The following is a 72,089-nucleotide window of genomic DNA, read 5'->3' as shown; positions in this document are numbered from 1 at the left end:
ACGAGTCCACTCAGTGATCGGGAACACACTGGCAGGGCTGGAGGGAGGGTTTTCGGGGACAGCCTCAGTAGCGTATTTTCAGACATGACAGAGATGCTAGGTAGTGACAAGGTCTGGACGGGAGTTGGTGTCTGGCCAGACCTGGAGGACGAAGGCCACTAATGAGCCCCAGAATGAAAGGTGACGTCCCGTCTCCTGGCTGAGCTGGCCCGGCGCCATCCTCTCTGCACTAATGAGGGGCTGTGGGTCATTCAGTGGCCATGGGGGAGCCTGACCTTTGCCCTCAGGAGCATGCTTCCCTCTCCGGGCCACTCGCCACAACGGGGAGGTTCGAGAGCACACCAGCATATAAATGGAGCCAGCATCTCAACAAAGAGTGAATTTCTACTTCAGCTGACAAGAGTCAAGGTCAGTGCCCTGGGAGCTAGCATCTTTAAAAACTCTATTGAGTCCCAGAGCAAAAATGTGTCCTCTCTTTGATGCAGGCTGACTGACTTGCGCCAAAGAAGGGGGCCAGAGTGCAGAGACCATGCACTCTAGATATAGATAATCCAATCACGTAGTCTTTTAGGCGTTGCCTTATTAAAGGAGCAGAACATCTGAAGTTAGGGTGGTCCGAGAAACTCCAGGTCAGCACCTCTATGATGAGACATGACTCCGAGGACCCCCAGTTGCCACTGCTGGTCCCACGCGAGCATGCGCCTCAGACAGACTGGCATCCCAGACATGCGGTCAAGGGTGACCGAGGCTAGAGTCCCTGCTCCTTGAGTGGGAGGAGGTAATTCGTAAGCAGTGTGCCTGACCGTCTTGAGTGCTCCTCCCCAGATACCTCCAGTTCCCCACCTTGCCGGCACAGTGTACTTCCTGGCCCCCATGGCTGGTGAGCCCCATGGAAGCTCTCCAACTACTCTGTGAACAGCAGCGACATGTCTCACTCACACTCATCGCATTAAAGACCCTCCGAGGCCCAGCAGCATTCAACTCGGCAGCTGTTCCTTGAGCCTCGTCCCTTGGCCAACTCTGGTGATCAGAGCTACCCAGCTGGCCCAAGATGACCCCATGGTCTGAGGGAGAAATAAAGCTGTGTTATTTACAGTCACTGACACTTCAGAGTTGCTGGACCTCAGCCACTGGTCTACGAGGCCGACTCAGAGATCACGCAAACACAAAGATGTGAAGGAGGAGATAATGACTCAGAAGAAGTAGAATTCCATGCAGGGAAGCTTTTCTGAGGGTATGACAGCTGAGTTGAAATCTCGGGGCTTGAGACATGGGAACAGCAAGAGCAAAGGCCCTGAGGTAGCAACAGCACATCATGTCTGAGCAATCTACACACACATGCGCACACGCACACGCACACTCTTAACACAAGGGTGCAGGTGGGAAGAGACAAGTAGGAGGTTGAAGAGGAGGAAGGGCTGCCCTGTGGGGCCCCTGCAAACACACTGTGCTCACCAAGCCTCATCTGGACCTAATACAGTCAGAATGGAAGCACCCAGAGCATGGAGACGGGACTCAGAGTCAAGCAGCCCATGCCCACCATGTGTTTTGCTGCCGCAGGGACAGGGACCCTCCTGAGGGCTCCTCCTACCCCTCAGGGGAGTCAGGTCTCCGAAGCCAGAATCCGTCTGAACTCAAGGGGACCCTGAATGCTGCCCTCAGAGCCCTCCTGCCCAGGACCAGCCCAGCTGCCGTTTACATTATCCGCGTACAGATGGCCTCATCTCCGCTACTTATGTGCCAGGGAGTCACACCCACATATTGGTAACACTTGCCGATAACCATACTCTGAGCCTGATGAGACGCCACTGGCCAAGAATGGCTATCATGCTTAACAGACTGATTAGCAAGAAAGGGGAGCGGCGAACTCCATGCAGGGTGAATGGGACGTTTTATTTTACACTAGCTGATCTATCATCATTTTGTTTTTAGTGCAGTGGCTTGTTACACATATGACTAATAATGTTAAACAGTGAAACGTCAAGCTTCAATTCTTAATAGCCTCATTTGAATTACATTTGTATTTATTGTCCCTCTAATTATTTTCTCAGCCATTTGAGCAGAACACGTCCCTACACCACAGAGCAGGCTAGCTCCCTGCCACAGGAGATCGTTAACATACCCAGGCCCTTGTGAAGTCAAAATGATGGCAGGAGGGATCTTGGCGAGCCTACATTTTCCTTTCTTTCCAAGATCACATTTTGAAAACGCTTTCAGAAATTGCAAGCAAGTCACCGACGGGTTAAATGGTCATGAAGCCACATTTTTTTATTACAAGCGCAACTTCCAAATGGACAGCATAATGGACGGCTTCTCCTTCTGAGGCCTCTGTCTAGATTCACACAATAAAACTCGCCACTGTGATCTACCTAGGAAACTCCCTAGAATCTCTCTTTGGGCTCATTCACAGTAAGCAAACAGTTCCTGAGCGCCTGGAGCCAAATGTTTCCAGCCTGGAGGCTGGTACCAGCCGTGAAATCGCTCTACCCAAAAGTGTATCCACTCACAAACCACAGCTCAGGCACACGGGCTGGATAAGTCAGCTGGTCCCGACTGCTTCTCATCCCAGCCCTCCCCGCTTCCACACAGTGTGGGTAGGGTTGTCCCTGCTCCCCAAGTGCAGGAGGAGGTACGGGGCCTTCGCCCTGCCCATCAGATCATTCTATCCACGTGGGTGGAGAAGCCCACCAGACTGCTTAGGGCAGGGAGTTGCAGGCAGAGGTTAAAAAAAATACTTATGGAAGTCGTAGGTGAAGAGCATCTCTCTGTTCTGGGATTTAGAGCTATGGGGAGGTGAGCCAGGGGCTTCCAGCTGTCAATATACAAAGAAAGTCTGCTGGAGGGGGGCTGAGGGGAGCCTAGGGGCGCTCAGTCAGTTAAGCATCTGCCTTCAGCTCAAGTCATGATCTCAGGGTCCTGGGATCGAGTCCCATTTCAGGCTCCCTGCTCAGGGAGGAGCCAGCTTCTCTCTCTGCCTGCCATTCCTCCTGTTTGCTGGCTCTCTATCTCTCTGACGAATAAGTAAATTAAAAATAAAAAAAAAGGAAGAGAGAGAGAAAGAAAGAAAGAAAAAAAGAGAAGGAAAGAAAGTCTGCTGGAGGTGAAGCTGACACAGGAAGTCAACCAAAAGATGGTCAAAAAGTTGGTCCGGGCGGGAACATTTAGACCCTGGGTCCAGTTATGCCTCCGTTTTAAAGACTTTATTTAAAAGGGAAAAAGATTTATTTTAGAGAGAGGCAGAGATGGGCAGAGGGGAGGGAGAAAGAATCTCAAGCAGACTCCCTGGTGAGCAGAGCCCCACACGGGACTCCATCCCACGATCCTGAGATGATGACCTGAGTGGAAACCAAATAGAGCAGCAAGTACAGAGCTTTCCCATGTCCTGCCCCCGCCCCCACGCAGACAGAGCCCATCACCAACACCCTCAGCAGAGTGGGACACTTGCTGTAATCGAGGAACCTACAGTGGCACACGATGGTCACCCGACAAGGCTCACTCTCACATGTTCTAGGAGTTTGGGCAAATGGGTAATGACATGCATCTACCATTAGAATGTCACGCAGACGAGTTTCACTGCCCCCCAGTCCCCGGTGCTCCAGCTGCCATCCCTCCCCATCAGCACTGACAACCATGGCTCCTTTGGTTGAGCCTTGCCTTTTCCTGAATGTCCCAGAGCTGGAATCCTACAGTCAGTAGCCTTTTCAGACTGGCTTCTTTCGCTCTGTAATATTCACGTGAGGTTTCTGTCTTTTCCTGGCTTGCTAGCTCATTCCTTGGCATCCAGGAATAACAGTCCGTTGTCTGGACGGGCTACAGTCTGTTTATCCATCCACCTACCTGGTTGCTTCCAAGTTTTGGCAGTTGTGAGCCAAGCTGTGATAAACATCCAGGTGCAGGTTTTTGTGGGGACATAAGTTTTCAGCTCCTTCAGTGCCTGGGCTTTGTAGTTCCGTGAGCCTGTAATTATCTTTATTAAGCAAGCCATTAGGAGCTGGGTTTACTGTCATTTGTAATCATGGGAGTCGTGGTTACGCTGCGACTTCCTGGGTTTATCCACAGTTGGAAATGACCTGTGTGGCCTCAGGTGAGTTGCTAAATTTCACTCGGCTGGTTTCATCCGGTTCAGGGAGGGATAAGAATACCCTGGGTCGGAACATCACAGGGTCGCTGCCCTCGGCGACCGGAGGACAGCGTCAGCACGTGAGGTTCTCATGGTGGGCAGCGCTGCAAAGGTCACACAAGTCCCCCTGTCTGCATCCCAACCCTCAGCCCAGACTGCACAGGGACCCCTCTCTGTCACTCCCAGCAGCACCTGAAGGGCCCAGGCATCTGGACCGAGGCCTTTCACGCTGCTTCAAGATGGTAACCGGACATCACCACCAGGTGGTGATACCAGACCAGCCTGAAACCATTTGGGCGTGGGGGGCAGGCCAGAGGGTCGTGAGTGAAGTCCCCTCTGGCTAAAGCTTCCTGAGCCAGTGGCTGTCATATTGAATAGCACGGACCCAGACCATTACCATCATGGCAGAAAGTTCTAGCGGTCAGGGCTGCTCTGGAGCCTCATGGTCTGAAACACTGGCTGAGCTTCTCTCTATGGCTGCTGCACACCTGGGGGCGTACAGCTGTGGCTCGCTTCAGTTGCTGGATTTAGGCTAGCACCTGTCGTTAGCGGCACGCTGTCATCGCCCTGCACCTGCAGTAACTGCATCCTGATGGGTGCTCGCGCCCAGTGGGGAGAAGAAAATGACACTGCACAGCATACGGAGTGGGGAAAACATGATGATGTGCAGTGTAAAGAATGAAACAGAAGATTCTCTCAAGGAGTGAGGAGACAGTCCGCTCCCGCCAGCAGGCCCACGGCAAGCCGGAGCGCCTACCCCTGGGAACCAGGCTCTGTCGCACACTCGGCTCCCTGGGGCTGTAACTCCACGCAGCGTAACTTCACAGATGATGCTGAGACCCCGCGGGGGACACCGCAAGGCCCGTCTTCTGCATCACACGGGCTGGTGCACGCGGGTGGGTGGGGCTCCCTGCACGGGCGGTGTCGTATGCGGCCCACAACAGTGCCGGACGGCCCGCCACGGAAATGGGGCTCTGGCTCTGATCAACGCCTGATGGTTAGAACCGGCCTTCCTCCTCCCACCCCTGCCCAGATGACAAATGTCTTCACTGCCCTGGGCTTTACCCACCATGTGTGCCGCTGTTCTAGCTGTAGTTCTAATTTACATTTCCTAATGCCCCATGCTGTTGATGTTTCTCATTGTTTGAAGCAGCAGGGTAGGCCGGACCCAGTTTTACATCTACGTATGAATAGTTCCTCATCTATAGACCCATTGCCCTGGAGAGTCTCTCCTCCTTGGAGGAAGCCTGTAGATGTGGTAAAAAAGCATGAACTTTGGAGTAAGATGTGATTTTGAACCCTGCGTCCATCACCCAGTCCATGGATAGCCCTGGAAAAGTGACCACATCTGGAAACTGGGGAAACTGGAAATAAAAGCATGGCTGACCTCAGTGGTTTGTAGGATTAAAGGGGATCATGTCTATGGGCAAATTGCACACCACAGAGCACACGCTCTAGAAGTTCCACAGGTAGCGTTTTCCCCTGTGGGCACATTTTTCGACATACGTGACCCACTGTGTGTGTAACCACAAGATCAGCCATGGAACCTTCCAGCCGAGCCCCATGATGCATTCCTAGCGGGAAGAGTTCAGGTGATTTTCACCCAAAGTGAAGTTTACTCTATAGCTTAAGGGAAGAGATTCATAGTGCAGGCCTGCTCAGGAACCTGCCCCAAATGTGACGTAAGGGATATTGCTCCTCTGAGGACTGCCGTCTGCAGGATGCACCACGCCCCAGAACGCTCGGAGCAGAGTATCTGAATTACAGTGATGCCATGAAGCAGAAAAGGCAGAGGCAGTTAGAATTCTAAGATCCTCCTCAAGCCTTCTAGCAAAGAGAAGGCATCTGAACACTTATTGCTGAAATGACATAGGTGGGTCTATGTTCTTGCCCTTGAACTGGTTAGCTGGAAGGTATCGTTTGGTTGAGACAAAGAGTCCATGACAGCTCTCGCAACTACAGACAGGCAAGGCCAAAATCAGCCTGGGACAGTCACACTCGATTCTCCGTAGAACCAACTCCATCCCGGTTCTGAGGGCCGCAGCAGCCAGGCTGACTCTCGGGATGGGCAGAATGCCACAGCTGCCTCCCCAGAGCCATCGCATCTCAGAAAGTTCCCCAAATTCAGAAGACCTGGGGAGAGGAGAAGAGGGCTGAGGGAGAACTTATTGTCACTTGTAGACAATGGTGTCACTCAATCTCAACCCCAGGGAAGCAACCAGAAAGATGTCCCATGGCCCCGCCATGCAGGAGGTCACCAGCCAGGCAAGAAAGCGCCTGGGGGGGAAGGGGGGCACCTCCCCCGGATTCATTGTGCCTGCAAAGGAGCTCTTAGAGAAATTAACCATAATGATAAGAGAAACTGACTTACAGAAAGGAAAAAAAAAAAAAGAGAGAGATTCTCAGAGAGAAAGGTAAACTTAAATGCTGTCAAAGGATACACAGCATTTTGTATTTCTGCCTTATTAATATTTATTAACTCCGGGGAGAAGCAAAGCCCCCGAGGGAGACCCATCCACCGCCCCCGTCTCAGCTACAAAATGACATCACCTGTGATCTCCTGTTTACAACTGCTCTGCTCTGCAAACCTTAGCAACAATTACAGATGTCCTTAAGATAGAGCTCATAGAGTGCCCTGGTAGCTCCTGTCCAGAGGATAAGAGGAAACAAAGAAACTCGCATTTAGATCCATTTACACGATCTGTTACACAGGACTGCCACGGGGCGGCCCTAGCTCTAACCAACAAATTGGGATTTTTAACTTGTGCCTGCCTTCCAGAAATGGTGACTGAAAGAGAAAATAAATTGTGCTTTAATGCCAGGGACTTAGGAAATCATCCTTGTTTTGGCTGCTTGGTACTGCTGGAAAATGTTTCCCAGAACAAATGTGGCCTCACGGATGGTGGAGAAAATCTCATGGGAAACACGGATCGGAGCTCACAGTTGGAAGGCGTGGAAGATGATACTCAGTTCTTTTTTTTTTTTTTTTTTTTTTTTTAAAGATTTTATTTATTTGACAGAGAGAAATCACAAGTAGGCAGAGAGGCAGGCAGAGAGAGAGGAGAAAGCAGGTTCCCTGCGGAGCAGAGAGCCCGACCCGGGGCTCGATCCCAGGACCCTGGGATCATGACCTGAGCCGAAGGCAGAGGCTTTAACCCACTGAGCCACCCAGGCGCTCCTGATACTCAGTTCTTGATACCAGCACAATAGCACACGATTCCCGAATAGAAGTAAAAGAAAGAACCATGAGCCTTTTCCTTCTGCCCAAGCTCCTCAATTTCTAGACAGCCATTTCATTCAAGATGCGGTTGGAGTATTTTCACTGAAAAATGGCCTGAAATGAAACCAGCCCAGAGGATCTTATCATTTCGATGGGGAAATAGAGTAGAGACAAAACAGGGACAGCAGCATTGGTGAGGCCCTGCCCCGACTGAGGGGGCCTCATGCAAGTCACGTGGTGTCCGTGTGGATTCTCCTGGAAAGCCCCTGTCCTCCCACTCTGGTTGGTAGAATACTGCCCCCCCCCCCGAAATACCCCTACGTGGAACCTGAATATGCCAGGTTACATGGCAAAGCAAAGGGAAGACTGCCGATGGTATTACAGTTACTAGGGAGATGGCCTTGAGAGGGAGACATGAGCCTGGATCACCCTGGGGGTCCCAGTGCAATCAGAAGGTCCTTAAATGCAGGAGAGGCAGAAGAGCCAGGCCTATGACACCGGCTTTGGAGATGGAAAACAGGAGGAGTGTGGACACCCTCCAGAAGGTGCAAGGGCAGGGACATGAGCACCCTTACAGAGTTTCCCTTTGGGATGAGCAAGACAAAGAACTATGAAAAGGGCTTCCTAAAATAAGAAGACCTTCAAGAGGGAAACACTAAAGACACCCAGAGATGCTTCAGCCAATGGTGGATTTGCTCTTGGTGTCCTACTAGAGTAGGACCTGAGGAATCGATCTGGAATGTCAATCCACGGAATTTGTTCTTGGAATCCTAAAGGGGGACCTGGGGAACCAATCTGGAATGTCAAGGGCCACTCTATTCTCCCTTTCTTAAGGATTCTGGCTTTTGTTGCCTGAGATTTAGTCAAATATCCATCTCTATTTTCCTACCTGCTTATGTATTTATTTAACAGGACAGTGGAGAGAATCACTTAAGAACATGGATTCAAGCCCCAGGACTCGAAGTAACTTCAACTTTCTGTGCCTCAGTATCCCCACCTGTAAATGGGAATACTACTACTCTCTATGTCATCAGAGTGCTGTGCAGGTCAAAAAACCCGACCTAGCAGGAGGCACCAGCTTAGCACATGGCAACCCCTAAATACATGCTTTGAAGATCCCAAAATTATAGGTAGAAAAAAAAAACAGGAACTAGCTTCCAAATAGCCACAGTTACACACTTCAACTTAACAAAATGATTAAATCAAATCATTCTTAAAACTAAAAAGCTAATTTGGAAATTTAATTATTTTGAAGGACAGGTCCCCCGCGGCTTACTTATTCCATGATGCTGGAGTAGGAGAAAAAGTTAATAGCTTTCTAATTATATCAACTTTTCTGTTTTAAAAACCTGGTTCTCATTTATTAGTCTGTCAAGGGATTATCAAGCAGGTTGCTTTATGCTCTTAATTCACAAAGCAGAAATAAATTAGTGCAAGTGTATTAGATCATGGTCCTTTAAATCACTCCTTTTTAAGTTGAAGCGATTAAACTCATTCATTTTTATGGAAATTGTTAATAAACCCATTTATCAGAAATTTGACTTTATAAGTTAGCCTGTAGTCTTCATGAAATAACTCAAGGAAGATTCTACAGCCCCTGCCTCTTATCTGGACACCTGATTTACTTTAATGGCGAAACCGATGCCAAGAAAACAACATGGAGCTCATCCAAGAGGGGCCAAACGGCAGGATCTCAACTTTCTTATGGCTGAATAATTCCACCAACACGCGAAGCCTAAACAGACCTAACCCAGAAACAGGGAATGGACTAGTGGTTGCCAGAGGTAGTGGGGGGAGGGCGGCGGGGGGAAGAGGGTGGGGAGGGGTGGGTGAAGGCCGTCAAAGGGCACCCTTCCGGTTATAGGATGAATGCGTGCCGGGGATAAGACATTCAGCATGGTGACTATAGTTCACAATACTTTCCTGTGTATCTGAAATTTGCTAATAGAGTAGATTTTAGAAATTTTCAGTACACACACACACACACACACACACAAACTTATAACAATATAGATGATGAATATGTTGATAACTTAATTGTGGTCATCACTGTGTAATACAGTGGTTCCCCTTCTCTGTGCGGGATCCGTTCTAAGACCCCCAGCGGATGCCTGAATCATGTGTAGTACCAAACTTACCATACATACATGCCTTTTCTTAGGTATACAGACATGCGATAAGGTTTAGTTTCTACATCAAGCACAGTAGGAGTTTAACAACAGGAACGAAGAATGAAATCGAACAATGATAGCAACATACTCAAACGAAAGTTAAGTGCATGAGCTCCCTGTCTCTCAGAATAGCTTCCAGACGTACCCTTCTTCTCACAATGATGGTGTGGATGACAAAATGCCCACGTGATGAGAAGTGAGGTGAATGACATGGCTGTGTGATGCTGCGTTCAGCTGCGAGTGACCCCATGGAGCCCCAGAAGGAGCATCACCAGCTTCCAGACTCCGGTGGATCGCAGGTGACCGACACCATGGAAAGCGAAACTACAGATAAAGAAGGAAGGACTAGGGCATGTACGTATATAAAATCTATATGGTTTATACCTGAAACTTACACAATATGATAGGTCAACTCTATCCCAATAAAGCTATAAAAGGAAGAAGAAAAAAAGTCTGAATGTAATATCTACCTATGAGGTACCACTTGAAATTACGGTTCTAAATTCTTTTTCCCATTCGCACTTTCCCACATGGCCCCCTGAGCACATTGTGGTGAAATGTTGTGGGGCAAGATGACAAGACCCATTCGTCCAGTAACAGCCTCTGGCTCTAGATCTTGGAGATAAAAGCCTTGAAGACAATACTTCCTGCTCTTATGGACATTGTCTTTTTGTGAGTATGACCTAAATCCAGGTGTCTACAAGTACAGAAGTGACCAATGCCAGGAGGAAGGAAGAGAGTGAGTAGCTAGACAGCCATGAAGCCTGGACAGCCAAGATGAGAGGGGACGCACCTTGCGGACTCCCACGTGCAAGGTTCCACACTCTCTCACCCATTCTTCCAGATACCAGGCAGGCAGAGGCATGGCTGAACCAGCGGACGGAGCCATTGTGGGCCCCTACGGCACCTGCGCTGTTTCATGAACACGGACTAGCAAAGAGAGGGGCCCCTCAGCTGACAACAGGGTCTGGAACAGTGGGGAAGAGAGTCTAAGGTCTGCACTTTTCATATTCAGAACCGACAAAACAACAGGTAAATCACATCCCTTAAATTCCACCCATTTCCTTGACAATCCCTAGTTCTTAGGAGAATTAAGAGACCGGGATCTACAAGAGGGTCTGACTGGAAGAATTTTCTCATTCTTCTGTTGTCTGTTGGCTAGCCACACTGGGTATCTGGGAGGGGTTGGGTGTAGGCAGATAAGTCATGATGGAAATGGAGCCCCGGAAACTGGGCTTAAAGATAACGTGTGCATGAGGACGCCTGGACAGCTCAGTCAGTTAAGCGTCTACCTTTGGCTCAGGTCATGGCCTGTGGGCCCTGGGATTGAGCTCCGCACCAGGATCCCTGCTCCACATGGAGCCTGCTTCTCCCTCTGCCTCTGCCTCTCTCTCTCTCTGTCTCTCACGAATAAAGAAATGAAATCTTCAAAAAAAAAAAATGGGCACATGTGTGTGTATGCACTTAGTTCAGGAATGTAGAAATCACTGAATTTCATTGCTTGATGTCCCTCTGAGAGATCAATGAACTTTTACCCCAGGTTCTGTATTCATTATTCCCTCCTCCTGGAATGTTCTTCCAAGTGTCTTTTTGCTTTTCCTTCCAAAATTTGTATGGGTGACTCCTAATTGTTCAAGTTTCTGCGAATACGTCGGCATCTTCAGAAGGCTTCCCCTGGCCATCCTCCTTGAAGCAGGAACTCCCCAGTATTTTTCAACCAAATCCCCCAAATTCATTTGCCTCATAAACTTTACAGGGGGCTGGACGTAGCTTAGGCCTATATTCTGCTTTTTCTCTCTAGATTATAAGCTCCTGCACATCAGGAGTCTGGTCTAGCCCTATTTTTGCTGCTGTAATCCTAGTGCCTAGAAGAGAGCCCAGAGCATGCCTTTTACATGTGTTGAATCAGTAAACGAACTTAGTTACATCCTAGATGAGTAGACGGGGGTCCACAAATGTTAAATATCTTGACCAGACCACGAAGGTCACAGGTGGCAGGGCTGGGAAACAAATGTGTGACACGTGATAGTTAACGTACTTGACCTTGTGCACTCCTGGGGGAGAAAACCCTCACATTTGGATTTTTTTTTTCCTTTTACATTCGGATCCTTGATGCTTGTAATGACTTGAATACTGATGATGTGGAGACGCAGAGAAATGTCAAAAATGTATTTTTTTTTCACACCATCAAGTCTTGTCGCCCGGGAAGAAATTAACATTGAGGATTTTCTGAATCACTAACATTTCACCTCCACAAGAGGTTTTAGGAACTCTCCTCTCCCACAAACGACATTAGCAATTTAGAAAATGATTTAAAATAAAAGGGCATTTCCGAATATTGCCAATAACAGTTAGCAAATCTCATTAATGAGATACTCTGATGTGGAAATCACTACAATTCTTTTTCACAGCAAAATACTGTAATTAAGCCATTGTGTGTCTGTGTTATTTAGCAAATGAATAATCACACTAAGCCCTTGAGGCTTCCTGCTCCTTTGGAGCATCAGGCTAATACCCTTGCAGTCTTGTCTGGAACTCAATTTAATGAGCAATCTATTCTGAGCCGTGCTCAAGGCAATTGACTGCTTTCTACAAGGAGGTATTAGAGCAACAGCAAAATTACCCAGTGAACTGCAGGCCATAAAACAGGAAGGACAACGGGTATCCACTTCGACCGCATCGGCTTCTGGAACACAGAACGGCTTCTGGGGCTCCAACGACGGCCACCGCGTATCTTGCGTGTGCCAGGCTCCGTGTGGGACAGCAGGGAGGTTCCCTGCTCCGGGAAGTGCACGGCCTGTGGCATTTACAAAAAGCACAACATCCACTCGGAACAACAATGACAACAGCAGCATCTGGACGGCATCCAACGTCCGCTAGAGGCCCGCGGAGAAGTTAAAGAGGTGCGCGCTGGGCCGAAGACCCGGGTGACATCCGGACCCCCCGCCCGAACAGCGCAGACTGAGCTGCACTCATCCACTCACAGGTGGGCTTTTTTCGATAAATACAGTCCAGTCCTGTCAAAGTATTTTCTCCCCCTTATTAATGTCTTCTTTTTCCCTACCTTACTTTACTGTAAGAATACACTACGTGATACATACAATGGGCAAAATCTGGGCTAATCCACTGCTTATGTGAGTGGTAAGAACTCCGGTCAACTGTGGACTGTTAGTTAAGATTCTGGGAAGTCGAAGGTAGTACTCACATTTTCAACCGTGTAGCCTCCCTCCACGTCTGAAGGCCAGTGGTAATGGAGTCCTGTTAGGGGCTAGCCTCACACAGATACAACACCAACCAAGGCAGAGGACGGTACAAAGAATGAAGAAGAAGCCCCCCCGCAAAGACTGGCCTGAACTGGTCCTAAGAAAGGGACCATAAGGCTTGTGTTCAGTATCCATCTACGTAGTCAGTCCCAGGGACCGGAGACTGACAAGTAAAAGAGATGACCGTGAGGTGACAGTTCCACGCAAGATGTCTGTCCAGGTGCAGCTTGGAAAGGATTGCATTTGGGGAAGCCCCTCGCAAAATGAGACCTTCCTGAAGCGTCAAGCGGTGGCCAGCACCCAGGAGGATGGGGGACAGGGAGGAGAGGCTGCGAGGAGCTCCTGTCTGAGTCACAGCTGCCCCGTGGGGGGAGGCAGTATGAGAGCAGGCCGCCTGCCACCAGCTCTCAGCCCCACAGGGAGGGGAAGCAGAAACGAAAGGATTGGAAGACCCCAGAGAATCCCCCCGGCACAGTCTGGAATGGCCCTTCACACAGCCACTGGAGGCTCAGCTCCTTACAGGAAACGAGCCAACAAGTCAACCACATCTGTGTGATGTTTCCCTCCTCCTAAAACGTGTTCCGAAGCCATAATGGCAAAATGCACATCTGTGACGAAGCTAGACGTGAGATAAATAGATATTGGCACCACAATGTACCCATTTTAGTATGCTCGAAGTAACTCAGAATTTACAGAATAAAATCAAAACCAAATTTCAGCTGAGGAGAAAGCCTTTTGCTTCGAAGATAATGCAGGGCACAAGGATGAACCCGTGGTGGGGCTGGAAGTAACCAACTTTTTTTTGTTTTTGTTTTTTTCTAGTTTGTCTCTGATGTTGCTTTGTGTCTTAGCAGTGGACGGTTTGCCTGGCCTTCCTGGCTCACTAAGGGTGGCACCTGTCCAAGACTGAATCTGTGGCTTGTCTCCATCACCACGAAGTCTCCCATTTCCTATCGACTAGGTCCCTGCCGCCGGAGACCTAGAGCTCCCACACATCAGCTCCTGTCAAACAGCATTGCCTCCTGGAGTCTTCAAAATAGGTTAAGTTCTTAGAAAGCCTTACTAAAGGCGAATGCAGTTGAATATTACAACAGAGTTGAGTGTTCATAAGGTTAAAAAAAAAAGTATAAGGTAAAAAAAAAGTAAAAAATTAACATAAGGTTTAAAGAAAAGGTAAAAAAAAAGAAAGAAAGAAAGAAAGAAAGGAAGGAAGGAAGAAAATGAGTCACTGTTTAAAAAAAAAATCAACTCCGAACATGCCTTAAGCCAGACACAAAGCACCTAACCCATAGCTCTTGGGAGGGAAGGACCACACTCCCTCCAGACCCTGAGACTCCAGCATCGCAGTCGCACACGTGGGAGGTGCCCGGGCCCTGAGCATCTGAGCAAACTGCGACTCACCCAGGAGAGCCCCTTTGCCTCGCCCGTGCTCTGGCTCCCCACAGCAGATGCCTCAGAGTGAACAGCTGGTGGAATTATATTTAAACTATTATTTCGGTCTCCCCCTTTTGCACAAGTGCCTACAAGTAAATGTGTGTGTGTAGCCTAGGACTCTGTGTGCCTTGTCAGCCAGACTAGCAGAGTCCCCAAAGTTCCAGGACTGGGGGCACCCCCCCACCCCCCCGCACTCCAGGAGCGACACAGCCCTCCAGACAACAGCCTCCAGGGGGGCAGAAAGAGCATGGCCCTTCTCCCAGTGAGCTGATCGGGGACATCTGGGGACCTAGAGGTTCGAGAGGAGCCGAGCCCTGTGCACAAGGCCTCCGTGTCCGGTGGGTCGAAGGTAGGGCAGAGGAAGAGAGAGGAGAGAGCCCTCGCGCACAAGGGAAGAAGACTGGGATTTACTGAGGGCCTCCCAGAGGACTTCCCTAGAAGGACTCACTTGGCCTTCACAAAACATCGGAGCTGGGCGGCCTTGGCATTCTAAGTGCGGGCCGCCACCCCATGAAATGGGCCGCAGGGAAAGTCTAGGCTCGGGGCACTTGCCCTCCCTTCCTCCTCCCACGGCAGGAAATGCTTCCAAATCTTTGCACATCCTGCTGCTTCTCAGCCTAATGTTAAACTTTGCATCAGCACTGCCGAAAGTCATACCCTCCCAGGGGGTGACCGGGGCCTCTCCAGGTGACCCTCCCCCCAGGACACTGTTCCCAGCAGTTCCGCACCCAGTCTGGCATCTCCACTCTCAGTGCTCCCGCTGTGCAGAACGCAATGGGCCTCCAGCTAATAGACAACCCTTGCTTCTGCTCCAACGCCAGAAGAGTGTCTGGATTCAGAAACCCCTGCAAACAGAGACTGCAGGAAGATGGGTTTCCAAAGAAGACGGCAGCATGCGGTTTTCTGCTTCCTTGTATCTTGAGCTGGGATTAGAATAGAGCCCAGTGGGTGGGATCTTTAAAAAAATGTATCCTACGGCTCTCTGGAAGCACACACTCTCCTTTCTGGGGACCACCGCTGGGTTTTTCGGTGCCAGTTCCAATGGGGAAGTCGAGGCAGGCTCCGTAGCTGGTTTCTGGCCATACAAGGTGACGCCATTCATTTCCTCTGCGGATTGCTACCCAACAGCACAGACAGAAATCATGCAAGAAACAGCCTCCTGTCCATGCTACCTGGTGGCACGGGACAAGGAGGGAGACAGGATACTGAAATGCAACTTGTCTCATACTGATGTTACTTGGGTCAAAGGTTTTTGTTTGTCTCCTCCTAAAACCTTCTGTCCCATCTAAAGAAAATAAAGAACTCATGCTCACAAACCAAAACGACCACAATTTGTAGTATCCTTTCTTTTTTAAAAACATTTATAGCTCACTCAGTCCTAGAGTCCAACAAACTATGCATTTTCTTTTTATCTTAATTTACAAGGATTTATTCTGTGCGGGGACGGGGTGGGGGGGTATATACAGAGATGTCTATCCCAACATTATTGCCCCCTGCAGCAATTTATGAAACAAGGTAACCAAAAGAGAATTATGGGGTTTTATAGGGTAACTTTCATACCGTGGGAGAGATTTTCTTCCATGGTTAAAACGAGATGCAGGAGAATGACACCGAGCCGTGTGTTGGGGTGATGTCTGGAGGCTCTGCAGCCACACTGAGATCATGAGGGAGTCAGTTTACTGGTGTGCTGGAATGCAAAGACCAAGGAAAGCCTCCGGGTGTCATCATTTTGCTACAGAATTCAGCAGCCGTGGAACTACCTCTGGCTTCCTCCTTTAAGAGATAACAACAGTCCCTGTACTTTCAGCCACCGTGAATCAGTGAAAGCTACAGAGTTCTGGGCACTTTCCCACATATTTGTCACTTGAGTTCTGAACGTGCTCAGCAGCAGACACCGAACAGCGTACACATTGGGTGGCAGCCTTACTGTCTCTTCCTACAGCTGGTCTGGATATAGATCTCGAAACTGGCATCAGGTTGCTTGGTCACTTTCTTCTCTCTGACGTAACACTTGAAAAGGAGGCAGAAGACAGTTCTGCATGAAGTCTGGCTCATCTAGTCTCCCAGCAAGGTAGCACCCTTGTTCCCCTCACCAGTAAGGGCAAGCTCAGCACAGGGTTCTTGATTCACTCGCTCATTCATTCGCACAGTCATTGATTACGTGTCCCTTTCCTTCCACACTGTGAACTTCAAGGTTCTTATTGTTAGAGAAGAACAGGGAAAAGATTGGAACTGACCCCAAACATAATGCACTGCAGGTCCTGAATGTTTTGAGTGCAGGGGAGGGCCTTGCCCGCAGTGGCTCATTGGCAGGACGGTGTTTGCAGCCCCCAGAAGATGCGTGCTCAATAAATGGGGTAGGTGTGCCTGGGTGGCTAAGGGACTTGAGCATCCAACTCTTGGTTTCAGCTCAGGTCATGATCTCAGAGTCGTGAGATCGAGCCCTGCATCAGGCTCTGAGCCTGGAGCCTACTTAAGATTCTCTCCCCTCCCTCTGCCCCACCTACCCCCACCATTCTCTCACTCTCTAAAATAAGTAAATAAATCTTTAAAAATGAATATACCAGGGTAGACGGAAAGCCCAAAGGATTCCGTGGATGGCTTTCATGACGAAGGTAACAACTTATCTTGCCTGTTGAATACTGTGAGGCAAAGCTCCAATGACTTTTTCTGCTTCTGGGTTTCACCCAGAATTGACCCCCATAAACTCCAAGAATGATGTTTAAGAGAGAGAAGAAAGCACACAAACTAGAAATGCAAAGCTCATCTGACTTACCATTCTGAAGGCCTGAGATACCTTTGGTCTTAGCAAAGGTCCAATGCCTGGTGTTCCACCTGTGACATAGACACGTCTCAGCACAAAGGGCCAATTACTGCATGGCCAGCGCCCCACCCCCACTTTGCACGTGACATATACATTTCACTCTTGTTTCATTAATCATTTCTGTTTTCTCCATTCCGGTCTTCAAATCTGTACTGAAAAACACAATCACAGTAATCATAAATTTGAAAAACATTAGCAAAATCTTCTTGACAACAAACATGAGTTCAAATCACTTCTGCCACCTTCAGGAGCCTTAGGTCATTTGTGGATAAAAGGCAGGAAGGACAAAAGCCTACCCTAGCAGCCCAGTGCCATCATGGAGCCATCGGGAAGCCCAGGGACTGAGCAGGACTGAGGAGCCGTAGGAACCCGTTACCTGTTGAGTTGGAAGGCACCATTTCACAAGTGCGCAACTCGTACTCTGCTGGCGGGTCCTGTGGGCATCTCCTCCTGCATGAGGACCTGGCGCTCACCTGCCTCAGGGTGACGGGGTGGTAGCCCGTGCAGATAATGATATCTAAATGCTGCTATCTTCTGTTTCCCCTGGGACTTCCCACTGGTCTTCATAGTTGATGTTCACTGCCATTTTCTCTACTCCAGCAACTGTCTTCATGATGGCTAATTGGATAAATTATCCATAAAATCATTTTGTTTCTAAAAAGGTGCTTTTAGATGAGAGCTGGTCGCTGGTGAGAAGCAATCTTGCCATGTCCCCTCTCCTCTGGGGGAGATGGGGAGGGGAGCAGTGAATGACTTCGCCTTGGAAAACTAAACCACTCTTGCTTTTACAAGTTCCCTGAAGCAGGAGCCCCAGCGTTTTGCCAAGGACGTTAGTTTTCTGTTTCATCAACGCGCTGGGAGCCAGATCACTGTCTGCCCCGAGGTGAGGCAGGTGCGTCTGGGCAGGTGTGGATGGGATCTGCTCAGCCTGCTGTTCACCTGGAGGAGGGGAGGAGTCCCCATGAGGTGGAGGGAGCACGCATGGCTGGGGAAGCCCAGGGGACTGAGGAGGAAGGGGTGGCCCTGAGCACACAGGGAGAATGGAAGGATGGGGCACGCCGCCCTCAGGAGAACTAGACACAACCCACCACTCCTTGGAGTAAGGCGTTCAATGCTCACTTCCTGAAAAAGACTCCAAGAAGTCAGATATCCCAACCATTTGGAAAAGACACTCAGCTGCCCTCTCACTTCTTCCCCTGCTCTGAAAACAATCTTCACATTGCTGATTTTTATTGTTATTTTTAAATTTATGATTATTTTTGTCATTATTAGCACTCTGCCACAGGACATCTCCCCGCAACCCACAGTAAGTCAGCATGACTTCATCACCAATAACGCACCCGTGCAAAAATCAAACAAGTTCATGTCTGTGTTGTCTAAGCAAGTCAAGGGCACGGGGCATGGGGCTCCACCATCGTCCAGGCCACAGGTGACAAGAGGTCTCAAGCCTGACGGTCCAGTGCCCCACTGGTGACTTTGGCCTGTGAATTCCATCAACCCTTGTGTTGTCTAGGGTCCCGTCCCTGGTCCTCGAGCACTAGGATGTCCAGGAGTCCTGAGCTTCCCCGTGATGGAGAGAGGATGCTGAGCAGGCCCAGAGCCCAGACTGAAGTCCCTCTTAGCTGGACCAGGGGCAGGCAGCATCCTGCTGCTGGGGATGGCTGCATTCTCTAGACTTAACCAAAGACCATCAAGGGACCATTTCAGAGTCCTCTGGCTCCCTGGTGATGGTGACAAGGGCCAAGGCAGAGACTGACCCCCATCACCCTTTTCCCAACTCATGAGCAAAAACCGTCCCTCCCTGAGTGGTTCGATCTTACTCCTTTATACTTATGACTGGAGTGCAAAAAGTGTCTGGAGCCTTTGTGTTTTATCTGGTGACACAGTATCCAAGCCAAGCCTCTTCCCGTGAACCTCAGGAAAGGGACGATGGGAAGAAGCACGCCAAGCAGCAGTCTGAGATAGCCGGTATTGGAAATGTTATTCTGATTCTGCTGAGGTTTTTATTCTTCCAGCTCTCAACAGGGTCTTACTTCCCGTCTGCTACTGTACATAAGGCACCCAAAAATACGAAGATGTACTCTGATCAAACAGAAGGTTCTTTCTAGAACGTGTCTGTTTTGATCACTGTTCATTTTCCAAGGCTCACCTTGCCATGAGTACAGCAGATAAAAAGCTGAGTGATGAAAGCTAAAGAGAAGAAAAATAAAGAAAACAATGAGTAGAGGCATCTGGGTGGCTCTGTCATTAGGTGTCTGCCTTTGGCTCAGGTCATGATCCCAGAGCCCTGGGATTGAGCCCCGCATAGGGATCCCTGCTCAGCGGGAAGCCTGCCTCTCCCTTCCCCACTCCCCCGCTTGTGTTCCCTCTCTTGATGTGTCTCTCTCTGTCAAATACATAAATAAAATTTTAAAAAAAGAAATCAAAGAATGATGTGTTAAACTGTCCATGAGGACCCTCTACCTGACTACCCAATAGATGGAAAGCAGTCAACATGGCCAACGACTATGGACTTTGCCCCCGCCAAGTCAGCATGTCTCTGCCCTCCGCAGTGCCTTCTGTGTATAATGGCATCCTGATCCCACTTGAAAATAAAAGCACTAGATTTCACTGAGTACTTTTCACATGTAAAGCACTGTTCTAAACATTCTACTTCTCCTTCCTCATTCAATCCTCCCCAGGTCTCCGTGGTAGAGATGACATTACGATCCCCATTTGCCAGAGAAGGAAACTCATCTGAAATGTCCCCACAGAAGGAAACTGGATGGTGGTGATGACCAGGGAGAAGAAGGCTGTACCCTGCTTTAGCAAGGGGAAGGTAGAAGAGTTCTTCTTTGAATAGTAATAGACATTCTCCGGAAGTTAGTTACTGAAAATATACTGGCTGAAGTACACAGATGTAGTGACCAAAATATGCCATTTAATCCCAGACAGTCTACTTCTCAGAAACCTAATAAAGTTCACTATCCTGATGAGCTGGCATTAGGAAAAAATAGTTTAGGCTTGGCGGTATTCACAGCAGTTGCCCCACAAAATAAAATAAGCCAGAACTGCATGAAACTTGTCCGTGACCTCCCTACGCACAGATACACCACATCTTACACTCTATTTACATTTCTGCAGGATATTCCTTGTCCACGTGTTTGCTGAACGACCCCCTCAAGTAACAATTGGGAAAGTCTTCGGTGTAAGAAAATATCCATTGTTGAACTCATGGTTAAGAAATTGGTCCGTGGGAATGAAAAATCACATCAATATCTTCTTTAAAAAATTTTTTTTTGTTTAAATTCAGTATAGTTAACATAGAGTGTATTACTAGTTTCAGGGGTAGAATTCAGCGATTCATCCACGGCTTATGACACGCAGTGCTCATTACATCATGTCCCTTCCTTCATGCCCAGCACCCAGGCACCCAATCCCCAACCCCCTTCCCCTCCAGCAACCCTCAGTTTGTTTCCTATGATTAAGAGTCTCTTATGGTTTTCCTCCTTCTCTATTTTCATCTTATTTTATTTTTCCTTTCCCTGCCCTACGTTCATCAGTTTTGTTTCTTAAATTCCACATAGGAGCGAGATCATGTGGTGTCTGTCTTTGATGCCTTCATGGGCAGACTCCAGCCAGCTGTCGGACATGAACGGGGGGAAACAACAGCGATGTGACTCTCCTACCTTTCACAATTTCCCAAGACATGCCCAGGGGAGAGTGGAGAACTCCCCGTGTCCAAGCAAAGCTATAGGCCATGAGGATCCAGCAGGATCCAACCCTCCGCACATCAAGTGTTGACAGTTATCAACAGAAGGAGAGAAGATCCAGCAAAGGTGATTCGTGGGCCCCAAAATGACAATCCAAACCCAGCACACACAGCGGCCCGGGCAGGTGCTCTGGCACAACAGTGACGTTCTGAGCTAAGGGAACAGGAGCTCCTCCTTGCTGCACTTGGGCCCGGCCCCCACTGGCCACACAGTTCTCTCTGTCCACACTCTCCTTCTGAAAATGGTCATTTCGTTCTCTTCACTCCATTCACTTGGGTTCATCCTCTAACAGTCCATCCAGGAAGGCTTCCATGGGTCCACACAACTCTGGTCCCCCTTTCTTGTGCCAGCAAGCACTTAATAGCACCTCATCTGTTAATGTTCTGCACCTCATCTGTTAATTGACTATTTAATACCCCTTCCCTCAAGATGCTGTGATTCCTCTAACTCTGAGAACCGTGTTTGTCATGGTCATGACTGCAGTTCCAAGCCCTTAACACAGCCGTGCAGGAGGAGCTCTGTGGCCAGTCAGGGTTTGCTGGATTTGCCAGTGAATGAGCCCCAGAGGCAGATGGGAAAGTTAATGCTCATTTTTCTGGGTACCCAGTGTGAAAGAGCCCTCAGCAATGAGACAGAACCAGGGAGGGGGCTGGGGCTTCTGGAATTGCTTGATGGTCCTGATAAAAGAGATAAGCATCCCTGGTTTTTGGCTCCTTCCACACTGTGTCCTGCCTTGAATGTGGCTGTGATGCTTGGAATTAGGCAACCATCCTGTGACCATGAGGGAAAGTCAGAGCCAATCATATGGCATGCGGGCCTAATGTTTCTGAAAAACCAAATAGATGCTAACAGCAGCCGAGATCCAGACATCTTGCTAAGTAAACAAAACAAAGCGCTGTCTCAAGTGGGTTCAGTTACCAGAGTTCTCTGCTCCTTGCAGTGGAAGCCTTTCTGACAGTAGTAGTAGCAGGTATTCGGCAGAAATACCTCAACAGCCTGAGATCTCATCATCTGAAATTAAAAAGAAGATCGGGTATCTCTTACACTCAGTAGATCAGATATCTGTTACACTCACTGAAACTGATTCTAAGGCAATCCACAATCTGGTAACTGGTGGAGGGAGAAGGAAGAGATTTAAACACACAGTTATAAAGAAGGTGTTTTAATTTTTACGCTGGTCTCACTAAGAAGGAGGCCCCCACTCATCTCTTCCTCCAACATTACCACGAGTAGTTCACCCACAACAAACACATAGTTGTTACCAACAAAGGGCACAGAGTGTGATGAATAGTTTTTAAAGGAGCTGCTCGCCCCCCTTCGTCCCAATACTAATTATGTAACTAGTTATGTAACCTATTGACAGCTACATACTCGAATCCTGATCTTTTGATTTCATTGTGTCAGTTCATTTCCTTTAGAATTAAAAAAAGCAAAGAACAATGTTTCTCTAATCTATTACTAGCTATAATTAACTCCGAAAATATCTGTCCTTCAGCCACAGAGTACTTTTTATAGTTGTTGGAGGCGTTGCTGGTAAAGTACACATTGACATTGCATTCTAAGAGCTATTAATAAGGCAAGACTTGGATGTTTTTTCTCCACTGAGTTCATTCCCCACCTCCCAGCCTTGGAGTGACTGCTGTATTTTTAGCCAGCCAAGCTTAACCGCTCTGATCACAGAGTCAGGATCTGCCACTGAATTTCTTAAAGAAATCAAGAATGAGCTGGAGTTTTCCCATGCGCATATACAAACAGGCTGTCTTTTTTTATATCTGAGCTCAAATATTATACTGTATTCTGTTCTATCTAATTGCACTAAAATTTCTGACACAATATCCATTACATATGAAATTTACATGCAAATGACAAATAAATAGAATCTTGCTGCTGCTCCCTGGTCCGTGGTTCTTACGGTCAGCAAATCCTATTAGGGGCTTTATTAGCCAGCTCCGTGATGGAAATGCTTTATCTGATCCTATGACTTCAGCTGTGCAAGCCGGCCCGGCTGCACTGTAAAATGGAATCTAACTCCTATGGCTGTTCTTCCCTCTAACAGGAAACCACCAAAATTGAGTTATTGAATTGACGCTGTCAGTAGCATTAGGAATATCTGCACAATCTCATTTCTCATTAAGCCACAAATGTTCTTTTTCCCTCCATTCCAACACAGAATTATAACTGACTAGTGAGCACAAAGGTATACAAGTTGACCCTTTCAAACCTGCAACCACTGCAAAATGAGGTAAGACTAGGCCAGAGGAAGGGGACAGGTGGGTCTGGAGGAGAAGCTGCTCTGGGAAGCCTTACAAGACTACCTCACAGAACTTCCTTAATGACAGAGGCTACCTCTGTCCCACCTTCAGGTTGAACCCTGGGAAGAAACAGCTCAGATTCACTGAACTGACAAATCGCAAAGCATTCTTGATTTACTGTGACCTTTAGGACCAGCTGCTCTCTGTTTCTAGATAAGGAAGGAAAAAACCTATTTTGAGATGAGTTGAACTCAGGTGTACACCACACAAACCCTAAAAATAAGCCAAATAGTGGAGAATTCTTGTGTGTCTCACTGGAATTAAAGTTTTAAAAGTTATTTCAGATTTTTTTTTTGAGAATTAAAAATGAACTCATTAAAAAGTAACAATAAGAAGTCCATGAGATGCCAACATAAATGACATATTTATGAAAAATAACTATTTTAAAAAATCTGTGAGAGGAGGGACACAGTTTTGCATTTTTGCAAATCTCTGAATGTCTGCCTTAAGACAACTGGACTTCCACGTCAGTTTCTGCATTCCATCTCTTGCAACACCTCAGACGACGCAGCTTCCGGGAAATCCCGCTGCATGCACATGAAGAATGAAGGTGGAAAAGCTAACGACAACACGCCGCTGCTGATGGTAATGGTGATGATTGGAGTGTTAGGAACCCCAGGGGTCCCTGGAACCTACCTTGAGAACCACAGCATTTTGCAGGTGAACAGCCTCCTCTGTGTGTAACGGGCCAGTTATCAGCACTCTGACGTCCAGGGGTTGGAAAGCTGTTCACAAGAGGCTCTGCTTGGCTCGGGTTCACACCTTCTACCACATACCCTTCATCCAGCCCCCACGGAACTACCAAAAGAAGCAAGTGGCCCATTTTTGGTGTCTCTAAATTGGTTCCACCAACCCTTGGTATAGGAAGATGTAGAATTTGAGGCCCAAAGAAATCATGTTATGTCCAAAATCTAAGCTCTGGTGAGTGGAACCAGAAGATGGCTTTCAAGTCATGGAAGAGAGTCATGGACCAGTCCCCAGCCCTCAGCCACCATGGCGATGGTTTGGCTGAACTAGGTCTAAGGCTCATATGTTAATCTGCGTCATCTTCCCTGCTGGACTGAAGGATCCTGGGATTTCAGAGTCTGTGGAAGAAGACAGTCCAGAGAGATGAACTCCCAAGAGTTAGAGTCTTCCATTGCTAACCATTTCTTCTGCATTGGTCCTAAAGGAAAGTCTCTAACAAGGAGATCCACGTCCACAGCAAGATCCCCCGTGTTATCTACCTGCTAAGAGAGGCACTAACAAATCGGTCCATCCCACAGCTAACACTTTCCCTCCTGAAATCTTCACATGAGCGATGAATAAGTATGAAAAACAGGAGTCCCGCAGGTGGGGCAAGGAATGGGGGTTCTGACTCGCAGCCCCTCAAACGCGGCAGGATTTGTCAAATCGCGCATTACTACTTTCTATCACAAAGCTGAAGGGGTGTTTGTCCCACAGATATTTATATATTAAACCCTGTTCTTAGCCCTGGGTAAAGGTGAGGAATTCAGGCACCGTCCCTGCCTGCACAAAGCTCACATTCTAATGGGCATCACCGATGCTAAATAAGCAAGAAATCAAACCACCCCAGGCAGTGATGAATGCAGGGAAAAAAATGAAGCTGGGTCATGGGAGAGCCTGTTTCAGATGGGATCTCCTTGGGATGGAAGAGAAGGCTCTTTAGAAAGAGAGGATGCTGGGACTTGGACCTCTCTCAGGAGGAGAAACCAGCTCTGCAGAGATCCACGGAATCAGCATTCGGGCAGAGGGAAGAAGAATCACAAACCGTCATGAGACAGGAACAAGCCTGGGGATTCACGGAGCCCCAGAGGGTCCAGGAGGCTGCGAGAGGAGGCCAGAGAGGATGGTGAGGTTTTAGAGAAGTTCCTGAGTCTGAGTTTCCTCACCATCTTCCATGACTCATCTGTTCAAAATTAAATCCTTCTCAAATCTACAGAGAAAGAAATTGGCCTTTCTACTTTATGTCCAAGCCAAATTTCCAGCACTCAAATCAGCATTAAATCAGAGCTCAAGCAATTCAAATGGTCACTTTGCTGGCTCAGTGAAACCCTTTCCTCCAGTGAAACAGCTCCTACCATTGATCCTGGCACCCTAAGCCCGAGGGCAGGCAGAAAGTCCCTTAAGCTAAACCAATGGAGCCCGAAGACTGTATAGAAGATTTTATTCCCATTTAGAAGGAAAGCTGCAATGAATTTATTAAGTATGACTGCAAGTATATAGCCATGATAAGAACAAAAAATCACTGCGAAGGACCCTGCAGGTTGGTGGCAGATTTTTAATTTAGTATTTCAAATTTAAATCTATTCAACAAATATTTAATGAGCCCTAACAAGCCAGTCCTGTGTTGGGGGTGCAGAAACAACACGTCTGCGACCCTCTGTGACAAGCACATAATCAGAATGACAGACGCAAATTCAGATAATCAGCTCTGGTGCTGGGAATAAAAGGTAAAGAGAGCAAAGAAGGGGGTGGGATAAATATTTGCAAAAAGCCTTATGGAGCTGGACCGTGTGGATCAAAAAAAAAAAAAAAAACCATGCATGTCTGCATAATTAAAATATCTCAGTCTCTAATTATGGATTATAAATTATAATGGTATGTAATACATTATCTTCTTCCTTTCTGTCGTTAAGTGATCTCCGAAGTCATCGGTCTAAATGACAGCGAGTGGTAGTCGACCTAAAACAGGACAGAAGCATTTTTAAAACAGAATTACCAGAGAGAAAGAGCTCCAAGGGTAGTGTCACCAAACGACACCCCTCCAGGTGGGATGAAATCACAAAATGCACCCTGGATGCCTGATTAGGGCTGGCCCTTTGTTTTTTTTAAGAGCTGTTTACTGCGCAAGGCTGCTGCAAAGAAACTATAAGGCTATAACATGTGCAACAGGTCACCTGAGCCAGCTACCTACCAATGAATTCAGTGAGAAACATCTAACAGATCTACTGGGCAGAAACCAGTGTTGCATTGTTACTGAAGTTAAAAACAAAAACAAAAACAAAAAACTCTAAAGTGAGCAGAAAAAGCATTTCTTGGAAATTCATGTGGAAAACTGATAAATCCTCTCGGAGTGTCAGGAAAGAGCTGGAGCTGTGTTTCTCCGTCTACCCAGGGTCGGGCTTCTTTTGGCATTTACAACACAAGAAAACTAATTCAAGTTAGACACGCAGCCCTGTGCAACTTGGTCATGTGCCGGAGGCAAGGTTCCTGGGCGACTTCCTGTGCTCTGAGGCTCCTTCAGAGTCCCTTCCTCACACAGATGGCCTGAGCTGGGCTCGACCTCGGGGCCTGTACACATCCCAGCGTCTTCCACCTGTAATGCTCTCCCTCGGGCTCTCCATGGCTGGCTCCTTACCCTTGTTCAGGTGTCTCAGCAAAGCTTTCCTTCCCAGAGCACGGTTTCTAACCAGCTCTCCTCAATCCCCAAGCCCTGCTGATAATTCTGGTGCTTATTATCCCTTACCACCTTCTTTCCTGTGCTCGTGTCCTGACTGTCTACAGTGTAAACACCTTGGGACTTGTCAGCCCTGGTTCCCCTGTACCCGCGCAGCCTAGAAGGGAGCCTTACACAGAGGAAGGCCTGGGGCTCTGCACAAAGCAGGAGAAGAAATGGAGGCTGCAAAGTTAAAGATTCTTAAAAGTTGGAGAGCTAGGGAGTGTTGTGCTGGGACTCCGACCCAGATGGTCCTAAGTAGCGGGCCACACTGCCCCTCACTCACACCCATGTGGAAAGCAGCTCACAGAGGAGCCAGACTGCCAGCCTCACTGTGCCAGGGTGGCTGTTTTCTGCCCCCTCTGGGAGAGAGGAGGGAAATACACCTGGTCTGTTAGCAGCAGGCTCCCATGACCACAGGAAAGGTCAGGAGCAGAGGTCAAGGGGTGGATTCCATGCCCTTGAATGTCCACTCCAACCCTAGCCATCCACCCCACTTCACATACTGACCTGTGAGTGAGCAGGTTACACGGCATGCCAGAAGGAACTCCGCAGATGCAGTGAAGGTTAGGGACTGAAGACGGGCAGCATGTTCTGGGCTATCCCCGTGGGACCCAACCACATGAACGCTTAACAGCGGAAGAACAAGGCAAGAGAGTCAGCCAGAGAGACGTCAAGGCAGAAGCAGAAGAGACTGGAAGCCTGGCAGGGACTGCACCTGCCATGGCCACTTTGAGATGGAGGAAGGGGACTGTGAGCACAGGAATGAGGGCTTCCTGGACAAAGCCCTCAGTGGAAAGCCAGCAAGGAAACTGATGTCACCCCAGGGAAGGGAGCTGCTCGCCTTTCCTGGAGGCTCTGGGCTCACAGCACACTCATCCAGCTGGGAATCCAGCATGGTGAGCAGGCGGAGGGATGAGTTCTGACTCAGAAGCAGTTCCCATAGTAACCGAGACCAAAGGGAAGGCTGAGCTGAACTTCGGGAGGGAGGAGGAGCTTGAACATCATTTTGGAGTATTCCCTCTCTGTGTATCTTCCCACTGTTCATGAAAGAGCTCTTTGTTTCTTTCTGGGAAACCACCCTGTTTTGATTTACTCTGTGTGGTTTGAATGGAGTCCAAATATTCTGAGCCAATCAGAACATTCCATCCTTTGGGTCAAAGTCACTGGCTCAAATCAGACCAATGAGAGGCAGGCCTGGGATCTCTCTGGCAACCTCAGTGCTTAGGACAGTGGGCACATAGTAGGTGCTCAATAAATAGCATTTAATTAATTAATGTGTGCTGTTATTTAGTTGTAAGCAAATCAAACTTTGCAAATACATATGTGTATTTTGGCAATGGCTTAAGTAATGTTCCTAATTATTACCTCTATCACTTTGCTTACTTGTTTTCTGGAAAAGGGGGGATGTCTCCCTTGTCAGAGGGAATGTTTCCACTGGGACAAGCCTTACATTTCTGCTGCATGCTGCTGGAGCCCCAGTGACCAGGACGAGACCCCGAACACTGCAGGCACACAGGAAATGTCTGTGGAAGAATAGCACGCTCTACCCCCAGCCTCAGTACGGCTTCTCCTCCTGGATTTTATGCTCGGAGTTATCTGGGAATTCAGCTCAAACACTGATTCTTCAAACTGAGAAGGGTGAACACACTCAGTCTAATTTAGCCAGAAACAGGGGCCAACAACAGACCTCACTCTACTTGGCCTCTAAGAAAGCCTCAGCCCAGCAGTGGGGGCCACTAACGCAAGATTTGGTTCCGTGGACCAACGGAACATGACGTCACGTGTGTTCCACACTAAGCTGGGCCAAAGCAGGTGTTCGTTCATCTCTATCTCCGATCACATTAGGAAAAGCTTTCTGTCTAGAGTCTAGAGGAAAATGTGCCAACCTGACCACTGGACGACCACCTGCCTAATTCAAATTTTAATTATTAAATACATCAGGCAGGTAAACAGTGCAGAAAATAACACAGCACCCCTGTCCCCACTAGCTCAGGAAATAAAATACAGGTGTGCTGAAGTTCCTGGGAACCCCCACCTCACCCCATCCACCCCCTGCCCTCCCCAGAGACAGACATGATATGATTTCCGAGTGTATTTTTTTTTACTGTGCACTAAATAATTAGGTATTCATAAAAATGTATGAAATTGTTTTGCATGTTTTAAACAAGATATAATGATATCTTGTTCTAGGTATGCTCTGGCAACTTGCTTTTTAATTTTTATACTCAATTTTACATTTTAAAGACTTATCCCTACTAAAAAATGCAGCACTAATTAATTTTCATGGCTGGTTAGCATTTCCCTGGATGAATCCAGGAACGTGTGTCTGTCTCCCATGCTCCTGTTCCTGGGCGTTTCAGTTTCCGTGCCTGGAGATGCTGCCTCTCCAAGCACAGAGAACTGGTGAGAGGTCCGATTCTGGGGATGAAAACGCTCGGTTCAAACTCACTTCCTTAACTTTGCTCCCTTGAGAACATCACTTCACCCTTCTGGGCCTCTGTCTGCTCATCTGGAAAATGGGGATCATAATCCTGAGGATTTCTGAAGGCTGCGAAGAATTAAATAAGATGGAGGGATGAAAAGCATCTCAGAATCTTCAAAATAGGACCAATCTGAAATCCAGGGACTGGAACATCCAACATCAGTTTATAAATGCCCCATGAAAAACAGCAGACCATCACCAAGTTGCATTCAATCAAGCCAGGCCCTACTCATTCACTCAAGTCTCCTCCTCCAGGAAGGCTTCTCTGGTTGTCCACCTGGACTGCAAGGTCCTCTCTCCTCTCTCAGGTCACTTCCTGTCCACATCACTTCCTCAGGGGCTTGTTCAGAGAGTCCTTCACTCAGAGGGTCTATGTGCCTTGAAGCCCACCACACAGGCCTCCGTAGTACATGCTTGGCTAAGTCATGCTAATCGATAGTCTACTTGGATCCAGCATCCAGCAAGACAATCCTGATATCTTCTCTGGGATCTCATTAGTATTGCTTCATTTCATTCTCTAATTCCTAAAACAGAACTACTGAAATGGAGTCCTTTCTATTTCTAGACTCATTTATTCAAAAGTTACACTTTGGCCTGGGGAAAAATATGTTAACTTATTCATTTGCCTTCTCTTTCCCTCTACAGAGTCTGAGAGTTCCATGAGGGCTTGGACTATTTTTCAAGGGGGAAAAAAAAAAAAACTGAAAACCAGACAGCGAGAGAAGCAGAAAGGAGAGGAGAAAGAGTGGAGAAAAGGGAGGAAAGCAAAGGGTGGAAGAAAAAATAACCCAGGATTTGCACACAGGACAAGGCAGAAATGCCTGTAAGACAGAAAGTGTACTCTAGTGGCTTCTAGAAATCCCACACACATGGGGCACAAGCCCCACAGCACCGAACGGGGTTTCTTGAGTCAGCAGCCAAGACTTTGGGTCACTGAGGCAGGCCGGCAAAGAATGTCTGCGGCTGCACCTGTTCTCACCTCTGATGATGAAACCGTTGTTGGCCGGGTTTTCCAAGGCCCAACAATTGAGATTTGATTCTGGTGGTGCAGAGACGTGACCTTAAGTACCACCGAATCACAGAGTGAGACCATCATCTCCTGCAGGTTCTCCTTCCGCCCTCCTGTCTGGACTTCAGGGAGAAAGTCCTGAGCCGGGGCTAACCTGTCTCTGGCAGTGATGCCTCCCCTTCGGATGGAGGACGGAGCAGGCCTCCATCCAGACCCTTCTGCAGATAACGGTAATTCGAATGAATTTCATGTTGTTGTTGTTTCCTATGTGTGGTCTTTATATCTATGATCACCTTGTCTTCCTCATAAGCCAGTTTCCTACTTATGGTGGTAGAGGTCAGGTTTCCTTTTTAGATGAATTACATGTTTTATAAAAGCCACTGACTTAAAGACAAAGTAAATAATTATACATGGGGTGCACATCTGGTGAAACGCATGATAATCGCACATCATTGGTATGGTAAAAAGCAAAACTACCGAAGTGGTAGGTAGCTGGCATTAAGGAAACAGCAGATAGAGCACATCAGGGTATCTGAAATGATAAATCATCTGTAATGACCAGGCATGGGGTGGATATCTTCCCCAGAATGAGACAAAAGCCCTAAGTACCCTATCCTTCTGTGCTCACGACATTTTATTGGCTGGACCGCCAACTGTTATGGTGTTGGCCATCCACATACCTTATTTGGGATCAGCCTCATACTACTTCTCAAGTCAACCATGGACCCAACAAATATGCATTGATCACAGAGAGGTCATGTGGCATGTCGAAGGCTGCAAAGCTACTTCCAGGGTGCCAGGGATTCATACGCAGGTAGCCCAAATTCAGTCCTCTCTTATCCCCTGTCCCATGTGATCTCACAGATCTGGGAGGCCCCTCTGTGACCCAGGAAAGCATTGTTACAGGAATCCAGGAATGAATTCTCCCAGGGTCTCTGTCAAACTTTCCAAACACAAAGATCAATCCAATTCCACCCTGACAACCCCCGGACCCGGCACTGCACATACTCCGCACCATGTGTCACCCCCGTGCTGGAAGTTTCTCAAGGCATTGTCAGATTTAGATACCAGTGGTTAACCTGAACCTAATTACATGTCACTGAAAAAGAAATTCAATTCTTCCTGAAATTAGAAGTTATAATTCCTGAAATTATATCAGTCTCAAATTCAAACTGAAATAGCAATGTGACACGTAAGGAGAAAATTCACAAGAAAAGATATGAAAATGGCTCTCAAACAGATGAGAAAGTGTTCAGACTCAAAATTAGGTAAAAGTTAAAACAACACTGAGATGCCACGACTTGGCTAACGGACTGACAAAAATTACAAAGCACGCTAACACGTGTTGCTGGCGAGGCTGTCGGGAGCGTGGCAGCTCTTAGGTGAACAGCATATGCACTTATGTCTTAACCCAGGGGTCCCACTTCTAGAAAGCCATCTGAAGCTACTCCCCCAAATATATTAAAATACATGCACACAAGTTGGCTCCTTATAGCACCGTCTGTAGCTGCAAAATATTGGAAACAATAAAATCATGTCCAGATCTAGGGGACTGGTTGAGTAACTTGGGGTGCACCCACAAGCGAAGGACTAGGCAGTTAGAGCAGAGGACGGGGCGGAGTGGTGGTAGTAGAGGAGTCGGTGTATGGGAACTCTGTGTACCTCCCACTCAGCTTTGCTGTGAACCTAAAACTGCTCTACAAAATAAAATCCATTTAAAAGGACGAGGGGAAGGAATGAGGAACTGAATTGGGAGTCATTTCCAGGACATAGTGTTAAGTGCACACATGAGCAGCTATAACAGACCTCCCTTGGTGCAGAAGGACGAGGGTGTAGAGAACACACACACATCTGCTTACTGGGGCAAAATAATCACAGGGAGGATACAGCGGAAATGAAAGAGATTGGAATGGAATGTGAATGGCACTGATGAGCCCAAGCATATTACAAATGAACAACACAGCCACACAGAAGGATAGGGGAAGGAAAAGATCCTGCCTGAGTCGCTTTGGAAACTGTCTCTTGACTAAGGCTAAAGACGAGGAGCACCTCTGAAACAGCTCACACTAGGAACCTGTAAGGACGGAAACACGGAACGGGAAAGCCAAGTTTCTCGATGTCAGAAAAAGAAGGTAAAAGTAAGAAGAGGGGAGACGGACAGAAAGAACGCTGGTGATTTACTGCAATCAGAGGTACCGGTATGAATCGTGTTTGCGACAGACGGACGGACAGAGAGATAGATGGAAGCACAGAAAGAAGTTGTGGGTGCGCACGCGGGTACACGGGTTGCTTGCCTACGTCCACTTCCTAGTTATGTCTACACCCCGGGCTTCGGAGCCAGCAGTGCAACAAGCCAGTGAAGTACAGGGCTCGGCAATGTCCCCTAAACCCCTTAGCCCAGCTGGAGAATGTTCTCCATTTGGCTGACACACAGCCAGCCAGACCTGAGGGTAAAACGCTCAGACTGGATCTTCTAACAAAACCTTTAACTTCCCGGTGAGTTTCACCTGCAGGAAAGGAAATGAAAGGGAATACGAATCTTAAGGCCGTTCTCCTCAATTATAAATAGGTTTAGTACACCTCCCAAAGACTCATTTAGAAGAAATTTAAGTTGTATTCTCTTCCCTATAACCGTGGCAAACTCCTCTGGGCGTTGGAGGAGGCTTACACTTCTGTCTCACCCTGCCTCGAGCATAACGCAAGACACATTTTGTCTGAAAGCTTATGTGGAAAGTCATAAACGTCGGCAGGCAGGTCCTCCTTTTGTCCCGGAACCCGCTGACCACACAACGTTCCATCAGGGCTTAGGAACATGTTATGAAGTCACGGGGACGAGTATTGACAAATGCCGCACGCCCAGACAAGCCATCATCCCCCGTTTAATCTCCCAACCCAGGGCCGTGCCATCAGTCTTTTTTTCCATTAGCAGGTGGCATGGTGGCGGTCCTGAGAGATGAGGTTGTTCTGGCGACAGCGTTTTCTGAGATGCCTTCCGGTCCCCCACTGCACAAGGCCGGTCCTCAGAGGAGAGCGTGATGGAGCCGCGGTGAGGCCCAGCTTGGAGCAGGCTCCGTCCCTGCCCTCGGGGTGAGCCACCAGCTGGGAAACGGGCAAACGCGTACGAACCCACACATCCAAGCGCGCGCACATCCGTCTATCCATCTACCATCCATCACGAACGAGACTCTCCTGGAAACCTGTGTTTTAAGTAAGTTCAGAGTTTCCAAGGGACAGCGAGGTCCCGTGCCCCGTGCTGGGAAGGCTCCACACGTTAACCACTCTCCGGGGAGAGGACACCGGGCTTGTTCCCGGCTTGCAGGGTTGCTGCCCATGACGCTGCGACGGAGACCCACGCGCAGGTCTTGGCGGGGACGTGCGTGTGCATCTGCAACAAATGCCTGGGAAGGCAGTGAGCTGGCCAGGCAAGTGGGTTTGAAGTTTTAAGAAACTGCCAGCTTTTTCCAGACTGGTTGCACCATTTCCTATTCCCACCAGCGATGCAGGCGAGATCCCGTTTCTGCACCTCCTCACCAACATTTGGCATGGCGCGGGTGTCTACAAAGCCTATATTTAAGTCAGGGAGCGGGTCACAGAAATTAATTCAGGAGGACGCCTGGGTGGCTCAGTGGGTTAAGCCTCTGCCTACAACTCAGGTCATGATCCCAGGGTCCTGGGATCGAGCCCCGCATCGGGCTCGCTGCTCAGCGGGGAGCCTGCTCCCTCCTCCCCAACTCTGCCTGCCTCTCTGCCTACTTGTGATCTCTGTCAGATAAATAAATAAAATCTTAAAAAAACAAAAACAGAAACAAAAAAATTAATTCAGGGATGGCCAGGGGACCCAGAGGGAAGGGAGACTTGCTCTGAGGAGGAATCTTTACACTCACGCAGGCTGAGCAACCCAGGACTCGGCAGGTGCCTGAGTCGTCCACTTAAGCCTCCAGCAGAGGGTAGAGAACCCGCCAGGAAGGTGCCACCGGCTCACCTGCTGTGGAGTTGACAGGAGGCTTCACCAGGGCCAGCGGGTCCCCTGTGCCGCCATCTTGAATACGGGACCTTGGCCTTCCCTAGAAGCCCCGCCCCCACAGCCTTCCTTGGCTTCCCATTGGGCAGATCAATGTCATGTGACCACCCTTAGCTGCAAGGGTGGCTGGGAACTCTGTTTTCCTTTAAGCGGGGCACACTGCTCTGACAACGATATGTGGGTGCAGTCAGGGAAGAGCGGGGGAGTATTTACCGACTTAGAGTCGGTCCCATGAGCAAACAGCGTTACAAGGAAATAATCGCCAAAAGAAATAAAAAAAACAAAACCGATAAAGAGTTTAAAATGGCTCCCCCTTTGGAGCAAGGCTAGACATAGAAATGCACAAGGATGATTTCGTTTTTCATGGTATGCCTTTCTGGATATGTTTGGAATGTTTGGTTCTCAATAAATCACGTATCGTTCCAGGAGCGGAGAGAACTTAACAATACTTCCGCTCCTCGTGCATTCCGTACCAGCTCCCGTGTGCTAACTGCACTGGGCATGATTTGCTGCAACTCTGCAAGTGCTTTCTCTGATCTGGCCTCCCAGTTGACTTAAAACGGAATCTCCCGAAAGGTGTTTCTCTTTTTTCTATACAGTCTCCTTTAACAAGAATAGCCATTTGCATTTTTGAGTGGGAGGGGAGGATAGGACAGTTATAAAGAAAGAATTTTCTAAAACAAGGGTGGTTTTACACGTTAAGCGTTCACCCAGTTGTGCAGTTCCTCTTTCGAGTAGAAGATACGAGATTTGTTTTTCCCCTGACCTTGGCAACTTAGTTTTGTTGTTTTTTTTTAACAAGGTATATGGAGAAGAGTGCTTAACAGAGGATAAATTATGCAGACAGGATAAGCTCCACTTTGTCTGAACAGCTTGTTAAAAGCCATCCTTCTCATATGATGTGGGGCTCAATTTCTAAAGTCTGCGAGTATGGCATCAAAAGTACTCCTGAAAAGTATCTTAAATCTCCCATAAAGGACAAAATAACTCCGTATCTTAATAAATCCAGCATAACCAGTTTTTTCTTGAGTGTTGTGCCAGATTGCTGTTTCTTTGGCCCACCTCTAGACAAACTTCAGTTAGGCAATGTTTCTATAAAATAAAAAACATAAAGACATACACAATCACACACAAGTGAATGTGCGTGCGCGCACACACACACACACACACACAGAGTCTAAATCCTGTATCTAATCCTAAAGACTAGACTGATAGTCAAAGCCAACAGAGAAGGAGAGAGATGGGAGATTCACTCTGCGTTTAATCCAGGCACACACATGTACTCAAATGAAACAGACAAGAAAGATAACCCCCTACAGGCCATCACACATCTGCATATGTGGGGCCTTGTTTTTCTGGAGTGTGTAGAGAGGGGCACCGTTACAGACTGTAGAAAACACTACTGGAGACAAAAGAGTGTATTGAGCTGTCAGGAAAACAAGAAGGGTGGATTTCTCTGGAATTCCAGGCTGTGGATGCACGTTTCTAAGAAGCGAATGCAACTTTTCAATATCGGTTGGCAGAGCGTCCACGTGTCCTACCAAAATGCTCCAAGCCCAGCTTAAACAGTTTCAGGAAGAAGAGAATCCACGAAGGTGAATTTGGCTTTTGACCACCAATGGGTCCAGAGGCCGGGGTGGAACTGGTGGCCCCACAGGAAAGGCGCAGAGATGTGTGCAACCTGTGGGCAGTTTAATCCCTAAGGTCCGGCAGACCCTCACCCCTGCGGAGCGTCAAGAAAGAGGTATTCTCTCATTTTGTCCTCCCTGACCCGCACGCCAGGACCCTGGCATCAGCTGTGGACACAGGCACTGCCCCGGAAAGCTGAGGCCTCACTGCCCGCTGCCCACCCCCGGGGTGGGGTGGGGTGGGGGCAGAGCCAACACCGCTTTCTGCCTGCTGCTCCTAGGGCTCCTGAACCACCTCTCCAACCCCTCCCATCGTGTCAGCGCAGTGACCCCAGCCCCTGCACAGAATAAAAATAGCAAGAGTCATAAGGCTACCTGGCCTCTGGAACACTCCAGGTGCTGTGCTTTGTCCCCAACATGCCCATTAAGTCCCCTCAACTCCAAAATGTTAATTCTCACCGTGCAGGGGGACCGAGGGGACGGCCTCAGGTATAGGACTTCTAGGAAAACCTGTCCTACAAGATAGGCTCACACCTGCTCGCCCAGACACCGGCGTCTTTGAGTCCTACAATCTCTATTGCAACCCCCCAAATTACATCAGACTGAATCTAGGGTGTGTGTGGGGGGGTCCCAGATTTCTGCCAAGCGGGAGTTTCTGTTAGCTGCCTAGCGAGCGAGCCTTCTTACGTGATCCAAGAACAGGTGCAAAAAGCCAGGCCCTCCCCCAGGACTCCCAGTCCCAATTAGACAAGCTGAGGATATGGATGGGGGGCCAGGATGGGAGCCCGTGTTTGTGGATAAGGGTTCACATAACCTGCCCCACTTCCTGGATCCTAAATGCCACAGTGTGTTCAGTGTGGAGTGGGAGTAGACCCCATGGAAACCCGCCGTGGGGGACACTAAACGCTTCCCCTCAGCCATGCTCCCTCCTCGCTCCTGGGAACTGAGCCTAGTCTGGTTCCAGGTCCTCCACATGGTTCCTGGCAAGGGTGCTGAAGGTCCTGAAACAGACAAATTTGTCCCAGTCCCCTACGTGGCTGCCCACGGGTCTTCCCATCCAGGGAACGGTCCGCCCTGAGCTCCGCAGAGGCACTTCTGGTGGCATCAGCGCCCCCGCCAGATTTCCCCAACAAACCCCAAGTTCAAGCTGCCGCGCCCTCCAGAGAGTCCGCGCGACAGACGCCCACTCCGGCCTTACCTGTGCCCGGCCGCGCGCCAGCACCGGGCTCAGCGCCCCACACCTCCCCGCCCTGCGGCCCCGGGTTCACAGCGCCCGTCCTGTACCTGCAGGGGGTCCTCACTCAGCGGCTCCCGCTCTGCCGGCTGCAGGCGCTTGGATCCCCGCAACTTTCCTCCAGCCCCTCGGCCGCCCAGCTTCCCGACCCAGCTCCGCCTACCTTCGCCCCGCTCCCTACCCCGCCCCCTACCCCGCCCAGATCCAAGCCCCGGCCCCGCCCAGATCCAAGCCCCGGCCCCGCCCACCTGCTCCCTGGGCCTGCCCGGCTCCGCCCGGGTCCCAGATCCTTCCCCACCCACCTGTGCCCAGTCCTGGCCCAGCCCCACGCGAGGTGAAAGTGGAGAAGCAGAGCCCTCCATCCCTGGTTATTCCTCTAGACTGGGATTATTCCTAGGGCTGGACGAGAAAAAGAGGGAACGGATGCTGGGCGGTTCCAACAGACCCCACCGGAACTGGTTCCTTTACCCCTAATTTGTACTTACCTTCTTCTGGCCTTAGCTCTCCGAGGCATAGCCTTAGAAGGTTCGAAGACGGTTCTCAGGCCTTTGAGTGGAGGGTGGCAGAAGCTTTCTCTGAGCTCTGCGGGTGTGTGCGTGTGTGTGTGTTTGTGTGTGTGTGCACGCGTGTGTAAGCACACAACAATTTGGTGAGGCCACGCCTGTGCTTGGAAACCGAGGTTTCCTGGGCAAGGGGACAGGACGGATGAGATGGGAGAAAAAGTAATTCCACTCGAGGGCCAGGAGGAGTAGAATGCGGCTAAGAAAATGTCCCAACCCAAAAGGTGATCTGTAAAATAGTGATTCTTGGAGTTTTCGATGACAGTAGAGAATTATTTTCTTGAACGAGTGATGCTAAATTCCCCTGTTGTCTGCTTCAGGGGCTGCCACAGAGGGACCCCAGGGGAGAAGTAGGGAGGTAGGGGGCCTGACTGTGGCCTCCTGTAGGGACTGGGATCTTGTTTTTGAAGCCCAAAGGGCTGGAGGATTTTTTTGTTTTCATCTTAGGAAATATGTTTGGCCTCTCCAGATCAGTGAAAAATAAAATAGATCCCACCATTCCTGACTGAGGTATGGGGGCCTGCTTTACTCTTCCTCCCTGACCTGCTGCCCGTCTGGAAGTTTGTGATTTGTGGTTCCCACACTCTTGATTTCTTTCCTCTCCACGGAGAATATCAGCCTCCCCGTTGGAGAGCCAAATGCAGATCCCAGATCAACTAGGACAGGGGAGTAATCTGGGAGGCCTCTCCCAGGGAGTGACTGACCCAGAGAAGACTCCTCGGGCCTCTTCTCGCTGAGCCCACCCCCACTCCCTCCCCGTGTCCCCCAGCCCATCTGTTCCTTAGGAGCTGGCTTTACATCTATTAATCCATTTTGTTCTTTGGGATCATTCTTTTTTAAATTGTCCCTTTCAAAAGGTTAGGGAATTTAGATACAGACAATGGAGCCCCTATTTATAGGGCATTGGCTTGACTAGCCCATCATCCTGTTTATTTGGCTTCTTGCATATAATGTCTTCAGTACCTCTCCCTGCCTTTCTTCCCATCCAAAATGTAAGCCCACCACTGATGGCTTCGTATGTCCTACCCCTCCCCCGCCCCAGAATTCTCAACAACTCAGTGCGTACTGCAAGTAGACAATTGTCAAATGGACGAATCTTGTGTATTTACATAGTATTGTGGCCCATTTTATCCAGATTGAGAAACGCCAAGTGAAATCACCCAATGGGAATTTTTACCGAGCATCTGTTTCAAGTACAACACTATTCTGAACATAATATTTGGGTGAAGTCGGTCTTTGCAGACACCTGTGTGCATGTGCTCTCATGATATCCGTTTTACACACAAGGAACTAAGACGTAAGGAGGTTCCGTGAGTCGCCCAAGGTTACAGTGGTTGGTTGCATGTGGTGGAACTGGGATTCAGAGATAGTCTTCCTTCACAGCCCACATCTGCAATCCCATCACTGGAATCATTTGCACTAAGAAGTGCCTAGAAACCACACCTGTCATTTGCAACATGTCGCTCTCACCATCAAGAACGACCCGGGGGCACACTGGGTGGCAAGCTTCTTTATTGCGCTCTCTTCATAGCTTCTCCTGCTGTGCCGCAATCTGGGGGCAGCTCTGTCCCTGGGACGCCTGGCTTGAAGCAGCCCCGTCCAGGGGCCCCGGGGGTCTCCGCCGCGCGCACCGCGCCGCGCCGCAGTGCCGAGAACCCGTGCTGGTCCACTGCTCCCGCAACCCCGCGCTCCTCTCCTACACGGAAGTTCATACATATATATACAGTTTGCAACAGCCAATGAGCAGCCCTTACATGCAGCGCGCGCATGATCATTCCCTTCCACCACCTAAGGGTCACGCAGTGTTCATGCACCTCTTACATAAGCTGTCAGCCAATCACATCTAGTTCCTCAAAAGCGCATGCGCCATCTTGTTCTTTTTCTGCCAGCGTGGCTCCCGACAGCAACATGCATCTTGATGACCTGTGTTGACTCTCCCTTCCAAGGTCACCCCTCTGTGTCAGGTCTTGTCAGCTAGGTTTTTCTACCTTGAAGGAAAGGAGAAATGTTGATTTATCACTCCCACTGAGCAGTGCAGGAAAGCAATCCAAAGCAGTTTCTTCAACCCCATCTTGAAGTCAGCCTCTGCGGACATTACCGTCTGCACAAGGGATGCTTGCCCAGCTTCCCTGAATGAGACTTGGGCAGCTTTTGTCTGCGCCATCAACTGTTACGATGGACATGCAAATGCCCAGCCTTGTGCCTTAGCCTGGTCTGTCTGGGAGCCCGTCTGCTTGAAGCATAGGGTCTGGACAGGAACAGAGTGTGAACTATCCCCCCCACAGCCTTCCGCTCTGGGTTCAAGCCAAGCCCCCCAGACTCCTGAACACACAAAAGCATGCCATCGTAAATGTGTGTTGCTTCGAGCACCTGGGTTTGTAGCCGTGTGTATGGCAAACCCAGAAGACAAAACCCCCCTTGTCACAATGTGCTGGCTTATTATCCAGGACAGGCTAGGTGATTCTGTGACGAGAAACAACCTGGTCATCTCCGTAATGTACCAGAATAAAGCTTCCCACTCTGGCTTCGTGTCCACTGCGTGTTAGCTGAGCGCTGTGCCCCATTCATTGTCTTCCTCTCCTGAACCCCGGAGATGGAGCGGAGAACGTCACAGAGAATGCCCTGGTTAGAGCTCCCCCGCCACCATGGTACCCAACACCATCCCCACCCACATTCCTCTGACCAACAAAATCATATGACCACGCCAACGTTTAAAAGGATCGCCGATGTGCAATGCCTCCCTGTCTTGAGAAGAGAGAGAGTCACAATCCCCGACTGTCTGTATCCCCTGGAGGTGAAGGAAGAGTCAGAGGGGCGGTCAGGGGCACACAGCCTTGGGTGTTCATCCCCGGTGTTGTTCCGGACTCACTAAGTGGTGATGTTTTGTTCTGCTTTTCGGTGTTGCCGTGTGTTATTTTCCTTACATCGGACAGACATAGAATACACGAATGTTATTAATTGCACTCCGTAGGCACTTGCTGCCGAGCGAGCACAAGGAGGGAGAAAAGAGCAAGCAGATTGTGTCGTCCGGTTGTCACTATCCTCTCTGTGCCGCTGGAGGGATCGCGGACGCTGGGGAGAAATGCAGGTGCCCTCCTGGATAAAGTGTCCGGGGCTGAGTTTTCAAGTAACACAGCAGCCAGCTGTGATGCCTTAGGGAGTTGGTGTCCTGGGCTTGGGAGTACACGCATTGAGGATGACGGTGACTTCTCATAGAATCGACCTTTTGTCATAACGTCCCTCATCCTCCCGATAACAGCTCTTGCTCTGAAGTCTACTTAGTCTGATATTCACCGATACTCGAAGTTTCTTTTGCTTTCTGTGGACCTCCTGATGCACCATTATTATTATTTTTTAAACTTTAGTCCCAATACGGCTTTCTGTGTGTCAGGGGCCGGAGGCAGAAGTGAGTGACCTCACTTTCCCTGATCTCTTAAGATTCGTGTCGTCCCTTCCAGACCCTCCAGCTTCCCTGTGTGTCTCAAGAGTAGCCATTCTGTTCTATCTTAGGATGACACACACCGAGATTAGCCTTCTCCTGGCGCACCTGCTCGGAGTGGACCCAGCTCCTTGAACCTGAGCTAGGTCTGATGACACTGTTGATAGATGGATGGCATGACCAGAAGATAGAGGGAACATGGCTTTCATTACTATCACCGAGCTACATGATGTATTAACCTTGGAGATGCTCCCTTGTTATTTGAGATACTACACGTTATCATTTAAGCCATGTCAGGGACTTTTCTGTGATTGAACCAAATCCGCAGGCTCAGGACCATTTAGACCTACAGGCTCAGGCCCAGCGCTGCTGCTCCCTGGTCCCGTGACTTGGAGCAGGTCACTCATCCACATGGGCTCTCCTTTTCTTGTATCTGTAAAATGACTATCTAGCCCCAGACAATGTCAAAGCCCCTTCCGGGTTCTAAAATTTTAATCTCTTCTAGTTTAATTCATTTGGACTTCAGGACTAAAGCATTGGATTTTCCTGGCAGCAGACTGAATTTGGAGGGAGCCGAGGGACACACAGGAGCCAGCTGGCCTGCACCGGGATCTTTAAACAAGATGCCTCACTGAATCCATTAGACTAAGCCCACCAGATGCTCTCATGTGCCCCATTTTACAGACATTACCATCGAGGCCTAGAGAGGTCTAGTCACTTGCCTGAGGGCACACAGCAGGACGCTGACAGGGCAAGATTTGGAACCCAGCTCCATCTGAATCCCAATACTTGTGGTTGTTCCTGCTTCCTGAATCTCTGGGAAAGAACGAGAGGGGTCGCCTTTCTCGAAGACCTTAGTGAGAGCTGGTTTTTTACACTAGAGTTATTTGTAAGATTTTTGCACACTCAGACAATATCATAAAATCAAGATGTTTGCAATGACAGAAAATTAAAGGAGCAGAGCCTTGGACACCAGACAGGTTCCTAGTCCCCATGTCAAATGTACACTCTTAGAGGTAGACCGAGTCATTACAAGAAACTCAGCCTGTCCACACAGCATCCCCTTCCCTCCTCTTCAGAGGCTAGACTCGAGATAATTCTCATCAGCACTAAATTCAATCGGGTCATTCAGCCATCTCATCAATATTGCCAGAAGGAAAAGTCATAAGCTGGAGGTGGTGGAGAGGGGACTCGGGACTCGATTGATTTAAGCTGTTGAAGAATTTATACTGTGTCGGTGCCTTTGTAAGCGGCATCCGTTGTGTCTGTTTTTCTGCATAATAAAAAGAAGTGTAGGGCTTGGACAGAAGACTCTGAGTAATTTTAAACATGTGTTTGAACTCCTACGTCATCGGTTCAACTGTATTTCTTCAATTCACAGGCACATTTGCCTAAACCTTGTCAAGATCATGACCTGGATCCTGGCAGAAATCAGGATGTCCACAGGGATGACTGACACGGCGGCAGCAGCTGTGTGTCTCGTTTCTGAGATCCTGTCCTGAACTCTGGGTCAGGTTTTGTGAATCCGGGGTATTTGATTTCTATTTGAGTAAGTACAGAATAGGAGCCCCTAGACTGGGACCACTTGGAAGAGGTTTTCTCCAATAGTGCAGAGTGCAGCAAAAATGTCAAAGTTCAAGGTCCCAGATTCTATAGAAAGGTCCAGAGATGCCTCTTGAATTTTATAGCCAAACCAAAATAGGAAAGCCCTTTCTTGAACAAAAAGGGAGATGGTTGCATTGTCACCCTGCAGAGCCTGCTCTATGAAATGATAGTCAGATCAGACTCTTCCCATCCTGACAGGTCAGGGGCCCAAGATAACCCAATCGCCTGTGTGACCTCGTTAGGCTCCTCACCGACAAAGGGATGGAATGAGACGATGCCATTTCCCCTGATGGTCAGTGCCCTGAATTCACATGCACATGGGAGGCAGAAGAAGAGACACAAAGATGAGTCATTGCCATAGGCTCGAGGGAGCTGGGGGATGAAGTTGGAGCCCCTGTCATAGGAGGGAAAGGGACCCTCCTTTTCATCTCTCCTGGCTGTGCCCTTCAGTGCTGAGAATTCTGGAGCCCAGGAGAAACTGCCTCTCGCTGTCTTGTCCCCCTCTAGTTGAGGAATCACATGTGCATTTGAGTAGGGTTAAAACAGTGATGGAAATAAGAAAGAGCCACGTCTAGTGTATCGGGAAGGATTTGGCAGAATGAGCAGAACAGTTTGTGAGAGTTAGCTTAAACAAATAAGTGTTGTCTGACTCCCACAACAAGGGCTGTGGTGGTGGGGAGCCCAGGACTCGTGGGGTGTCCTGGTTGTGTCAGAGAGCCCAAGACCATTCCATCGTCCATTGCTGTCATCGTCAGGGCTTGTCACATCACAGTAGCAAAATGGCTATTGCACACCCTGCTATGATGCCTGTTGTACCCACGGGCAGAAGGGGCAAGGGCAAAAGGGCAGCAAGCCTGCCTACAGAGGAACCACAGAGAGGAGGGAATAAAGATTGAAAAGACATACATTTGAGACAGAAGATTCCAGATGCCTACTTGTAAAGTGGCTTTGTCGATCCCAACAACTAGAAAAGAGATTGGAGGAGAAGGGATCCGGAGGAAGAAGGGGGCGCTGAGATTAGAAGGAGGAAGGATGAGGGGGGGCTGGAGATGAGTCCTAACTCGACTGCAGCACATAGACCTCCCCATTCTGCACTTGTCTTGAGTGGGGAACCTCCTGAGATGTCACCCCACCCAGACACAAGCAAACATGGGGAGCCGAAGCACAGGGCTTGGGTCATGTTGGGGTGGTGGGGCTGGGAAGGGAAAACCCCATCCTCTGACCGAAGTGGACATTCTGTCTGAGAGTGGACAGCGGTGGCCACGCCCCCACGCTCACGGCCACGCCCCCTGGGGACATTCCACCTGCTCCCAGCAAGGGTGATGTCAGTTACGGTGGTAATTTTACAGGCTGTTTTGAAGATCCCATTTAAAAGGAAAAATCAAAGTCCATAGAAAAGTGTCATGTGCTGTCATATGGACATTTTTTTTTTTTTAATTTCAGGTTCTTTCTTAATGTCCACAGAGGTTGATGGAGTGCTTCTGAAAAGATCATGCTGACTTTAGGCAACAGGTAACATGCTCTCCTGATTACAAGAAACCCTTCATTCATCCTAAACAAAGCTTGTTTATTCAAGTAGCTCAAAGGACTTTCATAAGATCTTAACTCAGTTTTTAGAAAACCCTCTGGCTGCACAGTAAAACAAAGATTCTCGTTTCTAATCCCTGTGATCTGGGTAAGTAATTCTTACCAGGATGATAATTTTAATTAATGGGAAAAGGTCCAAAATGTGTTTCAGTATTCTAGGCTGGCAATCACCCTGGGCTATCAGATGTGGGCTCTCTCGGGGGCCCAGAGGTGCCGAAGGAAGGTGGGAAATGAAGCAGGTGAGTTAGCATTCTCGAAACTGTTAAGCACGTTCAATACCATCCAAACGGACAGGGTAACTTTCCAGCATGCCGGCAGCTGTAGTATTACCACTCCCCAGAGTGGAAATACAACTACATGAAAATAGATTTGCCAATGGGCGCCTGGGTGGCTTAGTGGGTTAAACCTCTGCCTTTGGCTCAGGGCATGATCTCAGGGTCCTGGGATCAAGCCCCGCATTGGGCTCTCTGCTCAACAGGAAGCCTGCTTCCCCCTCTCTCTCTGCCTGCCTCTCTGCCTACTTGTGATCTCTCTCTGAGTCAAATAAATAAATAAAATCTTTTAAAAAATAGATTTGCCAAGTCTTAAATCTTTTGATTGGCATGGTGGGTGATAAATAGTTTCCCTTCCATCTGATGCTAAGATCTTGGCTATTTTACGTGTTAATATCACTTCATAACACATTACTATACTCCCTCCACTAAGCCTCATTGCCTGCCACGTTACATCAGCTCAGGGTCCAGACACCCATGATTGAAGTCAGCCCCACAATGCAGTTCGCTGTAAGAAATTGCTCTCATCCTCCGAGTTTTGAAACCAAAGAGGTAAGTTACCTGCTCCCTCCCACAGACCACTGTATGAAGCTTAAACAGATAAAAACACGATCACCTTAGATACTCTTGTTCGCAAGGAAGGAAAATGGGATCCATAAAGGGAGTCGTAGATCAGTAGTAACTCTGAAATAGAGCCAGGCAAGTTCTGGAAGTCTCCTGTTAGCCGGGCTCAGAGCCCGGAAATAATTCTCATGGCTCTCCATTCTACTCTGAGTGGAGAGTGTGTAGAAAAAGATTAATAAACACGTATTGGCTGCTGAGTTCTTTTCCTGGCTGACTTCCTACCTGTAGGATTTGGGGAATCCATATGCTTTCTTGCATTTTATTTTCTGTGTTTCTTTAAGTTCAAGAGAGTAGTGTTTCTGCTGATAAAATTCTCTCAAATTGTTTGTGGACCTCCCGTGAATCACACCGGGGCTCCCCACAATCAAGAAAAGCGACATCTGTGAGCCGCTTCTCTGTGATATAATCTTACAGGCTCTGATGGTTCCATTAGGAGGCAGATGTGAAGTTTCTCTACAGAGCCTCTTCTGTATGACTGAACAATTCTCTAAGGCACCCGCTTTGAACTTGCTAAGATTTTAGCAAATGTCTTCTGATCAAACACTCACTCGTGTCAAGACAGCATTTTCCTGGGAAAGAGCGCCCTGGATTTCTTCTTTGTGCAGGGGAAATTTTCTTAATTTTCTCATTGTTTGCCACCGGGGGAAGCCGAGAATTTTCAAAACCACTGACTGCCCCCCCCCTTTTAAGATTTTATTTATTTATTAGAGAGCATGCATGAGAGAGAGGGAGAGTGAGAGAGTAGAGACAGAGAGAGAGGGGGAAGCAGGCTCCCCGCTGAGCAGAGAGCCCGATGCCAGCACTCAATCCCAGGACCCCAGGTTCATGACCTGAGCCAATGCCAGACGCTTAACCCACTGAGCCACGCAGACTCAAATTCACGGCCTTTTTTCTTAGACTTTCTCATCACAGGCTAGACCATCAACAGCACCTTCATAGTTTTGCTCCAGAATCTGCTTAGTTAGAGCTCCAAGGTCATTGGACATATTTTCTACTTTTTACTATAGGTGATGCCGCTCCGTGACCAGACTCTCCCTGTTCCCCTTTTCGATCTGCTCCTCGCTCACTGGTGACCCTTCTTTGCCACCATCCTCGGCATCCAGAACCAGACTTCTGCGGCTGCCTGGCCGGCCCATTGGAGTTTTCTCTGACAAGCTTCCCGTCCCCGCAGACGCTGCCCACCCCTCGGCTCCGAGCCAGCCCTGAATTCCCTGAATTCTTAGGTTTCTGTGGGACAGGACTCCACTTGCGGGCACCCAAATATTCATTTTGTTACTGTTTCATAGACGCAGAGGACAGGATGAGGGGCGGAACCGGGGGGGGGCGGGGGGAGCAGGGTGGATGGGAGACATCAGTCAAGGGCACAGGGTCGCGTCATCCTACAATGAAGGAATGCAGGGACCTGGCGTCCAGCCCTGTGAGCTTAGTTAACGGGGCACTGTTGTACACTGGAAATTGCTGAGAATTGATCTGAAGTGTCCTCACTCAAAAAAATAAAAAATAAAAAAAAAAAACAAAAACAAAAAACCCACCAAGAAGAAGGAAAAGACTCACCATGGGAGGTGAACAGATACATGAGCTTGATTCTGATGATGATTTCACAATGCACACATACATCAAGACATCACGTTGTACCGCTTAAACATTTTTTGTTAATTATGCTTCAATAAAGATGGCAAATTACATCGAATTATCATTATCACAGCTTAAGACAGCAACCGTTTATTATCTCCTCACTTCTGTGAGACAGCTTCCTTGGTGGCCCGTGGCTCCAGGTCCCCGACAAGTGTGTCACTGAGCTCTGGGCTTGCTGGAAGGTCTGCTCTCTCCAGACCTGCCGGAGAAAAACAAGGTGCCACGTTCTAAGCTGCCCAGCGAAGAACTTCCTGTTGCAAGTCAACTGATGTCTCTGGCCAGCGGCCAGTGAGGACCTGCCAACGGCCATGTACGATTAAGAGTTGGCTGGAAACAGAGCTGGAAGGTCCTACTTGGAGAAAGACGCATCGTTTGGCCACAGGAAGGAAGCGTGATTGCCTGAGATTTTGCAACAAATGAAAAGCAAACAAAGGACCCTGGAATCAGAAAAACAGATGCAGGAGGGTTCCTGGGGGCTCCCTGCAGATACCCCAGATACCCCTGCCCTGCTGCTGGCTGAGCCTGGGGCTTCTCCCCTATCCTAGAAATGCGCCGAATATAAAAGAAGCTTTCCCTAAGGTGTCATCTGCTGGGGTCCCCGCAGGAAACAGGCGACAAGCCAAATGGGTACTTTGAAGACAAGTACCCATCAAGGGACCCTTTAAAAGGCAGGAGCAATAAAAATAAAAAATTTTTAAAAAGGCAGGAGCAGTGTGAATTTGAGAAAATAGATGCCAGGGCTGGCCGGAGCTGAGAGGGTCTGTACCTCCTGTGCCTCAAGAGGAGAGAGGAGTGGCTTCTAGAAACAGGAAATGGGGGGAGGCACAGAGATGGGTCCATTTCATAGGAGCTGTGGCCTTTGGTAGAGGGACATGGAATTACCCCAGTGACCTGAAGGGAGCAAAGTGGGGAAACCAATTCCAGGTGGCCTGACCAGCGTTCACTTGCTTTAGATTCTGAAAGCTCTGTGCCTGGCCATGAGCGTGGCTCCTGGTAAGAGAACAGAGCCCTCGTGTCCTTCCAGGGGCAGGTGACACCCCTGCGCCCAGGCCCACCTCCAACTGTCCCTGTCTATCCTGCCCCAAACACACTCAAAACGTGAATATCAGATGATTCCCAGAGGGTCAATCTTTGGTTTCCTCCCTAAATTCTTCAGATCGACCTATCTGGGTGATTTATTTTTTATTTTTTAGAAAACCTGGATTTTGAAATATCTAGTGCCCATCTTTTAAAAATACACACAAATCCCATATCTTTCTTCACTACCATCTTTAAAATGTATTGGAAGTGAAAATTTGGGTATACAGTTCCAAGCCAAGCCTTTTCATCAAGTTTTAACAAAGACTTAAGAGGACATTTGAGATTAACGTGTGAAAGATATTCTCTTTCGAGGCTCCCAAAATCAGGCAGTAGTAACGGGAATTAGATTTTAAAAAAAGAAGAAGAAGAGAAAAGGAAAAAGACAAATTGAAATTTCTGAGCAGATCCGTTCTGGAAAGACAAAACAGTAACGCACTGGCAGAACGTCTCGGGTTTTTGAGTTTTCATCTAGCAGACTGAAATAAATGTCTGATTAGAAAGCATTTTTGTATGCAGAGCCCTTAAAAAAGAGGAGATATTTGCAACTAAAACAGTGATAATCAGGCCCACGTGGCCCTGTTGAAATCAATGAGAAGAGATATTTCTAGCGCTCACGTCAGCAGGGGATAGGCTGGAAGGCTAGCTTGAAATCTCCCCATGTTTTCATAAATACGGGGATCAGACTCAGGGTCACCCAGATTCTCCCAAGTTTTAATTTATTTCAAAAAAGAATTATTCCATCAGTTCAGAAAGCCCTCGGGGCCTCGGATGCTCCTTCCCCACATTCTAGGTTGCACCGCTCACAAGCCATTTGGTGCCGTGTCCAATTGTAATTATCCTTGAATCCTAGATATCATTTTAGTCTGGAATGAGCGAATGCACAGTAAGATGAATGACTCCCCAGCTGGGTCCAACTTTGAAAAGACTTCCAGCGTGAACGCTTGCATTTGGAGAATTAATGAAGACGGGTGACAGTGTTCAAATTCTGAAAGAGACTCCCTTTCTTTCTTTAAATGGGAGCCCTCCTGGTCCAAGGCATTATATTTGCTTACGGATCATGAGCCATAAAAGTCTAGCCCAGCCCGTGGCGGACCCTCCAGCGGAGATGCGTGGACTAGGAAAGCGGGGCTGTGTGAGCCTGGGAAAGGCAAAGCTCACCTGTTCCGTTTGCATCGCAGATTAAAAGACAGAAGGGACATTTTCTGTTAAGGTGGAGAAAAGGAGTGGGATTTATCACAATTATATCCCAAGGCTGTGTCTGTGACTTAAAATGCCTTTGGGCTTCTCTTTGAAAGGAAAGCAGATGTGAAAAGCAGGTCTGTCCCCAGGACCCCCCTTTGTTGCATCTTCGCCTACCCCCCGAAATGGAGGAATGGCTGGGGAGCACGGGGAACTTTTCACGAGGGTCTAGAAGCTCCGGCAACATAGAGGGTGTTGCTTGGCGAGCCTCTTCCCCTCCCTCCTGCTGCCTCCCCTCCCCCATTCCCTCAGCCCCACACCCTGTATGGCCTCAGCCTGCATTCCTTTCCCTCTCAACACATGCCTCCTAAGTATTATTTCACACATTGTGCGTGAATCACATTTGGGCCAAAAAACCACCGTAAGAGGAATATCGCCCTTACTGGAGATAACCAAGAAGCCCCACGAGGCGCCCAGGCCCTGTTCTCGGGAGGGTAGGCAGGAGCCCTGCATCGGCACAACACAGCTGGTGGGTAAGGGGACCACCACAATGGCTTCAGGCATGTGCTTGCCGTGATTCTGACTTGTAAGCCCATCGTCTCATGCCGTATAAAAAGTACAAATAGTCTTCCTTTTGCTATATTTTCAGGCATGACAGGAAAGACTATAAAAATAACCTTATTTAAAATTTTAAGCATCCAAGTCTCTATTTTGGAAGCGACGGCAAGTTTCCCACACTCTCCCAAAGAACTCTCTCCTTTACCGGGAACATGGAAATAAAAGGGGGGTGACGACAAAGCCATGGAAGCTAGAGCCATCCAGGGTCATTGGAGGAGAGGGTGACCAGATTCAGCAAGTAAAACACGAGACACTCCGTTCATTTGGAATTTCAGTCGAGCAACAAATGATTTAAGTCTAAGTATATCCCATGCACTATTTGGGGGTATACTTATACCAAAGTCTTTGTCATTTATATGAAATTCAGGTTTAACTGGGTGTCCTGAACTGTACCTGGAAACCCTGCTGAGGGTTAATTACAGAATTTTTTAAAATGTGTGTTTAGGAAATGCTAGTTTCTTTTTATTCATTCAGCGTTCTTTGCAGAACAATCTAGAAGTAGTTTATTTCCTCGTCTATGAGACATAGCAGAGTATAAAACACACTCCTATTTCTTTAAGGAAATATTTACGGGGGAAATCCAAGTATTTTATAACACACATGGGTGGGAAATGATTTTAAAATGGTATTGTAGGGAAAAATGTATAACGTTGCTCATGTAAATACAATTTGCCATACATTATGTAGAAGCCAACAGTTCTGGATCTGAATTAATAGCCCACAAGTGCTGAAAAATTATAAAATCACATAGTTAAAAGAAATATATTGGCTTCAGGGAATGAATTCCGGAAGACGGCAGCAGAAACACTGCACATGCGCTAGTAAACTGAGCCTATCCCTTATGTTTATTATTATGTAAACAAATGCCAGTATGGGAGCTCATAGAATATTGTTGACCAAAAAAGCAAGCTACCGTATAAAATAAACGACACGGGCATGAATTCCTATCCTGCATTTGCAGTCCGGGTAAATCAAGCAACAAGAACAGCAAAAATATAAATGTGAATCCGTTCCCACCCAGGCTGTCGGGATTAATGTAGACAAAACAAATATATCAGCCAAAACAGAAGAATACACAAAGCGGGGGGTGGGGGAGAATCTTGGTGAAATGCCAGTGTTGTACTCTTGCATGCAGGAAAAAATATTTTGCTGATGATTAGTATAAAACAAGCAACAGGAGAGAAAAACAATCCTGATCAAGAACTCCCTAGAATTTCTATTGCTATTTGAGATGTGCATTGTGGAAGTAATAAAGACGAATCACGTACAGGTGGTACCACAAACCCCGCCTGTAATTGTCTGGGTATCCCAAGTCTTATTGTTTGGTTGATCAAGAACAAGATGTAAACATCATAGGAGGTATTATAAGTCAACCACAAATTTCTTCATTCAGGCCTGATTAAAATGAAGAACAAAATCATGAAATTTTCTAGCAACTTTGAGAGCAACTCTAAGAGGAAATAAAAGGAAAGGCAAACAAATGCTTGACTCCGCTTCCTGCAACGTTTAAGTTAGATTAATATTTTAGGTTTCTTTCTTATAAGTCAGATCATGCTTATTCTGTATCATGTCATCATGAATCTGAGTTTGCTTCTATTATAGAAAGGCAAATTATTTTCTTGCAATATGGACAAATTTATTCAGTGATTATAAGGGCTGTTGATTTTTTTGAAGATTTTATTTATTTATTTTACAGAGATCACAAGTAGGCAAAGAGGCAGGCGGGGCGGGGAGTGGGGTGGGAAGCAGGCTGCCTGCTGAGCACAGAGCCTGATGCAGGGCTCGATCCTAGGACCCTGAGATCATGACCTGAGCCGAAGGCAGATGCTTTAACCCACTAAGCTACCCAGGCGCCCCAGGACTATTGATTTTTAATCATGCGACTGTGAGTATTGTTACTGAAAAACTACATTCCTAGAGAGTATGTTTGGAAAACAGCTTTGTTTACTTAAAAAATAGAAACTAAGTTTGCCAAAAGGAGGTTGATTTCACCTAAGAATTTAGGCTAATGAAACCCACTGATTCTAACTTCACAAATCTTGCTCTTGTCAATTCAAATAAAAAAAGGAGGACTGAACAAAATCTCTTTTCTTTGAGACAGACCAATGAGGGGCTGCCCAGGAAGGAAGCAGTCAATGGTAACGGTGACATTAGCCAATTGGGAACTTGGAATTTTTTTTTTTTCATTTTGCAGAAGGAGATATTGAAGGTCAAGTGCAATTGTTCTAGGATCTTTATTTCTACACTGTTCCTGTTTAAGAGCTTCTGAGAAGCCTTCTCTGATCCTGATGCCTTCATTTCTCTCTTTCATGATTTTCTCATTCATTTTCATGAAAATAATTATTTCCCTTATTATATAAATGTCATTTGTGTTCTATTGGTTCCCGTTTTTCTCCAAGGCAAGTTCCATGCCTTAGCATCTCCTATAAGCATCTAGGAGAGTCCTCTGGACATAGAAATTTCCAGAAATGTTCTTTGAGTGGGTGAGTGTTGGTTTTAGTGCACACCTCTTAGGGGAATTATGGCATAGCAGGACAATATCTAAAATTATCTCTTCCTATGTTCCCCACCCTTTTCTCCTCCAGGCTTTCCCATGCTGCTAAATGCACCACTCTCCACCCAGCAGCCCTCAAGCCAGCACTCAGGGATGGTCACTGTCCTTTCCCCTTCCCCACTGAATCCAGCCACATCCTGACGGTCTCTAGTCCCAGCTGTCGGACCAAATCCAATCCTGCCTCTGTTCATCCATTCTGCTCACGTTACCAAAAAGGGGCTTGGGGAACACAGCGAGATCACATCTGTTCCCTTGCTAGAAACCCTTCAGCAGCTCACAGTCTGCTTTGGGGGTGAAGCCACCTGTCTTCACTTCGCCTCTGAGGCCCCATGTCGTCTGGGCTCCAAGACTATCTCACTCCTGCCCTACTCCTGCATGGAGAGGAGAATGGAGTTCTAGGAAAGCATGAACAATAGCAATGAATTAATTTCGACAAACACCCCCTGAGTGCCTACTGTGTGTCTGACTTGATACAGGATGTTCAAGATTCAGTGGGAAGCGACTGTGGCTAGCCAGTCCAGTCAGTTTCCCCCACCTTACCTCACCAGCGTAGCACTCTCTCCAAATATCTCTACCATGCCCGTGCCGGCAACTGCGTGTGAAACACAGAGGTGCCATTAATGTCAATGGGAAGATTTTGGAATGCATTCCAAAGACGACAATTAGTACCCACTGATTACCATAAACAGCAACACAAGGCACTTTTCCTTCCGTAATGATGCTATAATTGTCTACATTATCTCTTTAAGTACTTTGGAGTGATTATATATTTAAGTCTATGTTCACAATCAAAACGTAAACATGATACACAGCGTCCGTGTGCTTCAAGCTCTCAGGCCATCTCTTTCCCAAAAACAAATAAACCCAGTAGAACATTAAGGAAAATGATTCAAGCACACCACCCCAATGATACCCCTTCACCGAGCAAAGGCACACGCCCCTGTCATGAGCCGGCCGACCACCAGGGGGCTCACGGCAACCACAGGAGGGCGCCCGGCTCCTGCCTTGGGGGGCTTGAGGACACCCAGAGATATCCTCAAAACGGGTGTGAGCAGATGGGTGTGCATGCGTGTGTGTACCTGTGTGTGTGTGCGCACATGCACTAACGTGGGTATGGGGGATGCATTAGGAAAATGACCTCTCCAGGACGGAATGTGAACATTTTGAAATCGTGAGTGGCAACGGAGCTTAGTTTAATTGTTCTGTAAATGAACTCCCAGTGAGGGAAGAGAGAAGGGGAGGGTGGGGAGAGGAACAAGACAGCCGGCCAGCGGCAGGGGCTAGCGAGGAAGGGGAGCGATGAGGTCTATCTGTTGGCCATGATGTCATAGTAACCCTATCTTCTATCCAAATATTCAGGGAAATCTATTATGCATACAAATGACTACAGGTCTTTTTTTTTTTTCTTTTTGCTTAAGCAGAATTTATATCTGCTTGACTCCAAGGTGGAAAGAAACTACCAAGAATTTGAAGCAGAAATTCAATATCAAGATTTATTAACTACAACAGGAGATGGTTTGATGGTGGGATGGCAAGGAAGCAGCACAGAGAAGTAGGTGTCAGGAAGGTCACGACAGCAGCCACCACTCTCCGGGGCTGAGACCGAGCCCACACCCAGCACCACCACCACTGCCGATGAGGTATGCTGGTGAGGGCACAGCCAGGAGGTGCTTGTGGACTTTGCTGGAAATCTGCCCCCTTGGGTTTCTTGGACAATGGCCCTCCAGGATGCCAGGGAAAGCTCCTCAGGGAGTAGCTTTGCATGTCCTTGGGGCTAGAGCAGCTCTTCTTGCTTCAGGAGCTAGAAGCCCCTCCCCCAGCACTGGCTGCGAGGGTCTGGGGTGTTCTGGGAGCAGCTGTGGGCCACCGTGCACCACACAAAATGGACACTGGTGGGAGCCACATGCCCAAGAAGTCACCCACGCTGCAACAGCCTGGTGAAGAACATTCTGGAACCTAGAGAGGCAGCCTGCATGTCTTCTTCAATATCCCTCCGGTGCCCTCAATTGAAAAAAGCTTCCAGGAAAAACAAAAAAACAAAACAACACAAAGGGTTGTATAATATGAGGGTTTCCAAGGGGACAGAGCCTACTGGATCTATGGACATATATAAGAGGAGGTTTAGGACAGGAACTGGCTCTCCTGGTTATGGGGGCCAAGAGCCAGGTGCTCTGGGGTTCAAGGGCAGGACATGCCCCACCACTGCCACCCAAGCAGACAGACGGAGTGCGCCTTCCTTCGACTCCCATCTGTTTGGGCCATCAGAGGACTGGGTGATGCCAACTCACATTGGTCAGGGTGATCCTTGTTACTCCGTGTCCCGAATCGGATGCTGATCTCCTCCAGAAACACTCTCACCAGCACCCCAGAGAGAACGTTTCCCAGTGAGCTCACGTCCCTTAGCCCAATCAAGGTGACACATGAGATCAACCATAGAAGAGACCAAGGGAAAGGGCGACTTCAGAGCTCAGAGGACGGACATTTAGAACCAGCACAGAGATCAGGTAGAAGGGACAGTGCTCCCGGTGAGCCTCTGTGGAGCAGAAAACAGCAGAAGCTGGAGGAGGAACCAGGAATCCACTAGCCCACAGAGCTGCAAATCCGCTCTGCAGGGGGAGACCCACCAGTTGGGGGCCTGTCAGCCTGCGGAGCTGAAGCTGCACTTGCCTCATACCACGCCCCCAAATGGCATTCGGCATTCGAGGGGTGAATTCACAGAACGAATTTCAATTCCCTCAGCAGAAATTCAGGGTGAAGGCAGAACCCTTCCCTAAAGATGTGGAACAGGAGGGATTGCTAATTAGCTAAATTCTAACGGTCGCATTGACTTTATATGTGCCTTTGACTTTGTCTGAGGTTTGTGTGTGCTTGTGTGTGTGCGTGTGTGTGCAGGTGTGCATGTAAAAAGAGGGTGTGTCAGTGAGAACCTAAATCTGCTATATTCAAGTAGTGTATTTTTAGAATGTATTTTTAGAAGTTTCTTTAGCTCCATCTTTTTACGATGAATATATACAGTTTTTAAATTTAAAAAATAATACCCAGGGGATTAATAAAAGAAGTTACCACAAAACCTAAGGGACAAGTGAGCCATAAGCAGACGGGATATTGATCCTCTGGTGACCAGCTTTGGCCCTAAAGTGACTTTCACTCCTCAGATCCCAAGCCTGGACAGCTGCCACCATCCCGGAGAAGAAATAAGGGTAAGGAAAGTGGACAGAATGCATCGTTGCTTCTAGAATGATGTATGTCCCCGGGGCCATGCCTCCAACAAGGGAAAGCATGGCCTCTGGTTTCAGCTCATCCCATCACCAGCTCATGCCTTCCCTGCCTCCCCTGGATCGTATTTCACAGCGATGAGCCCAACCAGCCTCCCCGGGAGGTTGCTTCTGCCAGCTGCTACCTGGAGTGGAGCTCAGACACCCAGATTTATTTTCTAGGAGGAGGCCCTGGTGAGCTTCGAGCTCATTCGCCAGAACGATAGTGATTTTCTCAGTAATTCTCCCAGAACACAGCATCTCCCTCTGGCTTATGTTACATCCCAGGGCTGGGGGTGTGATGCTGGATGCCGCAGGTGAGAAATGCAGGCAGCGTCTGAGAAGCAGGAGGGGGGCTGGGGAGCCCAACACATGCTCCGTGCATGCGGGAGGACCCCTCCCCCATCACAAAGCCTCCCCACACCCTCCCACCCCCGGAGAGAAACAGGTGAACCAGTCTGAGAATGCCGTGGTGCAGATAAACACTAAGGAGCTTGGATCTCAGTGGCCCCATCTCCCAGTGTCCAAGATCCCAGAGTGGGGCTGGGACCCTGTTACCCACACAGGCTAAGGGAGCTGAGGTTCTTTCCAGAACTTGCTTAGAATGGAGCAGAAGGAGGAGGGGGAAAGAATTGTCATTTTAAGCATAAATGGGGTTCCCAGAGCCAGGGAGGAGGGAGATTGAGAAACTGATACTCGACAGGGTAGCAACATAAGCAGCATCCTCGATGAAAACCAATATGGGAATAATTATCAGTTCCAGATAAACAGCCAGATGCTCACGAGGGCTACCGTCCCTCTTCAGTAAGTCTGCTTTTCTTGTGCAGTTTTATTTAAGAAGGAAAATATCCTGTAGCAACAGGTGGTGAGTGTTCCTTACCCACACCTCATTCCAGGCAAGAACCCAGAGGTGGCCTTCACCCCCCGGAGCTGTCCCTGAGTGTAGGGCAGCCCCGTCGGCTGCCATCCCTCACCCATGTCCCCAGCATGGGGAAGTCCCCCCAGGGCACATGCAAGCTCTTGGTGGCCCACCGAGGTTTCTGGTTTCCCTTGGAAAAGCGGATGCTGTGGCTTCCTTGGTACTCCACGCCCATGGGGTAGCTGTGCATGGGCAACGTCAGTCTCCCTGCAAATCCCCGTCACTCCCGGTTGTCCCCATCACAGAAACTGAGCCCCAGTGTCATTTAGCTGCTATTTCCATACCGCCGAGCTAGAGAACACTGAACTACATTTTGTGCCAACGTCCCTAACCACAGGAGAAAATTAAAAAGGGAGGAGTCCCCGTGTTTCAGGCAAAACGGAAGGGAGCTGATTTCTTTGTGGAAAGGACAACTCTTCCTTCTTGTCTCATATGCAAACTGGGTCTGTGCCACAGGGGTATCATCCGTGATCCTCATTCATCTGCTAGGCTGGCCCGAGGCGATGTCTGCTTGGGCTCCTGCTGTAGGGCGCTCTATGAGGCCCGGAGGAGCAGTTATGTGAGGGGAGGTCACGCTTGCTGATTGAATGATGGATGGAAGGTTTTTGCTGAGTTAAAAAGATCGGTACAGGGAAATATAAAACTGGGCTTGAAACTGGCTGCTTCAGAACGTTCAGAGGGGGTCGGAGGCGGTATGAGCTGCTGCAGACGGAGAGCCTGCTGGAAATGGTGAGACTCTACCCAGGTCTTGGAGGATAAGCAAGACCGGGTTGGGAGCAGCGGGTGAGCCTCACACTTTCCCAGCTCCGTTTTCCTAATGCACGATGAGAAAAGGCATTTGACGTTGGGACCCACCACACGTGCTCACGCACATTGTCTAAATGAAGATTTCATGAAACAGAGTATGTTAACTTTGTTCCAAGAATATACCCTGCGATCCTATCATTCTCTTCCATGTGTCTAAAAAAGGGATAGATGAGATCCCTTCAGTTGAGGTCATGCTCCCTAAGAAATATTGACCCATGGCTCAAACCTAAAATATAGAACCTCCACTGAATTTGGACCTGGAATATCCTACAGTTTAGACACGAGTCAGGTCTGGCTATTTTCTCCTGTCTCCTTTTGTGGATTATCACCACCATCCCAAGCTTCCTAAGACCATTCAGGTAGGAGGCTCTGCCATAGGGTAGATCTAGATTTTTAAGCACTCGCTGTTGATTCCTTGTGGGTTTGCCTAGTTTGTCTGTGCAGCCTGAGACCTCTCAAAGGTACTGACCTTCTGTGGGCAGAAGCCATCTCCTGTCCCAGGGTGTCCAAAACACAGGTGACTGCTCTGATCTTGCTGGAGCAAGATGGGAGGAGCCCTAAGGGGGAAAACAGCCCCAGACTATCCCTGGAGAATCAGGTCCCATTCACGGCCACGGTGCAGGACATCAGCTCCTTCAGGGCACCGGCCAGGCTCCAGTAGAGAGAGAACCACAGAGGATTTAGTGAGAGTAACCTTTGCTCCTCCTGTCTCTTCCAGATATAATGAGCATTCCTCTGACGGGAGGAACTGCAGATGCCTACCTTAGACCAGAAGGGACTGGAGTAAACAGCTTGATTGTACATGTGATTGCTGGAGACATTGCCTTCCACGCTGCCTGGAAAGGAATTTCTAATTCACAGCTAAACTAGAGAGGGAAAATCAGGCCGGAAATGTTGGTGCAATTAATTAAGGCTTCGTGAGAAAAAGGAGCTGTACATCTTGGTGTTGGAGCCTTTACCACCTACTACCCCAGGAACTGGCTTCTGACCCAAATCTGATATCCTGAGACGGGCTAGGCTCCATAGCACTGGGCTGGGGCAAATGCCAAGGGCAGGCTGACATCACCATGTGGAAGCCTATGGATGTGCAGAGACACTTTGCTTCCCACTGCCTTTGTCCCTTGGCAGGACACAGCAAGTGGAATGCTACTGGGTCACATGACCACCCTGAGCCAATCACCACTCCAGCTTGATAGAATATACTGATTGTCTAGACTTGGGTCAGGTTCCCATCCTGGAGGGCATTGATAGTCACTGTGAGATGGGGGATGGTCTGACCATTAGAAAATCGGGGATTTATCTCCAGAATCAGGGCACAGGAATTCAGGGAAGAAAAAAAAAAAATCGCTCCAATGACACGGAGCGTGGCATACCTGCAAATATTCCCAAATTCTCAGGAATGCCTCTTAATCCTTAGAACCTGGTTTCTGGCTGTTCCTTGTAGATGCTCTACTAAAATATAATATCATCATTAAGTTTAAAGCATCTTTATTCATTTATACAGTACAACGTATGTTTAGGAAGGAAATAGCACGAAAAATGACATATGTTCACACAAAGAGACAAATAACACTTGTCCCTCCATGGAGGGACAAATAACACCCTCCATGCCTCTGATGCACACACACACACACACACACACACACACACACACACACACACACACCAGCAACCTGAAAAAAGCATAAGCATATATTTTGCAAAACCAGACATTGTCCCAAGCTCTGACCCTGGTCTCTGGGGATGCACTTTATTCAAGAAGTGCTATTTAACCAACACAAAACTCCTTCCCTCCTGACTCTGTTTCCGAAATGCCTAATGTGATTAGGAGTTTATAAGAAGAGATTTTTCCCAAGCCTCCTATACTAATGGACCTTTCAGAATGTTAACTGCCCCAACTTGACATGTGTCCTTGAATTGAGGGGCTTATTTTCCCATTATTTTAAAATGCCTGTCATTTTTTGGGTAGACAGTAATTAGTTCAAAGAGGCAAACTTCTGGCAAGGATGCAACTCACTACTGAGTCATCCTTTCCACCGACAGCCTGTCTGCCAAGTGCCACTGTTTCCAGGAAGGCAAACTTCCCTCATCTGGTTCCAAACTGAGCTCATTGCTGGCCCACTTTAAGGATGCCCATCTCTCTCTGACTCCACATTTCTTCCCTGGATGGCACTGATGATCACAACACTGGTGGCCATTTGGAGAAAGCTGAACCATGTATATAGGCAGTTAGGGTGCTAGGAATCTGGGTTGTTCCAGGTTCCCCAAGAAAAGGGTAACCATATAATACAACCAATCCAGGACAGTATTGAGAGTGAAGGGAAGCATCGTTAACACCTTCTTAGGACAGCAGGCTGATGTCAGGACTGTCCAGGAGAGAATGAGCTGTGTGGACATTCTACTCTGCAGCATTTCTGAACCCCCCTGCTTTCATTCTTACTATCCATTCTCCTTGGAAGCACTTTCTCCTTCTCTGATTGTGTCCCATCCAGGCCAAATACCTCCTCTTCCATGAAGATATCCCTTCCCTGGTTGGCGTGGTTCCAGGGATGTCTGGGTCTTTAACTTGCCTCACAGTTTGCCTTTTGTATTAGTGATATCAGAGTTGATTTCATTGAGTTTAATCCCTTTTGTGTTGCTAGTGCCAGAACCCAACTCAAATCAGCTTAAAAAAAAGGGGGGGGATATTAAATGGCCCGTATCACTGAGAACTTTTGAGTATTGGTTTAGGCACAGTTTGATCAAGGGACTCAATGAATGCAATCTCTCTCAGGACTCTTGGCTCTCTGTCTTCCTATGCTTTGGTTTTAATTTCAGGATCTCTTCTTGGGAAAACCAAGCCTGGGATACCACAGGACCTCATGCTCATGAGTAGCAACTTCTCCTCTGGAGAGAACACATGTTCCCTTCCTCACCGCAGTCCGCACCTTTCCTACTGGGGAACCTGGAGGAGGGATGCGGCACAGGAAGGTAAAATGATGATGGGGAGGCAGGTATCAACTGCCCCAGCCTACTTTCTGCTGAAAATATGGACTATTGCGCTGGAAGAGGTTTTGACAAGAAACAAGCAAGCATATGCCTACCTGGCCTGAATGTGAGGTTCCCTCCATGACCAGCTGTGCTCATTCCTTGGAGACCCCTTCTCTCTCTCCACCTGGCCCACGGAAGTAGTTGTCCTTGGACAGCTCCCTCTTTTGAAGTCAGCAGATGGCAGAGGAATAAACTTTTCGATTAACACTAATATTCTGCTCCTGCCCACTCCCTGGTAATTTTCTTTGGCAGGAAAGAAGGCGAGAGGCACATCCAAATCAAGCACGATGTGCTTAACGAGACTGATCTAACTGAACAATCCACATCGGTGACTGAGATGTCTTTATATCATTGTATCCTTGGGGTTGTCTGTGTGTGAGCAGCCTGGCTCCCAAGGCTTCTAGAGTCGGTGCTCCCGTGTATACATGTGTGCATGAGTGCGTGTGTGTGTGTGTGTGTGTCCTTCTTGTAACATCACTCTCTCTGACCACAGCTAAGCGCTCTTCATACAAAGCAGCAGAAAAGGTGAAAGGTGATGTTACAAGGATGTTATTAGGATCATTAGAAAAATGGTCATTTCTCTCCCATTACATATTTTAATTTCCTGAAGTCCACTTAGTAGATGAGTTTAGGGACTTCAGTGTCCCACTCAGGTCACTCACACATGACCTTCAGCCGCTGGAGCAGGGAAGAGGTATCCATCTGTTTCCCCGCGTCCAAATTTGATCCCTGTCACCTTCCTTTACTTTGTCCTTGGGGATGTGTCCTACCTCCTGCTTTCTTTATAATGTGGCTTTACTGTAATTTTAGCAGCCCCTCTGAAGGAAGTAAAATAAAGCAACACCAAATAAATAACAGTGTTTAGCTAAAACCTACGCCGACTTTCTGTTTGTATGTATGGAACAGAGTGCTGGAGAGGACAATTGTATGGATAGCTCAGTGCTGCCCCTAGTGGTCAAGGTCGCTCCCTGGCGCTAGGCGAGCCCTGCCTTCAGCAGGTGGTCTGGTGAGGCAGGTCCAAACACCCTTGGGTGACCTTGACCAAGTTACTTCTGTTGTCTAGATGTCAGTTTCTCCGTGTGTAAGACGAGGATGACCATAGCGTTTTCTACCAACTCAGACCATCGCGGGAATCAAATGAGTTTACAAGGGAGAACACCAGTTGTAGTATCAGCATGAGTAAATGGTTGTTTTTTGTTTTTTGGTTTTTTTTGGTATTTATTACTATTATCATTATTATTCAGATGAAGAAAGGGTCCCATCCATGCGGACTTGGGGGCACTCACTCCGTTCATCTCAGTCACAAAGTAGTTTTGCCAAGACGGGGAAGACCAAGCGGGGGTCCAGATTATCCTAATTGCTCCCTCTTCTTGCCTCCTTCATTAATTCCTGACCCTCAGGACATGAATTAGGGGAACAGAACGGTGTCTCTCTTTGTCTTTATGGCCTTGTTTTCCTTGGTTGGCGTCACACCATTAAGCCAAATGCACATCTTGGCCTTTAGAAATTCAGCATACCAGAACTTTAATATCTCTGCTGATGGGTGAGGGCAAGAACAGTCAGAAAGACGGCTTGAAGTGAGATCACCTTTCCATTAGCTCAGGAAGAAAAATGACACAAGTCAATTTCCACCAGTCAAAAGGGCCATTAGCATTTCCTTGATCTTAGAAGCATGCCGGGCACTTCCTTAACTTGGGTCCTGCTGGCCAGGTGGGTATTTCGTATATAACATCCTTGCAAGTCTTGCCCAGGGGTCTGGAACCAGACCAGGGAGTGACCACTGAAAAGGTGCCGTTGGACTTAAAAGAGAACAGTGACCAGATTGGTCCAAATGGTTCATTTGACATTTACTACTCATCCGTTCAAACTCCTGCTATAGCGTTGTTAGTTAAGTTACGAGGTCCCCTGCCTTAGGCTAAATGTCAACTTACTTATGGCTCAAATTTACATTCAAAAAATATTTTAACACCTACTATGAGATTGATTTAAATTATCCTTTTTCGTCCATTCATCCTTCCGTCCATCTGTCCGTCCATCCATCCATCCATCCATCCATCCATCATTTCACTCAAAGTGCCTGACTGTGAGAAGCAGGAAAAAGTAAGTGGTGTTTAGATGAAGCCCAGGACATAGGAGATGGTAAGGAATAGCAGGTGTGAGGCTCCAGACAGGGGACGGACCGAGCACTGCCACATCCAATGTAACTGACCTAAGTAGGTATCACATATGTGCTCCAACATACAGGCTACGCTGGGTCACAGAAAAGCTCTGAAGGGGGGAGGTGACATGATCATACTCTCTTGTACTCTTGAAGTGGATCTCTGCATTGGCACCAATGCTGCTGCCCAACCATGCAAAGCTGAGCTGAAGTGGGTAAGACACACACAGTAAGTCTTCCCTCGCTATGCTCCTCTGGAGGTAGGGACCGGAATAGGATTCCTCAGTGGTGAGACCTTCCCAGTTCATCCTGTTTGTTATCACCAGTTCTAAGATGGACTGACTTTCCAGGTACACCGTCCCTCAGGATCTCTTCAGGAAGAGACCCGTATAAGACGAGAGCCCACCCTGAGGGCAATTCCAGAGATGAGCTGCTTTAGAAAAGGCAGGTGGGTCTGCACAAAACAGAAGTGCTGAAGAGACGTGGGGGAGTATCGGGAGAAACAGTGTTTCTTTCTTATGAGACGAAAAAAACTTTACTGTTCTCTTGTCATTTCTTCTTCAACAAAAGCCTGGCATTGACAAAAAGATTTCTGGGGCACCTGGGTGGCGTAGTGAGGTAAGCATCTGACTCTTGATTTCAGCTCAGATTAAGATCCCGGGGTCGTGAGATGAGCCCCAAGTTGGGCTCAGCCTGGAGTCTGCTTGAGATTCTCTCCTTCCCTTTCCTTCTGCCCCTCCCTCCTGCATGCTAAGTTAATAAAAAAATAAACAAATAAATAAATAAAATCTAAAAAAAAAAAAAAAAAAGATTCCTGAGCGGCATGAAGTTCAGATTTTGGAGAGATACAGGGAACCACAATAGATCGGTTAGAAACTCATTTGCCTCCAGAACCCAAATAACCTTGGCTTAAACCAACAGTGGCATTTTTTCCTCCTGTAACAAGAAATCCAGAGCCAGGCCATCTGGGCCTGAGGCAGCTTGCAGTGAGCAAGCAGGGGTGTGGGCTTTTTCCTCATGGGTCAAGGATTTTTGAAAGCAAGAAGAAGGAGGGAACCGAGAGAAATAACATCTAGATCAGCGAAGACAACAGCCTCTCAGAAACCTATACATTCCCCCATTCTGCACATCGGTGGTCAGATGTCCGCCAGAGGGAAGTGTGGGCAATGACGCTTTTTTCCCTCCAATCTTCTACAGGAAAATAAGCCAAGGAGGAAGGTGGTTCAGAACAGGTGTTGAGAGAATCAGCTTTTGTTGTCTGCCGTAAATATCAAGAAGGACGTTGGAGGACACAGCAGTGGACGGAGTCCTTTGGCCATCCTGAATGCCACTCACTTCTTGGTTATTTGGAGCTGACTGACCTTTAAGACAGAAATAGCGTTATGGCTTCTCATTGGCCGGAAACACCTCACAGAAGAGCGTCTGACTTGTCAGCCCACTCTGTATGTGTTTTTTGGGATTATTGAATTAGTTATGGATATCAACAAAATATATGGCACATGAGAAAAACTTGCTATTTATCTCAAACCATTGGAAAGTCTGACCCTACAGACCCCCCTCCAGCCCCTGTAGCACCAAGCCATCCAGAACTGGGAGATCCGTTGCCCCTTTCAGTGGAGCTCCCCACTCGACAGCCCCAGGTTTCTGTTGCTCCCGTTCAACGCTGCTGTTACCTCACGAAAGCAGCTGTAGACAATCCATAAATGATCGAGCATGGCTGTGTTCCAAGAAATCTTCATCTATGAACATCGGAATTATGATACCACATTACTTCCTAATGTTGCAAAATATCTTCTTTTGATTTAATTTCAACCATTTAATAATGCAAAACTCATCCTCGGTTCTTGGGCGATACAAAAATAAGTAGCAGGTTGGATTGGCCCTTTAGACCAGCTTATTGACCATGGACCTGATCCATGTCAGCCTATTCTGAGTTCCTGGAGCCCAGCTGTGGAAGGTGGTCACCTGTTGAGTGCAGACATTCTGTCTTTCATTAACAAGAACTAATGTATATGGAGGAATCAATCTGTTTTAACATAATCTAATGTGGTCATGAAAGGCTTCTCTCCTTTTATTATCTAATACAGAAGTGCAGGCAATAAAATTCCACACTGGCTCCATTAGGAAGCTGAAGAATTAAATAACTAGGCAATCGATGGAATAATTAAAAAGTTTTCCATTATGCTATGGAGAGACCATCAAGAAAGGGGTGGGTTTCAGAATTCAAACGCCCTCTGCATTACTTAGAGTCAAAGGCATCTACTCATCCTGGGGTGCAGGCAAGATTGGGGGAGGGGAGGGGCTCTCCTCTGGGGGTCTAGAGAACCCAGGAGGCAGTGGCACCCCTGAGATGCCGTTAAGCCATTTCGTTGTTCACCAGAATCTTTACTTTTTATCACCTCTGAAAATGAATCTGAACTCCCTTTCAAATTGTCCCTAAAAGGAGCATCTCAGGCTACAGGCTTCCACAGCCTCCAATCACTGTCATTTCTTCCTTATATTTCCTTTTCCCCTTCTAGAATCATCCCTGTAAGGACAACAGATGCCCATCACCGGGACAGCCCCCAGCATGTGATGCTTTGGGGTGTGTCTCAGCCCAGACTCTTGGCTCTGGGGTTGAGAGAACCCTCAAATCCCAGCCCTCCATTTTCCTCTACAGAGTCCTCCCCTGTGTCTTCTTATGTGAAACTCTTTTTCTGCATTCCCTGATGTAACACTTTTCAGTTTAAAACGAAACTCCAAATACCCTCTATACAGCTATGCTTTCACAAAAAGAATAACCGGGCACCTTTCATAGGCTCATTACAACACATACGACAATCCCCTTCCTCTGCTTCAATCCAGCCGATTGTCCTTCTGTCTCCCTGACGGACCCCGGGGGAAATGATCACTCAGCTGGGACCAGCCGGGGAGCCTCGGGTGGAAGTTGGCTTTTGAAGTAGATCACGTAGAAGGTAATAACAATTAATAATAATGATCACAGCAAGAATTTACATCATGTTTACTGCACACCAGGCATGTTCAAAAACTCTATTCTGCAGCCTTCTGGGATGGGATTATTGCCTGCCTTTTACAGATGAGCATATTGAGGCATAGCGAGGATTGTTCAATGAAAAAGAAGATGTGGAAGAAAAGAAGGTGTGGAGATCAGAATATTCTGAGAGTTTGAGACCTGATGAGCAAGCGTTTCAGACCCAGGAGAGCAGAGGTAATATGAGAGGGAAAGAGAGCTTGGAGCCCACTCTTTGGGAATACTGAATGATAGGGTGGTAGTGTATTATTCTATCTCCCAATTGTTCTCCTACCTCTTAGGTCATGAAACATTATTTTCTAACCCTCAGGGTGGGCCCTTTTCCCCGTGTCACAACTGCTCAAACAGCCTCATATCTTTCTTTCTGCTTCAGAAAATGTATCTCTTTTTCTATGTATTCATTTATTACATGATTATTTGATCAATAAAAAATTGTTAAATAAGTAAATAAAAAGCTTATTTTATGACTAAGTAAAATCTTATGTAGAAAATAATTTTCTTTCCATTCTAGAATAGACTTCTACTGTTTAGTAGCAGTTTCCCCTTGCTAATACTAGCAGGGCTTGCTGATTCCCCAGATTATACGCAAGCTCACCTCTGTTTCTCTCTGGTAGTTTGATGAGAAGAGAATGATCGTACCTAACACATACTGAGCTCTTCTTACTCGATTCTCTGCAGCATTCTGTTTGCTCTCCACAGTACCGCTGCAACGTAAGTGGTATGGGTCTTCTATTCCACAGACAAGAACGATGGCTTAAACTTTCAAAGAGCCTTGACCAAGGTTACTGGGCCAGCTGAGTCATGGAACCAGGATCCTGAGACAATTTGACTCCCAAGTCAGGGCTGATGTGTTGCTGATTCTGCCTATTTATTTTTCAAATTACCATCAAAGGAGTATGATTTCCATAATTAAATGCCCATTAGTCTCCTCCCTCCCTATGTTGGCCCCTCTGCAATGCCACTGCTATTTCTAAGTCTGAAGTCTTCTGGAAACACTAGGCTTGCAGCCTTTTCTCTCCCTTTGTTTTTAGACCATGCAAACAAACTATATTCATTGGTGCTACAGAAAACCCTTTTAGATCAGGGCAGGAGAGATAGCCACAGGGGCAATAAAAGCTAAACTTTCCATATTTCCCAGATGGAATTACTCAGTTTCCAGCAACGTCCCTCATAACCCACAGTGGTGGTTCTCCAAGTGGTCTCTGGACAGAGTATGGTGGTGGAAGTAAAAATTCTTGGGTCCCAGACCCACCCAGTCAGAAACTCCGGGGCTGACGCCAAGCAGTCTGCTTTCACAAGCCTTCTAAGGGATTCTGATGTTGATAACCATTGACCTCTCATATCTTCACAAGTGGGGGACTGAAATCACAGCAGACCTGAAAGCGTGCTAGGGGTTACTCCTCCACAAAAGCATCTGTAGGCTTTTCAACGATGGCAGCCTTGGAGAATCACACTCCGATGACATCAGGCGCCCTGCCACCTCCCGCTGGGATCTCATTCTGCTTTTGTATGTCAACGGTGAGTCCCTGCATTGATCAAATTAAGTTAAAACGGGTGCTGTAATAAATTCCTTGCATACACAGACATGACATTAGCAGGCAAGTCGCTAAGTACGCATGTCTTGATAATGTTCATTCATTTCAAATGGATTCTCTTCTCATTTATCATCTCCTAGGAAAGACCCTGTCTCATGAGGACTGGGGCTGTCTGGGAAAAAGAAGATGAAAGGGGATGAAGCAAGTGTTTTGCACTGTTCATAATAGTCCTGAAAACCACCAGGGTCAGATAATTGCCTCCCGATGTGATCTTCCCTCTGAGGCTTGGGTTGCTGACACCATCACCAGGTGTCCCCAGGCTCTGGTTCTGCAGAATCTCTAGATGCTGTTGCCTGGTCAGGTTGAATTTGGGCTGGTCCTAAGCAGATGTCTCAGACCCCTCTTGATTTTTCCTGGACTTGACTGCATGATAAGATGATGAGAAACAGCCGAGTAGATCTGCCTGCCTTGTTTTCTTGCTTGTTTGTACTCCATCCTACTCTAAATAAGCTATAATTGTATAAGCTCTTGTCTGCAGAAAGGGAGTGAAACATAAAGAACACTGTCCCGAGATAGCAATTAGTCTCTGGTCACTCATCTCCCTGCAGGAACCAAATTGTTTTGTAATTTCTCACTCGGCGTCTGCTAATTAAAAACACACAATTAGTAATCATTTTAATTATAAGTTGCTCTCCCAGAAAGGACTTAAGATACAGTTAAAATGGAAGCAATCAGATACACAGATTGCCAGGGAAATACAAAGTAACCAAGACAGGGCTCGCCCCCAGAAGTCATTATACAGATAGCAAGTTGCAGATAATTAAAGAGAAAGCCAGTGTTTCTGCCCATCGGCTTTGCCTCTACGAGGTGAGTACTTCTTAAAATTCAGTGCTGATTTTTAAAATCAATAAATCGTTATACTCTTGTGAAAAATGGAATAATTCATCATCTCTAAAAATTAAAATGAGCAAAGTTGTCTCCACACGCATTTGGAGTCAGGAATGCCTCTGCTATCATATCAGAACTCCACTCGTGTAAATTTGAGGAAATAAATACTACTTCAGCATTGTAAAAAAAAAAAAAACAAAATCTGACATTTGCATATAAATAGAAAATAACTCGGATCCTGACTACAAGAAGAAAAATGATTTCAAGATTCTTATATAATTCCCAGTAAATTTGCCTTTACAAATGCCCTTGTCATGTTATTTTAAAATGAAGGTTAATTTCTGTAACTTCTTTGGAAACAAAATTGGAACAAGGTCTTCCAAGAAACACCCACTTGATACCGTGGAACCCAACAGGATTCTCTGCGCCCCACCCCCAAGTTCCAGCCAAAAGAAGAGAACAGTAATGCTGATCGCTTCCCGTCTCCCTTGGTTTTTCTGATCACACCTGTATTGATAGATTTCCACCGGCGTCGTCATTGAAATCTTGGAGTCTACGTGTTCCTCCTCTTCCCTTGAGGATAACCATCCTTGTGCTCCTTTCAAACCTCTCTGTGGCCTGGAATCTACATCATCTCAAGCATTTAAAGATGCTGAAGCAGAGAAAGTGTTCCTTGTGGATCAATGGCAACACAGCGGTACTGCCAGACAAACGTGTTGAACAAGCCTGGTTACATATTTTGCAGTCGGGAGGTCCTCCTCTAGATGGTCTTGGCGGAGTTAAAAATGTGAAATTCAGGCTGAGTCTTCAGAGGGCTTGGGTCTGGGCTGGGTGATGGTGAGGTGGGTGTCACCTGGCGGGAATCTGATTGGGACTAGACCCCAGCGAACACAGGCAGGACTCACCCCAAGGGCTGCCTCCTTGCTGTGAATGCAGACAACCTCAGCCTGACCTGACACTGGGCTGTAGAAATAAGGGCTGGACCATTGTGTGGTCTCCTCACCAGGTGTCCTTGTCCTTGGCCATGCCTTACGCTCACATGTCACAGCTTCAGAGCTTCTGGGTCTTTGTGGTGCAGTAAAGGGAAGGTCACTCTGCGCTTGGATATGGAGGTCTGGAGCACGGCACACATCTGTTTATGATGGCACAACCACCACCTCCCACCCCGTGACTGAGATCCACAATCTGTCCATCATGGGTCATGTGAGTGGTCCTATCCTAACTGACAGGGGCATGGAGCTATCCAGGGATATGGCTCAGTATCATCCCTGGGGAATGCAAGTTTCTGTAGGTCCCTGTGAGCTTGGAACATCATGGAAAGTCGAATGTTGTTCAGATGCCCGTTCTGGAGCTAAGTAGTCATTAGCACTTGTTCTCGGGGCTGCTGGACCCAGGGAGAAGGGGTTAGGAGGACTGAGGCTCATTCCCTCCCATTCCCTCCTCTGAGTAGTCTTTGTAAATCTTTACTTAACTCCTTCCTCCATTTCAATGAATGCAGTACTTTAAGAAGGTGAGCATGTCATGTCACGTGCTTAAGTGCGATGCCTATCTAGTCTGTTTTTCTTACTGCCCTCCAGTCTGGCTCTGCTCCATCCATCTGGTCTGGCAGGAAGCAACCATGGTCATTTTCAAGTGACCTTTTCCCCATCAATCATGGAACTTTCTAGATTCCTGGAAGCTTGCTCAATCCAGAATGGAGGAAATCTTTTGGTCCTCAGTGCATCATGGCGGCTGACCTCGGGTGCCCCCCTGACCTGTGTCCATAGAATCCACTCAGAGGCATCAGCTCCCCACCTTTAAGCCACACTGGGGCTGGAGACCTGATGCATATCCTGTCTGGAATGGTTCCCAGATGCCTTCACGTGATGTTCTGGCCCTTTCAGATGCTATCCTTGAGTTACAAGATGAATGATCAACCATCCCAGTTCACCTTGCCACAGAACATCATAAAGTCCCGATTTCCAGAAACCCCTCCATGCTGGGTGAACCTGGACATCTGGTTGATCTAATCACACCTCCTGCTTCCCCTTCCAAACTGGGTCACCAGCCCCAGCCACCCCCCTTCAACTGGGAAAATCCAGCTACCCACCACCAAACACCCAGACTTTGGAAGCCCAACTTTCTTATCTAGTGTCTGTGGCCAGGAAAACGCAGGTCTCTAGGAAGAAAAAACGTGAGCTTTTTCCTTGAGAAGGGAATAAAATCGCATGTCCCAATCTGTCAGCATCAACCTTCTGCTAGAAAAGAAGGCACAGCTCTAGTCTCAATCAAGTCATGTCAGCATTCATGAGGGTTCTCTGTGGAGGTGCTTTTCAGCCCTGGGTTTAAGTAGAATTATCCGGGAAACTTGAAAAACACCCCCATGCCAGACCCTCCTCCTACTCCATTCAGTAAGAATCCGCAAGTTGTGTCCTGGGCATCAGTAGGGTTAAAAGCTTTCACTTGTCAGGGCTGGTAGACAGAAGGTTCTGCTTGATTTCAGTTATAGTCATAAGACATTCAATAAACAGATAAAAGTGAACAACAGTTTCTGGGAACTATGATCTTTAAAGTCTCAACTGCTGACCCATGGAGGTCAAGGCAATATAGCCCATGTAAAACAAAACAAACAAACAAAAAAACTACCCTACATGCTAAAATTCACTGACAGTGAAAAATCACTCAATTCATGCCACTTTAGTGCTCCATTTCTGGGCTGACAAATCCTGGGGGTGGAAGAAGTCCCTTCCCACCCATCTTCTGCTGCAAGCCAACTAAACCCAAATTACTGACATTGTTATTAGTGGTTGTTGTTGTCTTTTAATTTCCTGACCTCCTTCAAAACCTTGCCTAGCACACAATCACTTTCTTCTCCGCAGAGTTTCTCAAAATTGAATCTTGGTTATGTCAGCTCTCAAGAGTACACAGGAGTGTGTATCTTTAAGTACATATTTAATCGTAAATATAATAATTTACAACCACATTCAAATGCTTACTCTGGACTCCATTGCAAATGCCATACCTTTATGTTATCTTGACATATTTATAATTGCCTGGAAGGATTTCTTAGATAACTAACACTTTTATTGGGTCAGAAAATCTTGATGTGACCTAAATTTTATATACGGCTATTTATTTCTGTTGTTGATGCAAAATATTGGAATAATTTAAGATCCTGCTGAGTGGGAAAAATCAGAAGAGGTAAATGGCATGATTACTGCCTTTTTTATGCTAACTAAATAATTCAAAGAAGTTTGGGTAAAATATACGATACAAAATAAAACTACCTGGGAAACGTTCAAGACCATCTATTATTTAAAAACCGCGTGTGTGAGCAAGAATATTAATAAGATTGTGCCGATCTGGGTCTGTTCAAATGGGGCCACTAATGAGAACAGTCTTCACAGGTGTCGAGTCTTGAATTAATAACTCGTCAGCCAGAAACCCTGCAGGAGATCTTCCTCTTCCAGATGGGGCGTGGTCAGCACCTGGACAGAGCTTAAGACCCGTGAGGGCAGACAGCAGCTGGGACCCCTGATGTCCTTCCTCCTTGGCTTTTTTAATGGGTATATAGGCTTAAAAATGTAATTTAAAAAACAAACAAACAAAAACAAGAACACAGATGGGAATTTTAACCTTATTCTTTTTTTTTTTTTTTATTACTTATTTCTTGCAATTCACTTAAGCCTCCAGAGCAGAAGGACTGCAGTCCTAGGTGGGGTGTGATCATGTAATGTTGCTTGCTGCTCTCTGCCACTGTTCCAGGGACATGAGCAATGGCTGAGGTCAAGGGCTTCTTCGATGCATCACTCCGAGTGAGTGCACAGACAAGACTTACCATTCAATGTTCCTCTGCCACCTCCTTTCCAAGTTCTGGAGTTCCTTTGATGGTTTCTATTACAGAGACACCCAAAGGAAGGCAGAGGGCCACTGATTTGCAAGGAATATCAAGCATCAGGGGTCTAACTGCTCCATTGGTCTGGGACTTCCGAGGGTTGGCACTGACAGCCCCGTGTCCCAGGAAACACAGCAATCTCCAGCACCGCAGGGTGCTCAGGCCCCTTGGGTTCTGCGATCATGTACCCAGACACAGACAGGTAGTGCTCCCTGCTTACGACTCTCCACCTGGTGGACTGGGAGACCAAGAGAATGGAACATGAGATGTTCATAGGACAGAGCCCAACCTGCTTTTCTGCATGGTCATGGGTCAAAAACATACACACTCATGGCGGCTGAGGTTGAAGAAGATGGGGTCACCCGTCTTCAAATCGAGAGACAAATTTTAGAACGAAATGCCACATTCCTTCTGCTGCTTCCCTAACTGAAAACGAGGCCCCACCCAATCAGAGCCACATGACGGTGAGATTTCACCAAGGACCCTTGTCAAGACGGGGAAGAATAATAATTCAGCCACCTTAACTTA

General features: G+C 47.7%; 1 long non-coding RNA gene across 3 annotated transcripts; it reads right to left on the bottom strand.

Moving 5' to 3' along the window:
* Window positions 1-15,648: 15,648 nt before the first annotated feature.
* Window positions 15,649-37,066, bottom strand: LOC122903092. Of its 3 annotated transcripts, none has more exons than XR_006383923.1 (4): window positions 36,963-37,066; window positions 21,703-21,795; window positions 16,985-17,184; window positions 15,649-16,218 (listed from the first exon to the last, which is right to left on the bottom strand). It is a non-coding gene; the product is annotated as an uncharacterized LOC122903092 (long non-coding RNA). The 3 variants fall into 3 exon arrangements; XR_006383922.1 differs by lacking the exon at window positions 36,963-37,066 and adding an exon at window positions 23,733-23,845; XR_006383921.1 differs by lacking the exon at window positions 21,703-21,795.
* Window positions 37,067-72,089: the final 35,023 nt, after the last annotated feature.

This window comes from Neovison vison, chromosome 3, assembly GCF_020171115.1.
Source record: "Neovison vison isolate M4711 chromosome 3, ASM_NN_V1, whole genome shotgun sequence".
NCBI lineage: Eukaryota > Metazoa > Chordata > Mammalia > Carnivora > Mustelidae > Neogale > Neogale vison.
Note: the sequence above shows the minus strand (reverse complement) of the source record. Positions and strands in the feature narration are given on the sequence as shown.